At 32.7% G+C, this 62647-nt stretch overlaps 3 protein-coding genes and 2 long non-coding RNA genes across 6 annotated transcripts; 2 read left to right on the forward strand and 3 right to left on the reverse strand.

Moving 5' to 3' along the window:
* Positions 1–1876: 1876 nt before the first annotated feature.
* Positions 1877–5140, reverse strand: LOC123208794. The gene is made up of 4 exons (XR_006500817.1): positions 4640–5140; positions 4276–4351; positions 2466–4179; positions 1877–2248 (listed from the first exon to the last, which is right to left on the reverse strand). It is a non-coding gene; the product is annotated as an uncharacterized LOC123208794 (long non-coding RNA).
* A 4992-nt stretch (positions 5141–10132) lies between these two features.
* Positions 10133–12415, forward strand: LOC123208786. Its single transcript, XM_044626335.1, has 2 exons — positions 10133–11431; positions 11896–12415. Exons 1-2 carry the CDS (start codon positions 10406–10408, stop codon positions 12304–12306), a joined length of 1437 nt encoding a protein of 478 aa, XP_044482270.1. The 5' UTR covers positions 10133–10405; the 3' UTR covers positions 12307–12415.
* Positions 12416–20460: 8045 nt separating this feature from the next.
* Positions 20461–22444, reverse strand: LOC123208790 (putative disease resistance protein At1g63350). 2 transcript variants are annotated; one of them, XM_044626340.1, is made up of 2 exons: positions 21110–22444; positions 20461–20976 (listed from the first exon to the last, which is right to left on the reverse strand). In XM_044626340.1, the coding sequence occupies exons 1-2, from the start codon at positions 21521–21523 to the stop codon at positions 20941–20943; spliced, it is 450 nt and encodes a 149-aa protein (XP_044482275.1). In that variant the 5' UTR covers positions 21524–22444; the 3' UTR covers positions 20461–20940. The 2 variants fall into 2 exon arrangements, with proteins under 2 accessions (XP_044482275.1, XP_044482274.1); XM_044626339.1 differs by having other exon boundaries at positions 20461–21029.
* A 1585-nt stretch (positions 22445–24029) lies between these two features.
* On the forward strand, positions 24030–24744 carry LOC123208791 (protein PYRICULARIA ORYZAE RESISTANCE 21-like). The gene is made up of 3 exons (XM_044626341.1): positions 24030–24136; positions 24229–24313; positions 24396–24744. The coding sequence occupies exons 1-3, from the start codon at positions 24125–24127 to the stop codon at positions 24617–24619; spliced, it is 321 nt and encodes a 106-aa protein (XP_044482276.1). The 5' UTR covers positions 24030–24124; the 3' UTR covers positions 24620–24744.
* A 23050-nt stretch (positions 24745–47794) lies between these two features.
* On the reverse strand, positions 47795–50929 carry LOC123208795. Its single transcript, XR_006500818.1, has 5 exons — positions 50692–50929; positions 50425–50587; positions 49292–49415; positions 48571–48654; positions 47795–48110 (listed from the first exon to the last, which is right to left on the reverse strand). It is a non-coding gene; the product is annotated as an uncharacterized LOC123208795 (long non-coding RNA).
* Positions 50930–62647: the final 11718 nt, after the last annotated feature.

The following is a 62647-nucleotide window of genomic DNA, read 5'->3' on the forward strand; positions in this document are numbered from 1 at the left end:
TATATTTGTCAGTCTTTATAAGTCAATTTCATTCATCGTTAGTTACACGAACTATTATGAAATGGTACTTCACAAAAATATTATAAACCAAAAAGTTTCATCCCATCTCAAGGCTTTGTATAGTTTTTACTGTTAGATACAAACCGAGCTAACTTAATTTAATTATACATTTAGTTTAATTCAATTCTCCATTTGATAATATTAACTATCATATTAATAAAACTATTTATTTCGTTAATAATATTATTTATCTCTCTTTTAATCTCTAAAGACATTTTTTATTAACTCGAACACTTTCAATCTCAAGCTATCCATTGTAGATCTGTGTCAAACTTAAATTAACTCATATTTGAGTTTGGTTTAATTTGAATCTACCCATAATTACTTTTGAAAAGTAGTAAGACCTACAAAATTTGGACACGGTTTTTGGGTGTTTATGTTTGGTGACCCAACACGATTCACTTGTGAGTTTTAGCATAGCACAACACAACTTATGATACATTAAACGTCATCATTTTCAATGTAACACAACTTCACCCAGTGCCTCCTCTATTATAAAGAAAAGCAATAAAAAGTGCTAGTCAAAAGTACCAAATTCATTTAATTATAAAAGTCCTTTGAGATTACACTTGATAGCTATATAAGAAAATAATCACCTCTGTCAAATCGAGACGATCTCATTAATATAATTATCTTACTATATAAAAGACTTATAATAAGAATAAATCTCGATAAACTGTTTGTATCTCAATTGTATATACATTTAAAATCTTACAAATATAAAGGATTCAACAGAGATAAAGGACCCCAACCACTATTTAAAGATTAGATACACATTCTTTTTTATTACGTTACTCTACCAAAGGTTAGCATAGATCTGATCTGCATTAATAATATGTGGTGGCCATCACGTTCATCCAACAACCAAATTTGAGTTGGTTTCTATCTATCACCCATTATACAAAATGGACACAACAAACGAGAGGCCCGCCAGATTTCTTTTTTGGTATTTTTATTAACAATTGCAATATAATAATAATAATTAAGAAAAACTGAACTTCACCCAATTTACTAGGAACGATGTTTTTGAGGTTTTGTCAATGTTTTTAAATTTTGATTGAATTAGCCTATTTGGTTGATTAAATTATAAATTAGTTTATAATTAAATTCAATTTTATAATATGGTCTGATATTTATATAAACATTAATTAAATTAAAATTCGATCAAACTTAATAAATTTATTGAATTAGAAAAATTGTTTATGTATAATTTACAATTCAATAAATTCATAAATTAGTTAGGAACATACGTATAATTTAAAAAATCAATACATAAAAGCTCAAATAGGTTGATCACTTGGAAATAAGGCTTCTGTATTGTTTATGTGAGGCAGGGCTGATCACCCCATTACATTTTGTAGCTAAAAATATGTCCCTTGCCAAACTTTACAAAACATTCAAATTTTACTTTATGTGTTAATTATTAAGAAGATTTAAGTAGAATGACAATCAAAACATTTCATAAGACAATTAGATCAACCAGCTGAATAATTCATAAGTTACACACACAAATACAATATTTTAGTAAAAAAGGCATCCCGACAGAATATCAGATTGTTGCTGCCTTAAATAATACAGGGTCTCACTACCACTGCACACACAAGCTAACAAACCAAGCAGAACCCAAGCCTAGAAAAAAAACTGACAAAAACAGAACTTCTATAGGTTAGGTTTTTATTATTATATCATTAAATTCTAATACATATGTGTGTGTGCGTGTGTGTGTGGGTCTGTACAAGTCAAATAAACACTCTAAACGGACTCCATTCAAATCAAATAATCATCAAGTAAAACTCTCAACTTTTTAAAATGTTGATGCCTTGAGAAACACACAGGCTTTGTTCTGAAAAAACAAGTATAACCCATGTGGCTTAACTGCTAAAATCACTGGCATGCATGGAGTTTTACTACAATATATCGTTGTATCAATACATCTACATAAAACTTTTGAAGAATTATACAGTGACGTATTATAGCTAAAGTTGTACAGAAAGCGTAATGATAGTAAGAAAATACAGGGCAAGCATTGAAGCCAAACTTCAGCGTATTTAAAGTGAAATAAGGAAATTATCTGTCATTTAAAAATACAGCCATGGGAGAGACATTCTTCTTATGCTAGCAGAACGTTAAACCAAAAGAGACTTGATCAACTCAGGCAGGCAGCTTCAGCTTCTCATGGTTCTTCCAGCTGCATAAAAGCAAGCATTTTATGTTCACAAAGCTCAAAAAAGAAGCAACTGATTGCTTCTTAAAAAAAGCCAATAATCAAATCAACCAACTCAAAAAATCAATTCCCACTCAATATTTCTTTTTTCTAAACCAGAAATGAATTGATTGCTTCTGATTGCATCAATACAAGCAGAAAAGTTGGGAATATAAATGAAAAAGAAAACATGGAAATGTACCTTTTAAAATAGTGGTAGAAAAAGTCAGCATAGAGGGCAGTCTGAATCAGACCTGAAACCCAAGCTGTTTCCAACATTTTGACATAACTGCTGGTTAGTAATGATATCCACAAGTAGAATTAAGTTTGACGAGATATATAGCAGAAAAAAACTTACGTATCCATATGATTTTGTTCTCCGCGAAGTAACGATAAACCCAGTTGAGGATATATAAAGCTCGGTAAGCACTATTTAGGGGAAAAAAACAAAAAGAAATATCACCACCAGTAATCTCATCGAAGGAAACCCAGAGAGAGTAGATGAAACATGATGGAATTCAGTAAAAAGTAGAACAAAATTCTTCCAAATATAAACTAATTTACATAGAGAAAGGAGAAATGATAGAATAGATAAACATGGTAGGCTGAATTCTCATGCATAAACTTGCATCTATGAACTTATTATTCCAGTACTAATTTCCCTTTTTAATAATTATAGAAACCCAATTATTACTCTTACTGTATTACAAGAATTATTGCTGCAGATATAATGTGCAATCAAGAGAAAGCTGGTCTATGCCAGTATCCCGCCATGGACCAGTTCACTTCATTGTAGTTGAATGACTATATATTGTTTAGTGCATCCTTCAACTGTAACAATTTTAATGTTCTAGGACGAGAGAAAGGTAACACATAAAAACTCCCAATCCATGATTAGATAAAACTTATATATTCAAAACAAGATAATGAAGGATTGCGTTTCACTTAATGGAAAGGCAGTATCATGGCAGTAAAACAGGGCAGGAACTATTGAGTTTAATTTTGGCATTCTTTTTCTGTTACTCAAATTGTAACTGGTTAATGAGGTGTTGACTTGTAATGGCTGAAGTCACGCCAAACAAAATAGTACTTAAGGTCCAATGTAACGAAAATAAATCATTATGAATTCAAGTTTTACTATTCACCGTCCACTTCCTCTGGTTCTATTTTCTTCTGTTGATTTAGATAGCTTCACAAGTTACATAGAGTTCTTGAGTTATAAGTGAAATTCCTGGGGCAATTACCAGATATGTTAAGCACACACATAACTAGGAACCCCCAGGAAACCATATAGCACAGATATTTTCAAAATCTATGAATTAAATAGAAGAAAAATAGGTGTCCCTTGTTTCATTAAAGATTATGAGGAAATTAAGAAGAGACCAAAGTTCTGGAAAGCTCGTTGGATATGGATGTGACCCATATATGAAAGAATATAAAATTCAAGATCCATACAAAATGTCAGGAAGCAAGGTCAACTTATCCCTTTTGAGTCTCTAAAATACGTAAATTATGGGTCAATAGAGAAACAGGCAACGAATCTGATGATTAAATGCAAAGGAAATGATAGGGGAAGAAATAATTATTGAAAGAAGTTTATCATTTTGCTACAACCAAATTGACTAGGAATTGCCCAAAATAGTCTGGCTGAAATTGAAGGTGGAACTCCTGAATTGAAGTAATAGGTAGCAATGTGTGAGCATAAAATAGATATGAAAGTTCCTGTCAACACATTGTGCCTCTGTCGTGTCAGATTGATGGGACTTGTTGAAAATTGTCAGCTCTCAGCTCCAGTACAAAACATAGGTTATTGGTTCATGAGTCCAAAGAACAAGGCACCTGTGTAGTATGTTTCCTGAAGAACATCAATATCCTTTCTGAGTTTGCTTCATTGTGATCGTTGCAACTATATCAATCTGTAACAAGAAATTTCTTTACGCGTTTCAAATTTTCTTGGCCCTTACATCATTGCATATTCTGGTAAAACATTAAACCTTTGAGCTAAAAAATACCTGTAGTCTGTCTCCTTTATTGACAGACAGAGATGCCTCTTCTCATTGCTTCAGCGCAGATGAAAATTCAAAGGACCTGGGAAGCCAAAAATAGAGCTGAGATATATAAACTTATAACATTTGTGCAGATACAATCAGCCAAAGAATGTATGGTTACAGCCCCATTAAAGAGAAATATCTTTAAAACTGCCTGTTAAAATACTTTCTCATAAACATCTACTCTGGATCCAGAACAATTCTTGCCTTCCCTCTTTGACTGACCTCCATCATCATATACAAACAGAGAGAAAAACAAATATTTACATACATACTTGTCAATTACTAGGGAGAATTGATATAGTAGCTACAATCAAAACTTTCCTACCTTCTCAGTCTCCACCAACTAGACATCGGCCAGGAAAATCAACTTCCTGGAACACCTGTCTTCTGCTTGGCTCATAACTAACTTGGCTACATGCAGATCGTCTTGACTGGTATAAGCTGTTATTTTTTCCGGGGAGAAAATTCATTTAACCTGTAACTGTTTTTAAAAAACTTCCCACCATCCGTTGAAGAAATCATAATCAAAAGCTAGAATATAAGTAGAACATCTAACCAAGATAACACGCAATGGAGAAAAAAATGAAATGAAAACATCAATCACTAATTTCATCTTGCATCAAGCTAAAAGCAAATGGATGTCTGAAAAGACTAGGCTAGGTTCTGTCTCTGATATATAGCCCAGGAACAACTTTATAAGAATGCAAAATTAAGCAACATATTAGAAATGTGCAGTTCTAATGTCCTGGGATATATTGGAGCAATCCCATAAACCAGTTGTGTTCATTTACATGAATATATAATCACCATCTGACATGCATTACCATTTCTAGCTTTCTGAACAACAAAGTGGTGGTGACCAAAATTAAAAACAACCAAACGAGAAAAGGCTTCAAAGAGGAAAAAGACAACAAGAGAAAGATAGGCTTCAAACATACAATTATAACCCTATTTCATCATGAGCATGTAGACTTTCGCTTGTAATTATCTTGCCAATTGGAGCCTAATTGATTCTTAAGCAAAGAATTGTCTTTATATTTTCGTGGGCTTTGCTTTTAGATGGGATGACATCCTCTTAGATAGATGTAAATTGAATTACATGGAATGTGAATGTGAAAATATTAGAGAATGAAAATGGAATTAACCTATCAATTTAATCGTTAGATTTGACTATTACAACCCTAGGTTTGCCAATATTTATGTGATTACTAAAAATCTCATAGAGCATTTTTCAGTAATTTTAAACATTTTTTTTTGTCACTTATATCAACGAGGAATGAAAATGAATTTAGGACAAGAGTACATTTTTTTAAGTCATGAAATTATTACATAAAATATTTTTTATTAGTTATTTAATTTGAAAACCGGTTCAGTTGGGGTAACCGGTTTTCAAATTTTACAAACTAAAAACCGAACTGAAAATCTGATTTTTACAATGTTTCAAACTGGTTTTCTAAATACTTGGTTTTCAAATTTCAAAAATATTATGCTAAAAGATTAGTATAACATTTTGCAACAAACAAGTCAATCTTAAGGTTGGATAAGATCCAAGCTTGATAATAATTAACAACTTAGATTAAACAAATCGAATTCGAATATGAATAGATCAAACATGATCTAAAATCAAACCAAAGATTGGACTCAATTTCATAAATGAGTCATGTAATAACTAATTCAAATATATGAATTTAAACTCAATTTGAATTAAGTTCAAAATTAAATAATTTTCAAACTGAGTTCAAGTCTATCCGAGTGAGTTAAATTTAACTCATTATCTCAAGCTAACCCTTATTTAAGTTTGACTTAGATGTAATTCATCCTTCGATATGATAAATTAACCTTTTGTCTAAATGAGAATGATCTAAGGACTAGATTTTCACTCTTTATCACAAACCATTACTATTTTCTTCTCTATTTTCAATTAAAGAAAAAACATTTTATACATTTAGAATTTGACTAACCATAGAGTAAAATAAATCAAATAAAACTAGTTTTTTGAGGAATAAGGAATAAATTAAAATTCATGTACCATAAAAAATAATGAAAAAACTTTAATATAAAAACATGAAGCCTATTGGGAAGAAAAGTGCAAGTATAAATTAAACAAATTTACAGTGGTACAACCCAAAATAAATAAAAGAAAGGCGAAAAAACTTATTCCCACCCAACGTATAGTGTAATTCTAACTTAAATTCTTAATTAGAATTAAAGGTAAAAACATCATTTTAACAATAATATTAAAAAATATATAATTTATTATATTTCCCCTCAGATTTTAAAAACGAACAATTTTTTTCTATCTAAAGTTTTTTAATTTTGAAAATTCATAATTTCCCTCTCAAATGTATGATTTTTTCTCTTGACCTCTCCAACTACCATCTCTAGCCACCTGCAACCTTCTCTTTCCACCCTAAACCATTACTATTGCCATTGCCATCTCTTCACCTCTCTGACAAGATTTCTTCGTCGCTTGACCTAGAAACTTGTCGTCCAAATGAAGAGATCTTCGACTCTATCTCTTCCTGGATGTCAACAAAGAGATGTCATACAAAAAGACAATCTCTTTATCTCCGTTGACAAAAAGATGTCTTCATCGATGTCTCTTTGTTGATGAAGATGAAGAGACATCTGCTGGAGATGACAGATGTCTTTTCGTCTCGTTTTCAGACAGCCGCAGTCATCAAGGGTTCTTATTGATTAATTATTTTTCTTTCAGCTGTCCAAGAGTACAGAAAGCGTTGTGTGGAATTTAGTTCTGATATTCACTTTGAAAAGGGCCTTTATTCACTTTTCCTTTTATTTCATTTGTCCAAGCTGATGCTGAAGCTTCAAAAGAAAGAACTCTCTCTTCTGCTGACACAACATCTTCTCCCTGTGAACAACCACAACCATAGAGAAGTCACTGGCCGCTGCACTTGTTGAAAGTACAAAAACGCAATCCGTTGCTTTAGTCCCTAAGGATTTTTCCAAGTTAGCACAGGGATTTTTTCCCCATTTAATCCATCCTTATTTCCAGACAAGCCACCTCCTATGGCTGTTGCAAATCGGGTGCTTTTTACTGATGCAGAGGATGAGTGAGTTTCATGTTTCCTTGCCTTTTCTTTGGTGACTGACTTACTTCTTCACTAACCAGTTTCTTCTAATTTTCCCTTTCTACATTGGAATTTACTACAGACTACTGGCACTAGGGATGATGGAATATATTTCAGACTGGAAGGCAATTCAGCAACGCTTTCTTCCTTGCAAAACTAAACATCTGGTAGCGATACCTCTGTTTTGCAATAACAAGTACAACATTATCTGTTAGTTTTTGTTACAGAAAAACTGTAACTGTCACTTCATGTGCTTGTCCATACTTCATGCAATTTCTGCTAAGAATAAAGGAATAATATGCTGTGACAAAGATTGGCTAGTCAGCTTCAGTCATTTCTTTTTCCCACCCACACTGCTTTATGCACAGAGAACTGGTATTTGGTTCCCCAATGACTGGATATGTAAACAATTGTGTGGCTGTTGGCTTATTGACGTGAACCTTAACAATACGATGCAAGACCCAACGTTCAAGAAGATATTTTGCTAGGATTGAATCAATTTCGTCACTTAGATGACCTTTGACCTAAATTGATATGAAATCGAACAAACCTTAGTATCGTTAATGGTGAAAATCACAAGATGAATCTTGATAAGTTCAAAGGTTGTTAATTCAATAGTATGCAAAAGTCAACCAAAAGATTTTATTCATAATAAAAAATTTAGTTTATAGATTGTAGTACCAACTTAACACTAAAACTACCCATGACCCAATGGACTTCCAAACTTCCCAAACCCATTACCTAATTAACTATCCAAAATATTAATTAGAAGGTAATATGACAATTGGGCTCAATAAAGTCTAGCACAGTTACAAACAAGACCAAAATTCATAAAAATCAAAAATCCTAAATTTGATAAAACAAAACTGCATAATTCACACTGAAACGGCCTTTATTGGGGCCTACAAATTGGGTGCAACTAGCAAAGTGGGTTATTTTGTAGAGCTCGAAACGAGCTTTACGTTGATAGGTTATAGACCCCGTAACTCCTCTCGGATCGAAAGTTATGGTCATTCAAAGTCTGTCTATGCGTTTTGGATTAGATTTCTCTATGGCCTTGGGCCTAAATTAGATTAACCTCTCTATTGGCTCCTTCAATCATCCAATCGTCCTTGAGTAAGCTAGTTTTAGTCTCTATGCCATCCATGAGCCTAACTAAGGCTTGTTACACGTTTTTAGCCCTACCCCTCGTAGTTGGCCAAACCAGAATGTGTAGCGAAACTCCTTGATGGCTCGATGCTCTCACGATGCCTCCATCACTTATGATAAGTATATATTTAGCAACTATTTTATAAGATCCTTCCTGGTTGAAATGTCATGAAGACTGATTTTCTAGGAGAATTCAAGTTCACACTATTGTTTATTTCATCCATTAAAGATGGAAGTTGCTTCGCTTGAGGGTTGAATTTGCTTGCAGTGTACTGTTTTTAGAAGTTTTCATTGAAAAACCCTAGCCTTTGTGTGAATGATTTAGAGAAACTCTCATTTTTCTATCGTTGCTGCTTTATTGTCTTATGAGTAGAGGACATTTGCATTTGTAGCATACTGAATGTTGCTAATTCTTCGTGCGGTTCACAACTCATTATTGATATAATGTGAGATTCTTTATTTTAATCCTTTTGAAATACTGATTTGGTGTCTCAGCATAAACATATTTTACTTTGTCAACCACAATGAGTGAAATAGTATGCCCTAGTTTACCCAGAACAGTGAGTGTGGCATTAGAGTCACAAGAGCTACTTTTCTTTTACCTTGATAATAATTAATAAATACCATTTATCTTTTCATGTGTGTTTAAGGTGTGATTTCTTAGTGATAACTAAAATGTCCTGATTGAAGTTTTATTTTGGTAATTTAGTTTTTCTGTTGGGTTTGATTGATATGTCACTCCATGCTTCATTTTCCATTATTGATGTAGTTGGACTATGATCTTCTTAGCTTTTAGAAAAGTCTTGCAGATCAAGACTTGCATTATTAATAGTTTACTATTCATCAAATGGAATTCTGAAGGTGAAGTTCTGGGGTTTGAATTAATTTTGACAATCACTGTTATGAATAGGAGATACATTTATTTTATTTGACATGTCCTTCTGTTTTGCAGATTTTTGTCAGGCAGAAAAATCATTTCTCATCTAAAGCACCAGAAAATCCCATTAAGGTATATAATAACTTGCTTAGAAGAAAAAAATCAATCTTAATCTATTATAATGCTGTAATCTATTGAACTTAAACAAATCTGTTCCCAAAGATACCGTCTTCTTGTGATACTTTAGTTTATACTGTGCACTTATGAGTTTTGATATGTCAGACAATTATTTATGTTTGTGGTTTGCATATAGAAAAACATTTACACTCTACTTTTCATCAAATTTCTTCTTGGGCGATAGAGTAGCTGACTTCTTCCAGCTTGATTTGATCTTGTTTCATCCTGTTTTAATGATTTTATGCACACAAGTATAATAGCAACAATCTGTAGAATGAGTGGCAGTAATTTTATGAGTTATATGTTCTGAGAATTCTGTAATAACAATACTAAGAAAAAGCTACCTAACGTGGGGCCTTTTATGAGTTAATTATATTGTCGTATAAATCAAGCGGCGAGTGTTTGAAAATTTTTAGCATCAATTTTAAGTTTACTGCAGTGACAAATTGTCTCAACAAACCTTAAAGGTGTTTGACTTGAGCCAAGGAATTGGGTAATTTGTCTTATTATTTAACTTCTCTAATTGATTGGTCATTGAAAATCTGTTCTCAGTCTGAAATATTATTGATGTAATTATTTTCTTTGTTGACCTCAGGGTGAATGTGGAGATGATGTTCATGAGGCATTTTCGGCAGACTGGAGGCCTGCTGGTCCCAATAAAAGGTCTTCCGAGGGTTCTTGTTCAATTATTAGAGATAAACTTATTCCTAATGGGTCCGGGCAACAGCCAAATCATTCACTGATAACCTCAAAGTCTCAAGTCTGTTTGCCACCATATAGGGCTCGTAGACACAATATGGCACACTTGGTGAAATTAGCGCTAGACTTGCCTCCGGTTAGTCTCCCACCATCTGTTCGTATAATTTCACAGTCAGCTTTCAAAAGTGTCCAGTGTGGATCATCTGCCAGTGTTTCTGTCACTGGTAGTGGTGTCGGCTGTTCTGGACAAAAAAGTAAAGCCCTTCTAATATCTCCTCTTGCAAGGTTGAGAGCTCCAAATTTAATAAAAACTGGAAGAGATAAAAGTAATTCAGTGAAAGATAATGTCAGAAATCTGCAACTTGAAGTATCTCATGTTGCTGAGGACGGAAGAGGCGCTGAGTCAGATCTTCAGATGCATCCTTTATTGTTCCAGGCCCCTGCAGATGGACGTCTGCCATATTATCCTCTGAACACTGGCACTGGTACAACCAGTTCTCTTAGTTTCTTTTCAGCTAACCAGCCTCAACTTAATCTGAGTCTTTTTCACAATCCCCGCCAAGTTAGTCATGTTGGTTGCTTTAATGAATCCTTGAAGACCAAAGAGTCTTCCTATACAGCATCATCTGCCATTGATTTTCACCCACTTTTGAAAAGAAATGAGAATGCAAATGTTGATTCAGTGACTGCACCCTCAACTGTAAGCAGATCTAATGAGAAAACTAATGAACTGGACTTGGAGATCCATCTTAGTTCATCATCCACAAAGAAGAGAGCTTTAGGAAACAAGGATATGACTGCACAGAATATTGTGCAGTCAGAAAAGAATGCCGTAGATTCTGGACAGAGCACGGAAACTCAACATACTAACAGTATACAATACCACTGTGGTGACAATTACAGCAGGGACATTTTAAGTGGTCAATTGTCTGATGTACCAAGCACTAGAAACATTGATGATATTGGTGATTATTCCAATCCTGGGATTGTGATGGAACAGGAAGAATTAAGTGACTCTGATGAAGAAATTGAAGAACATGTCCAGTTTGAGTGTGGGGAGATGACTGATTCTGAAGGAGAGGAGGGTTCAGGCTATGAACAAATTCCTGAAATGCAAGATAAGGTGGCTCTAATATTCTTTTATATCTTTATTCTGTTACTTTTAAGTTATAAGAAGTGTGCATTTTTTGCGCTGAGACTAACGTATTTCCACTTTGTTTGTCATGGCCTCATTAGTGTCTCCATTTATACAATTCGCACAGAAGGTTGTCTGTTTGGGGAAATGCTGGAATTATTTTGATGTTTTAAACCAGATTTTTGCATGAATCTATCAGCACTTTTCTGTAATTCTCTTATGCTTGAATTTTTAGCCATCTTGCACACTAAAAGTGCCAGAGAGAGGTCTCTGATTTTTATGTAATACAATTATGGTTGATCTGGTACTTTGGTTTTCATTATTTTCCTTGGTTTGTTGACTGGTCAATAAATGCCTATACTCTTGGTCAATGGAGAAGTTACTGTTTATCTGCATTCTGAGTTGTTGTGTACTAGTTTCTGTTTTACTTTTGATTTATTTCTTATTCATAGGAGGTTCAAGATAATTTAGAGGAAAATGCAAGAGATGGAGATGCTAATGATCAGCGGCATGAACCAAGGAGTCCTCCTGTTGGTAAGGGCAATGATTTGGTTCCTGGAAACGGTTCTTCTTTCTTAAAGCTGGGATTGATTACCATGGAGAAGGAAACTACAAGCAGTTCATGGTTAAGTTTAAGTTCATGTGCAGCAGGTCATCCTATGCGCACAAAACATAAGAATGCAGAGGGAACAATCAGTGAAGGCCTTGCTGCTAAAGATATTACTTCTACTGTTAACAGATCCTTCAAGAAGACAACCCCCAACACAAAAAAGGTTTCAGAACAGAAGGATAGCACAGACGTGGCGCAACAACTCAGCCTGAGTCCGACCGGGAGGAAACCAAGGAGACGTGTGCCAAACTAGAAATATTTCTATGATAAAACATGAGTTTTGCTAAAGTGATGTTTAGATATTGGCTACCAGTCTTTGTCATCATCTATCCCAATTGGCTAATGAGTTCTTGGAGCCGAAATTCAAGGACTTGAAGAGGTGGAGATATTTGATCTCTCCCCTTTCACTAACACTAGTTTGGATTTACTTGATTCATACAGCTGCTAGTTATAGTCTATAAAGAAGGTCTTCTTCTTTTTGCCTAATTGTGAATATGTTTTTTGAGTTTTAAGGGATGAGTCAAAAGTAAGTGTGAAGAGTGATCATGTAGAGACTTAAATTTTGCTTAGTAGTCCCACTATTGGAGGCCATAAATGATCCTCTGGAAATATTTCTTGCAAGTTTTGTCAGTGATATCAACAAAGCCCAATTTACTTGTTTTGACAATAAAAGAATAACTGATTGGTTTGAGTGTATGGCAGATTGGGTAAATTCGAATGGAGTGAAATTCAAATAAAATTGAGTTCGAATATCTTTATTCAAATTTAGTTCAATTCTAGACAGTCTAGCTTGAGTTTAAATTGGTGAACATAATGTCAGATAGATATATAGTAACTTAAAATTAACAATAAACCTCAAAACTTGAGCTGAATTAGAGTTTTAATTTGAATATAATTCATTAAAACTTAATTCGGTTCTATTCAAATCCAGTCACAATGGTAGCTTTCAGGATTCTGTGTCTTTTGGTAGGATTACGGTTATTTGGGCATTTGGCATAGACATTACCTGAAATTTCTGTAGTTGTGTTCAATTCTGTAATTACAATAAAAGTGAGAATATCAATTAATTCATGCTAAATCAGAATAAAAACAATAAAGAAGTGGATATTTAAGCCAAACGATTATCATAGACATGAAGAACTAGATATTTAATTTACAAAGAATGATACTCCCATGTATTGTTTTTTATCTTAAATTTTGTTCAAAGTTTTGTTCTTGAGTTAGTCTTATTATAAAGGCTCATAATTTGAACAATTTTGCCTCTGAAAGCAGTGCCTTCTCTTCCATTTCCAGGTGATTTCTGGCAAATCACCAGGAGACCACATCCTTAATTAGCTTCCTCTTCCTTTGATTGTCTAAAATAAAGCCTCACCTCATCTCCATCTCCTGATAGCCCCAATCAAGATCTACCATTACAGTCCATACTAAGTTTTGCTATTTTATGAGATAATATTCCTAGAGTCCCATTAATTTTTTAATTAATATCATATTTATCCTTATAATTTCTTAAAACATATAACCTGAAATCTATCTAATCAACTGAATTTTTAAAGGCAACTTATAGAAATGTCAACTCATCTAACATCACTCACTCACCAGATGATTTTGCTGCATGTTGATGGACGTTTCATTTTACTATCTCACTCACTCTTTTTATTCTGCAAATCTTTCACGCAGCACTGAAAATTCTGTGATCACAAAGAACAACTTGATTAGTTTTAGTTCAATGAAGAAGTCTACAACAAAAAGTATATTTTTACTAGGAAAATAAATACATACCATTTTGTAATAATTGTATGACTGTATTAAGCTCATTCTTCAAGCAATATTTCCAGTTCACGTCTTTTAACCTTAGCATGCTTAAGCCTTGTCAAGAGAAAGTCTTTGTCTTGAAGTATTACTGTTTATAAGATTTGATAATATCACTACTGTTTATAAGATTTAAAAGCATTACTGTTTTTAAATTTAAAGCAAAGCCATAAATTTATAAGATTTGATAATATCACTAAAGTCCTTCATGTGATTATATCATTTCAATTTAAAAAACACAGATACTGATAAAAGCTGCCACAAAAACTTAATTGACATAAAAAATAAAGATTTAAAAAAAAACGAAATTAATGTTAGAATATAATTTTAAATTGAGCAGAGAGGTCAAGGCTTAAGCATAGCAAAGCAGTTAAATGTTTTACCGAACAAATTTTAACTTTCCATTTGTCTGAGAACACTGATGTTAAAAGCAAATGTTTACTTCAATATTGCAAGGAAAACAAAAGCAGGATCTATATAAGCATAGATCATGGAGAACTCTAATAAACTAAGCGAGGGACCAGTATTACTAACCATGAACTTTGTAGGGGTGATTGCTCTTATGAGTTTTCACTTCAGCTCCAACACTGAAGCACTCTTCACACAGGTCAAAATTAGGACAAATTGCACATCTCATGCGGATCCTCCCCGTGATGTCTTGGTTGCAATAATCGCAGCAGTAAAAAGTCCTTTTCCCTTCACCAGCTCGTTGACCCGGTTTCAAATGAGAATTTAGAAGGAAAAGAAAAGGCAAAACTCGCAAGTGTTTGCAAGCAAATAAAACCCCTAAAACAGGCAAAAGGATTCTTCCACTTTTGGGTAACAATTAATTGTCACAATTCAAAATCATTTATTTCTGAGATTTTTTGCATCTCTGTGAAGGATTTTAATTGGATTTTAATTTAAATAATTATCTTCTCACGCAAAGTATCATCTAAAACCACACACTTTAATTATCTTCTAAAACAGCCAAAGGAATTATTCTCACGCAAAGTATCATCTAAAACCACACACTTACCATATGATTTTGCACTTTCCTCCCATAACTTCGAACAATCTGTAGTCATATACAACAATACATAAATTTATTGGTAACACAAAAATTGTAGAGAATTAATGCTACTTTCAAGATCTAATTTATATTTCAATTAAACAAGAAGATGATGAATTTGCTCAACGATTGACCACCTCAATATTTGAAATACACATTTACTCAATTTATTTTAACTGATACATAAACTGTAATATTGTAGCATTAATTCTACAAATGTCCACAAGAAAATTAATTAATTCAATGAAGGAAAACAAAAAATGTCTACAAAAAGATATATTATTAAATAAATGAATACATACCATTTTGTAATTGTTGTGTGATCCAATTAAGGTCACTTGAATAATCTTTCTCATTCACCAACCGTAACTTTGGCATGTTTAAGCCTCTCTCAAAGAAAGTCTTCATCTTGGAGCATTGACTCACTAATAATGACTCTAATGATGGAAATTTTAAGTTGTATTTCCCTGAACCAAAGCTTGTGAGACTTTCTAAATCAAACAATAACAACTCCTTCAATTTCTCAAAAGCAATTTCATCTTTCTCCATATCTCCATCATTTGCTAATACTTCTATCATCATTTTACATCCTAGTATTGACAACCTTTCTAGACTCACTAGACTTTTGGCTGTTGAGGATGTCATTAAGTTCTGCATTCCAATACAATCAGCTACCTCCAAAGACCATAGATTTTCAAAAGATGATAAAGGTGGCAAGAGAGTCATCAAATTGTCACAATATCTTACTTCTAAAGAATGAAGATTATGAAGAATTGTTTTGAACCGAAAGTCTTCTTTACAAATGCACTTTAAATTAAGAAGTCCTTGCAATTTTAGCTTTTTCAATTTTGCAAGTGCACCAACATGTTCCTCATCTTCTCCATATGAGAATATCTCTTCGTATGAACTCATTTTCAAAATGAGATTTTCAAGATTGATGAACTTTACAAGGATATGAATTGGAATGTGTGTATGTTCATCCTTAATCAATTCAAGAGTTTCTACTTTGTCAAAGTTTTCTTTGAACTCTTCTTGCCAAATTGACATGATATCTCTTCCACTTAATGATAATTTACTCAAATCGGAGTTGACCTAAAGAAAAAACGTGACAATGAAATTAACAATAATATCATCTTTGAAAACATATAATAATTATATATATTTTTATAGAGGAACAGGGTGATAAAAAATGATGTATTGATGGTTATTAAAAATATAAAATAGTGCTTTTAGAAATTTCTTAGAAAAATATACCATAGGTTATTGTTTTAGTGTTGCGGTCACTAGTTCAACAAAAATGTTGAGCATATACATAAGCTAATTCCTTTTTATGTGGTATCAAGTTCAACAGTTTTTAAAACACAATTTATTATAATTAAAGCTGAAAATATGATATTCTTAAAAAATTATAGAAATATATTTAAACTAATTAATTGAATACGTACCTTTTTTTTGTGTGATTGTTGTATACTTGTATTCAAGTCATTTTCCCCGATCTCTACTAGCTCATTCTCATAATTGACATTGTGTAACCTTGGAGTGCTTAAGAATCCTAGACAGAAAGTCTTCATATTGAGGCATCCTTCTATAACTAACACTTTCAAAGATGAAAAATTGAAAGAGTAATTCCCAGAACAAAAGCATGTAAGACTGTCTAATTGTTTAAGTGACAACTTCTCCAAATTGTGAAAACCAATGTCAGTTGTTGTTGCATCAGCCTCATCTTCTACTACTTCAGTTAGCAAATTACACCTATATATGCACATTTCTCTCAAATGCACCAAGCTTTTAGCCATTGAAGGTGTTATTAACCTCCTTATCAACTTGTGACAACAACTTAACTGTAGAACCTTAAGATGTAGAAAATAAGTTGAAAATGTTGGTAGACTTATCAGTCTATAACAATTATCTACATCTAGAACTTCAAGATACGGAAGATCAAATGGGCTTTTAATTTCTTTAGATAGGCTGTGACATACTTTGAGCACTTTCAAATTGTAAAATTTTTGAAGGAGTTTCACTGAAAGACTTCCGACGGAGGTTTCAAGAGTTCTAGATTGACTCTCCCAGGTAATAGATACCACATCATCTTCAAAATGAAATGCGTTCAAATCAGAATTGACCTACAAATCCATAAAAACAAAATCTAGTTAGTTTATGATAATCTTAAAACAAAACTTTAATTTTATCCAAATACAAATTAGGGAAGCAATTAGAAAAGTTTGGAAACTAATTACTGAATAAACAAAAAATCGAAAATATTTGAGCACATGATTAAATTCATAAAATATGGTAATCGAATTAATTAATGGCATATTCGATATTACCTTTTATTTTAAATCATTAACTATTTATGAAAACTAGTAATTAAACGTACTTTATAAATGTGGGAAGTATAAAGGAAATGTAAAACGTATGCATTTGTATTATGCTGCACTGCCCAAACTTAATTAGTAATTATTAGACGATAATATTAGCTTGAATATGACAACATCTGCATGTTTTATGATGTACAACGTTATACCAAGAAATAAAGGCAAATTTGAGTATGATCAGATGACTAACAAATTAGGTAACTTTAAATAAATAAGAAAAAATTAAAAATTGTAATATAAATAAAATAGTGAAAATCATGCTAACATTAAGGCATTCTTAGTTCAAATTACCCAAAAAGGAATATAAGTTAGCAGTTTATATATGACATTAGCAACTACTGAGTAAGGAATTATTCATAATCGAAATTAAATTAAAACAAAAGCATGGGGGACTTTATGTATCAATTTGGGGTTAATAGGCCTACATGCTGAGCTTACTTATGGTACAAGCCAACCCTAAGAGATTATATCAGCCCACAAAAGTAAAATGGACCACTTGGTCTTAAAAAAACCCTTTCAATTATTTTAATTTATTGTTATAATAAATTATTAACATTCAATTTAATTCCTAATTCAAATTATATATAAAAGTTTTTATTTTTATTATTTTCAATAAAGAAATAAGCATAAAATTGATACCTTATGCTCCAAGCAAATGGCTTTCGATTCAGAAACTTGAACTTCACCTTTCTTGTTATTTTCTTGGAAGCCTTGATATGTTGAAGTAAAGTTTGAACAATATAATATCTTTAACTCTTTCAACATTGGCAATTCCAAAGCATCTACTCCAAGATAGAAAACATTAAGTTTTGGTAAATATCTAAGCTCCAATTTCGTTAACCGTGGAAAGATAGAATCAACCACTTCTTTTCCTTCATCTTCTTCAACAATCTGCTCTAAAACCTCACAATCCGTTATCTTAAGGTATTGGAGTTGCTGGAGGTTTTTGATTATGAAAAATGGAAACACATATTTTATTTTATCACATTTCTTCAAAATCAACTGTGTCAAATTTTGATAAAAAGAAATTGAAAGTTGACTCTCCCAAATCTTTCCAAAACTAATATTGGTCAATTTCAAGGCCATCAAATTGGTGAAAATAACCTGCAGTCAATGTTAGTTAATGTTTCAATATCTACCAAGTCATATGAGAAAATTTTACAAATAAAATAATAATTAGATCTTACAGATTTATAGATGAAGTGCCATTAATATTGACAATGTATTTTGTTTTTATCTCTAGTAATATCAACTATAAAATCAAGCATGAAATGATGAAACTGAAAACTAATTACCAAAAAAAAGAAAATTTAACTAGAAATTTTAGTCACTTGAAAAGATAAGTACTATGAATTATTGTTAATCAAACATTCTCATTAAATAATGGCAGCATTTGCATTTCATCAAGATGTAATGTTTTCTATCAAGCACACATGTCAAATTAAAATTTGAAGATCGAATTTGTTAATGTTATTATTACTTTAACCTTACAATATTCACATCAAAGCACAACAAATAATTCACAGAAAAAATAAATAAATAAAATGTGTTAATTAATGGCTTATTGGATATTACCTTTTATTTTAAATCAATTACTATTTATGAAAACTAGTAATTAAACATACTTCATAAATGTAATATAATTAAACATACTTTATTTTAAATTAGGTAGCTTTAAATAAATAAGAAAAAAATTCAAAATTGTAATATAAATATAATACTGGAAATCATGCGAACATTAAGACACTCTTAATTCAAATTACCAAATAGGAATATAAGTCAATAGTTTAAATATGACATTAGCAACTATTGAGTAAAGAATTATCAAAATTAAATTAAAACAAATAGAACAAGGGCTTTACTTATCGATTTGGGCTTAATAGCCCTACATGTTGAGCTTACTTATCAAATATGTGTGTTGGATCAAAATTTATACCCGTGCCAACATCCAACTTGAGAGATAAAACTAATACAAGCCAAGCCTGCAGTCAAAGTTAACTCTTCCAAATCTTTCCAAAACTAATATTGATCAATTTCAAAGCCATCAAATCAGTGAAAATAATCTCTAGTCAAAGTTAGTTGTTGTTTCAATATATATAAACTCACACAAGAAATTTTAAAAATAATAACTAGTTCTTATTGATTTATAGATGACATGCCATTAATATTAATAGTATGTTTTATTTTTTATCTCTAATAATATCAACTATGAAATCAAGTCATGAAATGATGAAATCAATTTGAAAGAAATTATATAGTATAGAAATTGAAGAGCAACACTTAATAGTAAAATTTAACTAAAAATTTTCATCACTTGAAAAGAGAAGTACTATGGATTATCGTTAATCAAACATTCCCATTAAATAATGGTAGCATTTGCTTTTCATTAAGACCCTCCTCGTCATCTAAAGATTTGACTATGTGTAAGACTTCAACATCATTGATTCCACCTAATTCTTCTTGGGAGATGGTAGAATTACAAGCAAATGCCAAAATCCTTGAGTATTTACTTATTAGATCTTCATAATACTCACCTCGTATTGTTATTTTGTACCTTCGAAGCTTTTTGGAAACAAAATCTTTAGGCAACACATTGTTAACTTCAATATCCAATTTTAAACTAGTGAGGTTGGACAAGAGCTTCAATTCCTTGAATACGTCATCCTTCCATTTAATAGGACATCTCTCTATATAAAATTCTTCCAATTTGGATAATTGTGATATCACATTTGGAGCAATTACTTCCAATCTCCAACACCAACTTAAATCAAGCAATCTTAGTTGAGTCAATTGACCCAATTCTATAGAAAACTCTTCAATATCTGAGTGTTGCAAGCTAAGAACTTTTAATGTCTGTAGCTTTCCAATAATAGCAAAATCTTTTACTTGGCTATTATCTAAACACAAAGTTTGAAGGTTTGTTAGAATATCAATTGATGATGGCAATGATGATTGCCCTAGTCCATACAAATTCAATACTCTAAGCTTTGGCATCACCGTGAAAATGTCCTCCCGGATTTCAAAAGAAGAGTTCCACGTTCTAGTTATATATAAATATTCAAGATTTGGACAATCCAAATTGTTAGGGCAAAGTTGACTAATAATAGTATTTTCACTAGGTAAAGAGATCATTGTGCATTTCTTAGTTTGTCTCTATCCTTCCAATCTTGTTCATCATTTCTTGTTGTAAACACATGGTGATCCACATATGCAATTATTATGGCAACAACACGAACAGCATCATGCATAGCAAATTGGCTGCTTTTGAACCCGTCAAACAATAAACAAACATCTTTGAGGTCACAAACCAATATATCTAGTCTATCTCGTGCTTCTTGCATTGTCAAATTAGCTCTATCAAACACATCCAGACACACAACATGTTTGAACAAGTCTGAAATGAAAGTATTATTTTTCATTAGACTAGAAATTAAAAATGTTTTCTTAAGTTCATCATCTCTTAAATACTTGTAACTTAAGGCGATCTTTGCGTAATCCTCTTCTAGGTATCTTGTATACTTTCTTGGAGAAGGTTCTCTCAATTCTTGCAATACACACTTCCAATAAGATGGCTGACTCTTGTTTTTTAATGTTTTAGCTATTGTACAAATTACAATAGGTAATCCTTTGCAGTCCTTACATACATCTTTTGCTAGAGAATGCAATTCACGTGTTTGAATAATATTTCCTGCAAAAAGATCTAGGATTATACAAATTGTATTTTCTAGTTACATACACTACCTGCAAGATAGAAAAATAATATGCCCAGTCAGAACCAATATAAAGTAAACCTTATTGTTGTGTACTTTATGTTTCTTTACCTCTACGAAAACAATGTCGTCAAAGATCTTTTCCTCGTTGGCTTTCCTACCAGCTTCTTGCACAAGCGTGGTCTTCCCAAGACCACCCATCCCATAAACACCAATCATGTACACATTGTCATCCTTTAAAGCATGCCATACATTATTTACCATGGAGTTTCTTGATTCAAAAGCCAAATAATTTTCACTAGATCTAAGCCAGATCTCCGGTGGATTAGTTTGATAGGAAATTGGATCCAATTCTTGCTGGAGGAGTGGATCAATATCATCACGTTTCAATTTAAAAGCTTTCCTACTTTGTTTGTAGTGGGTGATGAAATTGGAGCACAATCCCTTGAAACAACGCGGGTTGTTTGCTTTCTCTTGAATGAACTGTTCTTTCTCTTGAATCAACTGCTCTGCTTTATCAATCATCTCCTGCGCACTGTCCTGCCACTTCTTAACATTTTGGTAGATCACTTCCACATTTCTTTCAGCAGCAATAATCTTACGCTCAACTTCTTCTCTTGTATGCTTCAACTTATCAACTTCCGTTTCCAGATTTTTGAAATTGGTATGTAGTTGTACAAGTACTTAAATGGACGCCAAATCGGAGCAGCCAACCACTCGGCAACTTGAAGGACAGGACTCACCACACTCGCGATACAGGGACAATCAACCATTTTTTAAAACTTTTTTCAGGTTTGAAAAACAGAAGTAAAGAAAATGAAAATAATTAAAATACAACTGCCGAAATAAAAAATAAATTAGAGAAACGGATTTTTTTCTGGTAATTGAGAAATAACCAAATGCAAGAAGGTTTTTTTTTTTTTTGGAAGAAATCAGAAATAATATTGAAACAGATATTCTTTTTTTCAAAAAAAAAAACCAGAAATTGGGCAAAAAGAAAGCTGAAATAAAGAAAGTAAAAGAGAGATAGTAACAGGGCAAGTAAGGCGCAAACCGAAGAAATCAAAAACAGAAGAGAAGTAAAGCAAATGAAAATACTTAACAATAAATACGAGAAATGATAATTCTTTCTAGTAATCGAGAAATAACTGAAAGCAAAAAGTGTTTTTTTTTTTTGGTTGAAGAAATCAGAAATATTGAAAAAAATAAAGAACCAGAAATAGGGCAAAAAGATTCTGAAATAAAGAAAGTAAAACAGAGAAAGCAACAGGGCAACCAGGGTGCGAAGTGAAGAAATCAGGGGAACTAGTTTCCGAGAGGTTTGTGACAGGGCAAGTAAGGCGCAAACCGAAGGAATCAAAGGATGTGGTTTCAGAGAGGTTTGTGAGTGAAAATATTTTTGAATGATTGAAAGAGAAGAAATGTGAAGATGATAAAGAGAAATGAAAGTTCAACCAAAATCAATTGATTTGACATTGAAAATTACTGCTGACTTTATTAATTTGTGGTGGAAAATTTAAATATTAAAATTACATTTTTAATACCTTACCATTTGACTTCAATTTAAAAAAGAAATTAATAAATATATAATCATATGATTAACCTTTTTTTCAAAGATTAAAGGGTTTTAAATAATTTTTAAAATAGACTTTAAGCTAGTCTCGTTTCTCTTACAAGCTTAAGTTGATAATTTTTTAATTTGAAAAGTTAGAACTTAATCTTAATATTATTAAGTCAAGTTTAAACTAAACATTACTCAATTTATTTATTTTTATAATTATAATTTATACAAATAAGTTAATCACATGTATTTTATAGAGTTTTTTTTTTCACTCTTTTTATAAAGTTTTTTTTTCCTTTACATAAAGTAAAGGTACGTGTTACCAATTTTAAATATCTAACTTAAAAACTAGTTTTATTGTTTCTTAAAGGCCAAAGGACTTACTCCCCTCTAAGATATAGTAAAAATCTAAAGTGATTCTCTTTCATTTTTAAAAACGTAAATATTTATTTATAAGCAAAATTCTGTTAAAAAACTCAATTTTATTCCCTAATTTTTAAAAACTAATAATTTGCTTTTGCTTAAAGTTTTCAAACTTTGAAAAGTAGTATTCCCCCCTCCCAAACTTAAGGTTTTCTTTCTCCCCACTTTGGTCACCATCTCCGATGAACAACATCTTTCTTCCTCCAAAAGATGTCTCTAGATCTGAAGCCCTCGAACGATGTCTAGATTAAAAAATTCAAATAGAGAAGCCCATCATCTAGACCATGACGACACCTTGGTCTCGTGTTGTTGTCTCAAATGACGACTCATTTGGACAACGTTTACAATCCAGACAAGGGGCTTCTTAATTTGAAATTTTTAATTCAGACAAAAGATATCTAGATTTTCCCTAGAAGGAAAGGACTTCAAACCGAGGGGCATCACCAAAGGAAGAGGCATTGTTGGGCAAAAGAAATATAAGATATTATTTACCGAAGATAATGGCCAGAATAGAGAGGAAAAAAATTATAAATATAAGAGAAAATAATTACTTTTCAAAATTTACAAATTTTAGGCCAAATTGAAGTTATTAATTTTTAAAAGTTAAGAAAAAATATAACTAATTTTAGATTTTTTAATTATTTTATTAAATAATAATTTTATTTTTAATTTTAATTATTATTTTTTTAATTTTACTTATGAACATATGTTTAAATTTAAAAAAGTTAAAAATAATTTTTTTTAGATTTCAGTGCAACTTTAAATTGAAATAAATCGCTTCGGCTTTTTTAATGTTCCATCCATCACCCACTGAAATTCCTACACCGACGCCGGGTTGCCTTGTGATTGAGTCATGGATCCATGGCACAAACACGTGTACGGTTGGCAATTGTGGGCACACGTTCTTTTATTCATCATTTTGTATGGTTATGTGGGCAGGTCTCAATCATTCAAAGCCGCCAGCACATGCATATGTAAAGAGCCAGCAATCAGGAATGAACTCAGCCACGTGTCAACATCATAGTGGTTATTGATGTACGGAAATCAAACTCTTGCGTCTTTATAAGATAAAGATAAGTTCAGGCTGTGTCATTAATTTCTGAGAGTGAGGTTCAGTCTCAGATCTGAGCAGCTGGCCAGCAATGGGGGAGAAGGTTCTTCAAATCTTATCATTCTTCTAATTTTACCATGCCCATCTCAGAATTCTTTGTTAATAATATTGTTTGATTGTTTAATGTTGTTGCAGAAAAATGCGATAATGGTGTTGAAGGTTGATCTTCAGTGTGAGAAGTGCTACAGGAAAGTGAAGAAAGTGCTGTGTAAATTCCCTCGTGAGTGTCTTCCGTTTCTGTTTAATAATTGATTCCGTGTTGTTTGTTTGTTAATGAATTTGATTCTTGTGAACGAGATCAGAAATACAAGACCAGGTGTATGACGAGAAGCGGAACACAGTGACGATCAAAGTGGTGCGTTGCAGTCCTGTGAAGATCATGCAAAAGATATGCTGCGAAGGAGGTGAATCCATCAAGAGTATTATGATTGTACCTCCACCCAAGCCTAAAGAACCCAAGAAGCCTAAAGAGCCCGAAAATCCTAAAGAGCCCGAAAATCCTAATGCAGGTTGCAGAATAATGTGAAAATTAATGGAGGTGCATGCATCATTTGTCGTTGCCCCTTTGGTTTGGTTCTTACTACAAAATTATTGTACAAGAAGACAATAAAGATAAAAACAAAGTTATTAATAAGATAATACTTTTATCAATCCGGCAAAATTATTGTCTCTCTTTTTGTATCATCTTCACAATTATTAAAATTATTAGAAAATTTTTAATTATGTAAATACATGATAGATGAGAGTCTAGTTAGAGGATTGGTCTATGAGTTGTTTGATTCGCTCGCGCAATGGATTGATGATATCAGCATGATGTATATATATATAAAATATATTAAAATGGAATTATTAAATATAATTATGAGATAATATTAAATAATAATAAATGTTTTAAACCTACCCAAGGTTATTTGTGTTGTTTTAACACCTGTTTTGGGCTGGAGTCTCTTTGCTGTAAATATTAAATAGAATGATTCTAATGTCATAAGTTGATTTGAGGAGGAGTATGTTTTAATTAAGCTTTCAAATTAATTTTGTATGCCTATGAGGCAGGTTGTTGTTTGTTTAATCTTATATCTAAAAACTATACATTTCCCGAATTCGGTTTACAAAATAAGTTGTAAGTTTTCTTTTCTTCGGTTTTAAGGAAGAAAAAAAAAAAACCCTAACACTTCACGTAGACAGCTGATATGATGGTACTAATTAATTAAACATGTTATGGTGCATATCCTTTTTCCACCATTTTATCTGAAATTTAGTCCCCTTTTTTGATTACTTTAGTGATGCATTAAATTCCAAAAAATAGATACTTTTATAATTAAATTTATGTGTATCTATTTGTATGTATATTTAAAATACATATTTATAATATTATTGTTCATACTTTTATACCTAGCTAGCCATGTATACATACATAGGCGATAAAAGAGAGTTTATATTTGGTAATTGCTGTGGCTTTATTTTCAAATTATTTTCAGACTAATTTGACAAAGACAAAGGCATCTTCCAAGAAGTAGCCACATGAAAGAGACTAATCGTGACTTTCAGCCATATTCATCTTCATGTGGCTTTATTTTATTTCATATCTCATAAACTCATGTGCGTTTTCCACCTAACTATCCTCTTAAAATTAAAAGCACACCAACCTGAGTTTATATTTTAACAACCATTTTAAATGTTTATATTTTCCTTGCTTTTTCTTAGTTTCATACATAAATAGTAAATTACAATTCCACAATCCGTTTGTTAAATTATTTTCAGAACAGTACTTTTTTAAATTACAATTTTTTGTTTTTGGTGGCACTCCGGATATTTTTCAGTCAACTCCTAATTTATGAGAAAATCGATTAGAAAAAATTTGTAATCTGAACGCCTGATTCCAGTTTCTGCGTGTGCTTTCCAGCTAAAAAGTGAGCTGCCATAGAAATACATGTTCACAATATATTGTTCAGAGACTTACAGAAGGAGAGAGACTTGCATTCTAGTCCAATTGTTTCATATATTGTTTTGTACCAAAATTTCAAATTATTTTCATTTTGGTCTCATTTTTTTTTCTATTGTTTTTTAAACCAATTCCATTGTTAGTTAATAAAATGGACAAACATGAAATGATACAACACAAAAATACCTTAAACCAAAAAGGCCCCATCTCAAGGCACTATATTACTTTTGTGGTTGGATTTAATTCAAATTAATTCAATTTAACTCATTATTTTGTTTGTTTTGAGTTGAATTTAAATCAAAATTTCAATTCGATAATTTAATTAGGGTTTAGTTTAAAACTCTATCCAAAATATTTTTTATATCGTGAGGATATTATTCAAGAAATCAAGAAAGTAAAACAGAGAGAAAGTAAGAGGGCAAGGTGCAATTTCAAGAAATCTAGGTGTAGAATATGGCTTAAAGGTGCTAAGGAGATTTTGGTCATTATAGAACTTATTATGGTCTGTAATATCATTTTGTACATGAAGGGCAGTTTGGTCTTTTCGCTGAAATGTAACCCTAAGTATATTAAGGTTGAGTGCTCGTTTTTGATACAATGAGTCGGCTCCCTGGTTTGCTTTGCTCTGCTCCATTTTGCAATTAGGGTTTCTGTTCTTGTTCTTTGATTTTAGTTGAGCCAAGGAGAAATCTCCTGGTTTTCTCCGATTGTGCGTATGTCTTGAGTCTTGTAGAAGGCTTGCTAGGAGGCATTGTTTCACGGTGGATTATAATCGTATGAGGTGTAAATCGGAGGGTATTCTGTAAGCTGTAATCGCTTGTGTTCTATAGTGGATTCGACTAAGAGACTTGTCTCTACCTTGGATGTAGGGTTTCAAATCGAAACCCGAACCAAGTATTTCTTGTGTTCTTTGTTTCTGCTCTTGTTGATTTCGTATACTATATTATCCTATTTGATTGCTTGCTAATCTTGATAATCTTGTATAAACATTCTTAACAAACCTAATTAAATCTAACAAGTGGTATCAGAGCCAGTTAGGGTTTCGTGTTCTGAATGTTCTGATTGATCGATTTCTAGTGATTTCTTTAAATTTTTGCCTTTATATATATTCTCTAATATTACTAATCTTGCTTCTTGCCAAAAGATTATAAAGTAAATTGTTAGCAAAGAAAAATGGGTTCAACCAGAATCGATGTCGAGAAATTTGATGGCAAGGGCGATTTCAACATGTGGAAAAAGAAGATGTATGCGGTACTGGTGCATCAGAAATGTGCAAAGGCATTGGGAAAACCATCTGAATTTCCAGAAGGTATGACTGATGCTGAAATAGCTGAGGTAATGGAAACAACTTATAGTCTATTAATTTTGCATCTGTCTGATAATGTGTTGCAAAAAATTGATGATGTTAATACTACTGCAAAAATATGGTTAAAATTAGAATCCCTATATATGACTAAATCATTGATAAATAAAATATATTTGAAAGAATAGTTGTTTGGATTTAAAATGGACCACATTAAGTCTTTAGATGATAATCTTGATGAGTTTCACAGAATTGTTATTGATCTGAATAGTATTGATGAAAAAATATCAGATGAAAATCAGGCAATAATAATTCTGAATGCTTTACCTGAATCTTTTAAGGATGTTGAAGTTGCTATAAAATATGGGAGAGATTCTTTGTCATTGGATGAAGTTTTAGGAGCCCTAAGGTCTAAAGATTTAGAAATAAAATTTGAAAAGAAATCTATTGGGGAGGGTCTTCAGATTAAAGGCAGATAAGAAAAAAGGAATAATGCAACTAATAAGAAGTTATCTAGGTCAAAATCTAGATTTAAGAAAACTTGCTGGTTATGTCATAAAGAGGGCCACTTTAAAAGAAATTGTCCAGAGAAAAAGAAGGTTCTTTCTAATAAAACTGAAAATTTAGAACTAGCAAATTTTCTTGAGGGGTATGAAAGTGCAGAAGTGTTAGTTCTTTCTGAAGTAGGGTTAGATGAAGAGTGGGTAATGGACTCTGGTTGTACTTTTCGTATGATTCCTAAGAAAGAATGGCTTACTGATTTAAAATATATAAATGGTGGGAAAGTTTTAATGGGCAATGATGATTCCTGTGATGTGATTGCTATTGGTAATGTCAAATTCAAAATGTTTGATGGTTCTATAAAAACTCTTGAAAATGTCAGGTTAGTGCCTAAGTTAAGAAGAAATCTGATTTCTCTTGGTTCGCTTGATTTAAATGGTTTTTCATATAAATCTGAAAAAGGAGTTTTAAAAATCATGAAAGGTGCCTTAGTTGTAATGAAAGGAAAATTATCAAATCGGTTATATATATTAGAAGGTAGTGTGGTGTCTGATAATATGCATTCTGCTCATGATAATTTTGATGAAACAATCTTGTGGCATAAAAGACTTGGGCATATTAGTATGGCAGGCTTGAAGGAATTGTGTAAACAAAAACTTATTGATCAAAATAAGCTTTCTGATTTAAAGTTCTGTGAAAACTGTGTGCTTGGTAAATCTCATAAATTAAAGTTTTCTACTGCCACATGTAGATCCAATGGTATACTTGAGTATGTGCATTCTGATTTGTGGGGTTCCCCTCATGTTCCTAATTCATTATCTCATTCACACTATTTTATGACACTCATTGATGACTATTCTAGGAGAGTATGAGTTTATTTTCTAAAACAAAAAGATGAGGCCTTTGAGTGCTTTAAAGACTGGAAAAATCTAGTTAAGAACCAAACTAATAAGAAAATTAAAGTGCTCAGAATTGATAATGGCCTTGAATATTGCAACAAACACTTTTCTAATTTTTGTAAGAAACATGGAATTCTTAGGCACAAAACATGTAGTGAAACACCACAGCAAAATGGTTTGGCTGAGAGAATGAATAAGACCATCCTAAATAAGGTTAGATGTATTCTAGCTGATTCTGGCTTAGGCAAGAAGTTTTAGGCTGAAGCTGTTGCAACTGCTTACTATTTGATAAATAGGTCACCATTATCAGTTGTAGGCTTTAAGACCCCAATTGAAATGCGGTCTAACAGACCACCTTCTTTACATCACTTGAAACCTTTTGGATGTCTTGCCTATGTGTATGTTAGTCAAGGTAAGCTGAACCCAAGAGCTTTAAAGGCTGTTTTTCTAAGTTATCCCACAGGCACTAAGGGCTATAAACTATGGCTGTTAGAAGAGCATAAGTGTGTTGTTAGTAGAAATGTTACTTTTAATGAATTAAAATTCTACAAAGATCTTTTCTCTTTAGAAGGAAAAGCTGGGCAGGTTCAGTTTAAGGTGGAGACATCTGTGTCTAGACATCATAGTAGTATAGAGTCTGCATCTCAGTTTATAGAGTCTGGTGAAGGACTGATTTGGGTTTGGATTCAATTCGTACTTCAAAGTACGAAATCACAGACTTGAATCAGCAACTCTCACCTCAGAGTCAAGTACAGTGTCCTCATAGCCCAGAAAAACAAAACCTTTCTAACTATAAATTAGCTAGAAATAGACCAAGAAGAGAAATAAGACCACCTTCAAGATATTCTCATGCTGATCTCATCTCTTATGCTTTCCAAATAGAAGACTTGATTGAGATGAGTGAACCCCTAAATTTCACCCAAGCCTGTGAAAGTAAATATAGCTCAAATTGGTTAAGAGCAATGGAAACTGAAATAGAATTTCTGAAAAGGAATAACACCTGGACACTTGTTGATAGACCATTGAAGAAAAAAGTAATTGGATGCAAGTGGGTTTTTAAAAGGAAGCCAGGTATTCCAGGAGTAGAACAACCAAGATTTAAAGTAAGGGTGGTGGCAAAAGGCTTCTCACAAAGAGAAGAGATAGATTACCATGAAGTATTTTCCCCTGTTGTGAAGCATACCTCAATAAGACTCATATTATCGGCTGTTGTGTTATTTGATATGGAACTAGAACAGATGGATGTCACAACAGTATTCTTGCATGGAAATCTAGAAGAACAGATTCTGATGGAGCAACCTGAAGGCTTTATAGAACCTGGAGCTGAAAACAAAGTCTGCTTGCTTCACAAATCTCTGTATGGGCTAAAGCAGTCTCCTAGACAATAGTACAAGAGGTTTGATGAGTTTGTTCTGTCTATTGGTTTCTTGAGATGCAATTATGATCATTGTGTGTATTATTTAAAATCTGATGTTGGATGCTATGTTTACTTGCTATTGTATGTTGATGATATGCTTCTAGCTTCCAAAGATATGTTTGCTTTGATAAATTTGAAACAAATGCTAAAAACTAAATTTGTTATGAAAGATTTAGGGTCAGCAAAAGAATATTAGGTATGGATATTGAAAGAGATAGAAGTAAGAGATCTTTATTTTTATCACAAGTAGGATACATTAAAAGGGTATTGAGCATATATAATATGTCTGAATCTAAATCTGTTAGTGTTCCTATGGGTGCTCATTTTAGATTAAAGTCTACTGTCAGTCTATCTACTATTGAATCTGAATTTATGAATAAAATACCCTATTCAAATGCAGTAGGTAGTTTGATGTATGCAATGATTGGTTCAAGACCTGATATTGCTTATGCTATTAGTTTAGTAAGTAGATTTATGAGCAATCCTTGCAAAGATCATTGGTATGCTGTAAAATGGTTAATGAGATATCTCAAAGGTATTGCAGACCTTAGGTTATTGTTCACATCTGATCCTACTAACAGTTTACTTGTAAAAGGATTTTGTGATTTAGATTTTGTAGCTGATCTAGATAAAAAAAGATCTCTAACTGGTTATATTTTTACCTATGGTGGAAATATTGTGAGTTGGAAATGCAACTTACAGTCTATTGTGGCATTATCCACCACTGAAGCTGAGTATATTGCCTTGACAGAAGCTGTGAAGGAGGCTATATGGCTGAAGGGAATTACATCTAAACTAGGTCTAAGTTCAGATATTCCTGTGATTTACAGTGATTCACAGAGTGTCATTCATCTTTCTAAAAATAGTGCATATCATGAGAGGACTAAGCATATTGATGTGAGGCTTCACTTCATCAGAGATGTGTTGTCCAACAAACAAGTATTGATTGAGAAAATCATGACTAGTATGAATCCAGCAGATATACTAACTAAAGCTGTTCCTATGAGCAAGTTCAAGGAAGCCTTAAACTTCCTGAAAATCTGTCAAAAACTGTGACAGAAATAAACTGTAGAGAAGGTCTTCTAGTGGAATGCACTTCATCTCCAGTTTAAGTCAAGGTGGAGCTATGTAGAATATGGCTTAAATGTGCTAAGGAGATTTTGGTCATTATAGAACTTATTATGGTCTGTAATATCATTTTGTACATGAAGGGCAGTTTGGTCTTTTCACTGAAATATAACCCTAAGTATATTAAGGTTGAGCGCTCGTTTTTGATACAATGAGTCAGCTCTCTAGTTTGCTTTGCTCTGCTCCATTTTGCGATTAGGGTTTCTATTCTTGTTCTTTGATTTTAGTTGAGCTAAGGAGAAATCTCCTGGTTTTCTCCGATTGTGCGTGTGTCTTGAGTCTTGTAGAAGGCTTGCTAGGAGGCATTGTTTCACGGTAGATTATAATCGTGTGAGGTGTAAATCGGAGGGTATTCTATAAGCTGTAATCGCTTGTGCTCTATAGTGGATTTGACTAAGAGACTTATCTCTGCCTTGGATGTAGGGTTTCAAATCGAAACCCGCAACCAAGTATTTCTTGTGTTCTTTGTTTCTGCTCTTGTTGATTTCGTATATTGTATTATCCTAATTGATTGCTTGCTAATCTTGATAATCTTGTATGAACATTTTTAACAAACCTAATTAGATCTAACACTAGGGATCTGGTTTTAGAAAGGTTTGTGAGTGAAAGTATTATTGACTGGTTCATGTGTGAATGATTGGGAGAGAAGAAAACTGACGTGTGAAGGTGAAAAGGGATTACAATGAACATGAATAATTGATTATAGAGTGGGCTCCCACCACGGTGAACAAAGTAATAGTTTTAGAGTAAGAAAAAGAGCATTGCACCTCATTTGTTGTGGTGGAAAATGAAGAATAAAGTTAGCATTAGCTAAACTTTATTAAGCTCACTTGCAAAAGCATCTGAGCTGCTTCCCATTTGTTGAAAATCAACACATAAAAGCTCAAATAGGCTGACCACTTAGGCTCATCACCTCATTACATTTTCTAGTTGAAGATATATCCCTTGCCAAACTTAAATAATTCATTTCTGAATGATTGAAAGAGAAGAAATGTGAAGATGATAGCGAGAGATTAAAGTGAACACGAATCTATTGGTTTTAACTTTACTGTGAATAATGAATTATCATCTCAATTCATATACAGCATGAAATAAAAGCTCTACCAAATTCAATTGATTTGATATTGGAAATTACCACTCTATTTATTTGTGGTGGAAAATTAATCTGAAAAAGAAAAAAGCATCTTGTTGGAAACACCCATGTGAAAGACACTAAATTTGACTCTCATCCATTTTCGTCTTTACGTGGCAGGTCTCCACTATATTCTCTCTTCCCTGCTTTTTGTGAACCTGCAGAATAAGTGTTCTCTAACGCAGTGTATCAAAATGTTGATGCCTTGAGAAACACACAGGCTTTGTTCTGAGAAAACAAGTACAACCCATGTGGCTTACTGCTAAAATCATTGGCATGTATGGAGTTTAGCTACAATATATCCTTGTTTCAATACATCTACATAAAACTTGTAAAATTACATAGTGAAAACTTGTAAACTGCACTCGTACAATGATGTACTATAGCTAAAGTTGTACAGAAAGAGGAATGACATTAAGAAAATACCTGGGTAATTATGGAATTTATTCATTAATTACTTATAACTTTACTGTAAATTACCAATCACCTTTTTCATTTGCCGTTGAAAATGAAGAGTCAAGTTGTAGCAGGTAGATAATTAATCTAACAAAGACAAAGCATCTTCCAAGAAGCAGCTATGTGAAAGAGACTAAATTTGACTCTCAACCATCTTCATCCTCACGTAATGGGTCTCCACTATAACCTCTCTTCCCTGCTTACTTTATAAACTCATTTGCATTTTTCACATAATTGCACTGTTAAAATTAATAGCACGCCACCCTGAGTTTACATTTCAACATCCATTTTAAATGTTTGTATTTTCATTGCTTTTTCTAAGTAAATTAAATTTTAACACACTATTTGTTAAATTGTTTTCAGAGCAAAAGATTCGAAAACTCCTAACAGAAAAATGTATTTGAATCATGTTGCGAGACAATGTGAGAACTTTACATGAAAATCAATGAGAGAAATTTAAATTCTCGTTATGAACGTATACTTAAACAAATAATATAAAAATTTATGTATAACGTATAATTAAGTGTTTCGTAATTCATTTGCATCTTTAAATACTTACAAATTGTGAAGAGAGAAAATAAAATTAAAATATGCATATCATATATATATATATACATACATACACACACACAAACATTCAAACATATATATATATATATATATATATATATATATATATATATATATATATATATATATATATATATATATATATATATATATATATATATATATATATATATTTTTCACAAACTAACTATCAAACAAAGTTAAAAGAACCAAAATAGATGGAATCAACCATAATGTCACCACCAAATTAATATTCTTCTTGTAAACGAAAGTTCCACAAAATTCAATTGATTTGACATTGGAAAGTATCCATGTTCATCTTCACACGGTGGGCCTCCACTATAATCTCTCTTTATCTTTCACTATCTTCTAGTCTTCAGATATTAACCATTCAAAATTACTAATAAATTACCACAAAGATAACTTAATTGATAAAAATTGTGAAATCCTTTTACCAAGCCTTGACATGAGTTCAAGACCTGTCAAAGCTAGAATCGGATAAGACATTGGAGCGAATAAAACTTTTGAATTATATGGTTCAATGAATATAGTACTAGTCATAAAAAGATACGTATATATGCTCATAAATCTTGCTCACCCTTTGCTTCCATACGTACATATAGAAGACCCCAACTAGTGTTCAAACATTAGGTGCACATTCTCTTGTACTACATTACTCTACCAGAGACTAGCATACATCTTATCTGCATTAATAATAGGCCAAACGACTATTTCCCACCCAAGGTATGTTGTAATCCCAAGTTTCCACCCTTTAACTATGGAAATACCGTTTACCCACTCATGGTAGGTTAAATTTAACAAGACCCTAACGCCTAAAAATTTGATCTCTTTTTGCCCCCCTAAACTTTAAAAACTAAAATTTTTCTTCAGCCTAAGTTTTAAAAAATGGCAGTTTCACCCTAGGGTTTCATTTTGAAATCTCTAGCAACATCTTCGACTCCATTGCCGACGGCCTCTCCCTCCCGAAGCTTCTTCATCTTCCTCGATGAAGTTCTTCGTCTCCCAAGGCTTCTCCGATGTCGATCGGGCTTTCAAATGAGAGGAAAGAGATCGCCGGAAGGAGAGGATGCTTCGGGAGAGAGAGGTCGTCGGCAATGGAGCTGGAGATGTAGCTGGAGATTTCAAAACGAAACCCTAAGGTGAAACTGCCATTTTTAAAACTTAGGCTGAGGGAAAATTTTAGTTTTTAAAGTTTAGGGGAAAAAAATAGATTATATTTTAGTTTATTTTATAATATTATAGAGAAAATAATGATTTTACCCTTATCACCATTAATTTTAACTTTTCATAGGTAGATGTTTGGTATTTCTATAATTAAAAGGTGAAAATTTGAGATTGCAGCATACCTTGGGTGGGAAATAGTCGTTTGGCATTAATAATACTTGGTGGCCATTACATGTGTCCAACAACCAAATTTGAGTTGGTTTCTATCTGTCGCCCATTATTCAAAGTGGACACAAGAAATGAGGGGCCTGCCGGATTTTTTTTTTTAAATTTTATATTAACAAAAATTGAACATTATCCAATTTACTACGAACAATGTTTTTGAGTTTTTTACAACGTCTTTAAAATTGGATTGAACTAGTTTGTTTAGCTGATTAAACCACAAATTAGTTTACAATTTAATTTAATTTTATAATATGGTCTGATATTTATATAAATACTAATTAATTTGAAATTTGGTTAAATTTAACAAATTTATTGAATTAGAAAAATTATTTAAAATCAACAAAACTAGATCAACATAATACTATATAATTTTTGTTTTATTGAAACTTAAAAAAAAGTTATAATTTATAAGATATTAGTTGAATTAATAATAAAAAAATTTGTAATAGATTTTTTATTTATATAATAAAATGTTAATTATTTAATTAATATATTTAAAATTATATTTTATATATTTTATGTTTAAAAACACAATGAATATTTGATACTATACAAAAAAATAATATATCATGCTATGAAAATAAATTGAACTGATTAATTTTTTGATTGAATAAATTGAATTGTGAATTGGTAAACAACTTATTCAACCATCAATTCAATTTTAAAAATTTCGATTTTTGTCTTATTGCAGGTTTTGTCAACTTCCATGGTGTTGCTTAATGGTAATAGAGGTTTTTTCTTTTTTTAAAATTTTTCAGGGCAAAGAAACGTTGAAATAAAGAAAGTAGAACAGAGAGAAAGTAACAGGTCAACAAAGAGGCAAATTCAAGAAATCAAGGGATCTGGTTTCAGAAAGGTCTGTGAGTGAAAGTTTTTTTGAGTGGTTCCTGTGTGAATGATTGAGAGAGAAGAAAACTGAAGTGTGAAGATGAAGAGGGATTACAGTGAACATGAATAATTGACTAGGGTGGTCTCCTTTTGTTGAAATATCAACACATAAAGTTGATCACGTGGGCTCCTCACCCCATCACATTTTCTAGCTGAAGATGATACAGAGGGATTACTGTGAACACTAATCTATTGGTTTTAATTTTACTGTAAATGATAGGTTATCATCTCAATTTATATACTATATAAAATAAAAGTTTCACTAAATTCAATTGATTTGATACTAAAAATTACCATTCACCTTCTTTATTTGCAGTGGAAAATGAAGAGTAGATGGAAAATTAATTTGATAAAGACAAACGCATCTTCTTGGAAGCAGCAATATGAGAGGGACTAAAAAGCAATGTTTTGATGACTGGATCGGACCGATTAGTTTAATTGATTAAATCAGAAAACAACTTTAAATCCAATCTAATTAATATAAAAATTTTGTTTTATTATTGACTCAGTCAAATCTAATGAAAAACTGAGTTTGACCGATTGAACTAGTCAAAAATCAAATTTAAACAAATTTTTAATTTTTTTAAAAATTTTAATTTGATAATAAATTGAGTCGATCGATTCTCTGGTTTAACTAATCGAACCATAAACCAATGAAACAACCTGTTCGATCTCTGATCCGATTTTAAAAATGTTGATATTAAGAAAATACCTAGGTAATTATTGAATTTATTTATTAATTACTTGTAACTTTACCATAAATAATGGATTATCATCTCAATTCACTTAACAACATAAAACGAAACTTTCGCCAAATTCAATGGATTTGACATTGGAAATTACCAATCACCTCATTCATTTGCTGCAGAAAATGATAAGTCAAGTTGTAGCAGGTAGATAATTAATCTGACAAAGGCAAAGCATCTTCCAAGAAGTAGCTATGCGAAAGAGACTAAATTTGATCCTTAACCATCTTTATCCTTATGTTGTGGATCTCCACTATAATCTCTCTTCCTTGCTTGTCTCATAAACTCATTTATATCTTCCACGTAACTATATTATTAAAATTAATAGCACACTAGCCTAAGTTTACATTTCAATATCCATTTTAAATGTTTGTATCTACCTTGCTTTTTTTGAGGAAATTAAATTTTCACACACTGTTTGTTAAATTGTTTTCAAAGCAAAAGATTCAAAAACTCTTAACTGAAAAATATATTTGAATCATGGTGCAAGACAATGTGAGAACTTTACATGACAATAGATGAGAGAAATATAAATTCTCGTTATGAACATACACTTAAACAAGTAATATGAAAATTTATGCATAACTTATACTCAAATGTTTCATAATTCATTTGTATCTTTAAATACTTACAAATTGTAAAGAGAGATGATAAGATTAAAATATACATAACATATATATATATATATATATATATATATATATACACACACAAAAATATTCAAACATATATTTTTTTTCACAAACTAATTATCAAAGTAAAGGGAATCAAAATAGATCGAATCAACCATAATGCCACCTACCAATTAATAATCATGAAAAAAAATTCTACCAAATAATCAAATATTTTGGTAAAATGTCACAAGTCCTTTAGCTCAATAGTATTTGATAAAATCCTTCTAAAATCACTATGTCATAATGTCAATCTGTAAAGCCACTTTATAGTTTATTAGAATAAATAATAGAAATACAAAAAAAAAAAAAAAACCCCTGAAGTTTGTCTGAGAACATAAATTTAGCACAAATATGTCACTCTAAAATTACACAATAGCCCACAACACTAAATCTTAGATGCTAATAATATCAAATCTTTCCACAACTAAAAACGACCCAGAAAATGGGAGAGCCCAACAATAATCATCAATTAGTTTTAATAAGCAAAGCAATCATTTAATAATTTTTTGTATCTCAATTGCATGTACACTTGAAACCTTATCTCATAATCTGACGAATATAAAGACGCAACAGAGACAGAAGGACCCCAACCAGTGTTCAAACATTAGGCCCACATTATCTTATACTACTACATTACTCTACCAGAGCCTAGCATACATCTGATCTGCATTAATGATACGTGGTGGCCACCACGTGCATCCAACAACCAAATTTGAGTTGGTTTCCATCTGTCATCCATTATACAAAATGGACACAAGAAACGAGGGGCCTGCCAGATTTTTTTTTTGAAATTTTTATTTACAAATGCAATATAATAATAATTAAGAAAAATTGAACATTACACAATTTACTACTTATAATGTTTTCGGGTTTTTGTCAATGCTTTTAATATCGTCTGTTTGACTGATCAAAACATAAATCAATTTACAAGTCAATTAAATTTTATATTATTATTTGATATTTATATAAATATTAATTGATTTGAAATTCAGTTAAATTTGACAAATTTATTAAATCAGAAAAATTGTTTAAAATCAGTAAAGCCAATTTTATATGATATTACGTAATTTTTATTTATTAAAACCAAAAAGTTTGATAATTTATAAAATTTTAATTGAATTAATGATAAAAATTTATAATTAATTTTTTCTCTTAGTCTATGTAATATATTGCTAATTATTTTATTAAAATATTTAAAATTATATTTTATATATTTCATATTTAAAAAATGTTATGAATGTTTGATATTATTCAAGAAATAATACGTAATGATTTCAAAATAAATTAAATTGATTGGTTATTTGGTTAAACAAATCAAACTGTAAATCAATAAACAACTTATTTGACCATCAATTCGATTTTAGAAACATTGATTTTTGCCATATTGCAAGTTTAATTTTGGCATTTTTTATCTGTTACTCAAATTGTAACCGGTTAAAGAGCTGCTGACGTGTAATGGCCGAAGTCACGCCAAACAAAACGGTAGTTAAGGTCCAATGTAACGAAAATAAATCATTATGAATTCTTCAAGTTTTAATATTCACCATCCCCTTCCTCTGGGTCAATTTTCTTCCGTTGACTTAGATAGCTTCACAGGTTACATAGAGTTCTTGAGTTTTAAGTGAAATTCCTGGGGCAATTACCAGATATGTTAAGAACACACATAACTAGGAACCCCCGGGAAACCATATAACACAGATATTTTCAAAATCTATTAATTAAATAAAAGAAAAAATAGGCGTCCCTTGTTTCATTCAAGATTATGAGGAAATTAAGTAAAAGACCAAAGTTCTGGAAAGCTCTTTGGATATGGATCTGACACATATATGAAAGAATATAAAATTCAAGATTCATACAAAATTTCAGGAAGCCAGGTCAACTTACCCCTTTTGAGTCTCTAAAGATAAACTTATGGGTTCGCGGTTCGGTTTGGATAAAATATGAATAAACCTAAAAAAGAAAATTTTAAATATAACACTTATATCTGTTGCATATCTGGTGGATTTTCCACCACATGTGGTAAATGTCGACAAAAGCATGGGAATGCATTAATTTGCTTGGAAAATTGGTTTCGAATTTTGGCTGTAAATTTAGCCATTTTCTTTGACTAATGGGGCAGCCAAATGTCTATAAATAGCCCCCCCTCTCCTCACTTCTTATTCTTCTTCTCTTCATCCGGATCTGATATAAAATTATTCTCTCAGTTGCCTTCTCTCCTTCTCAATTCTTCTTTAATCATTTATCTTTTTATATTTATGTATTAAATTTATAACATATTATCAGCACAAACAGCTCAGGTATATTATATTTTTCTATTATGTCGTTATACTACTTAAATATTATAAATACGGATATCCCAATTGTGATATTCGAGTTGACTTTTAATTTATGTTATATTTTTGCCTAATTTTTCTTTATAATTATACAATATTTGCAATCCAAAGTTTGCAAAATTGTAAATCTGGGTCTGAAGTCCTGAAACTTTTGAATCTAGACCTGAAGTCTGAAATATCATAAATCTGGACCCGAAGTTCTGAATCCTATTTATAACTTGAAGTTTACAAAATTATAAATCTAGACCTGCAGTCCTGAATATCATGAATCTGGACCTGAAATCTTGAATATCATTCGTAACCCGAAGTTTACGAAATTATAAATTTGTGACCTGAAGTTATAAATATTATTTGTAACCTAAAGTTTACAAAACCAAGAATCTGGACCAGAAGTCCTGATATTATTTAAATATTTATTTTTATTGTCTTTCATTTATTTGAATATTTATTTATTCTCATATTTATTTATTTGAATATTTATTTATTCGCATATTTATTTATTTGAATATTTATTTTTATTTATATCCGATTTACAACCTGAAGTTTGTCGAATCGTAAGAAAATCATATATATGGGCCCGAAGTCCCGAGTTTTTACGATTTACAACTTGAAGTTTGTAAAATCATAAGAAAACATATATATGGGCATGAAGTCCCTAGTTTCATCAAAGTCTTTATTTTAATAATGATATCACCTTTGCAACCTGAAGTTTGCATTAAGTGTGAAAAATATGGACTTGAAGTCCAAAACATAATCAGAATACGTATTATAATATTCTGAATACTAATTACAAAACCAGAAGTTTTGTAGATATAGGATAATATATGGACCTGAAGCTTCCAAAAATTAATCCCAATATTTCTCCTACAAAATCAGCTATTTTATAATTATGAGATAATATTTAAACCTGAAGTTTCAAAAAATTAACTCATATATATTGTCTACAAAACCAGAACTTTTGTAAATATAACAATAATTGAACCTGAAGTTTCTAAAATTAGATGGATAATATTAAATGGGCTTTTTGCATAAGTCTCCACCTAGAATTTGTGAGCCTTAAAAAACTAACTAAATAAAATGTCCCAGAAGGACAAATACAAGGCTATTATCTTTCGACATTATATCCCTGAAGGATTGCAAGCCGAAATATGGATATAATAATAAATCTATTAGTATAGTGACAAAGATGCCCAAGATTGTTATAAGTCCATCATATATATTTATTTTGGAGTCATAAATATTATTTTGTCTTTCAATATCATGTTTTCTTCTTTTCAATATTTTATGTACGTTATAACTAACGTAATTTTTAAATGAAAGGAAATGGACTCCAAAATTGAAGCTTTAACTTCAAAAGCTGATATGGGAGACATGTGTTTGGTGGACAGTGCAACAACGCACACAATTCTTAAGGAAAAGAAATTTTTCTTAACTTTAGCATTAATCGAAGCTAAAGTAAATACCATATTAGGATCAATTGATCTGATAGAAGGCTCCGAAAGAGCCACAATTATGTTAAACAATGGGACCAAATTAAGCATTGATGATGCATTATATTCAAGTAGATCCAGAAGAAATCTACTGAGTTTTAAAGATATAAGAAAAAATGGTTATCATCTTGAAACCATGAGTGAAAATGGTGCAGAATTCATCTATATAACTAGTAATGCCTCTAGAAGAAGGCTTATACTAGAAAAATTGTCTGCTTTATCATCTGGATTATATTATACAATCATAAAGGCAATTGAAACCTACGCAGTCTCGAACCAGAAGTTCGTTGATCCAAAAGCATTTATGCTTTGGCATGATCGTTTAGGCCATTCAGGATCTATAATGATGCGTAGGATTATTGAAAATTCACATGGACATACATTACAAAATCATAAAATTTTATTGTCTAATGAACAATTCTGCACCACCTGTTCTCAAGGCAAATTAGTAATAAGACCATCTCCCTCCAAAATTGGAGGTGAATCCCCATCATTCTTGCAAAGGATTCAAGGGGATATATGTGGACCCATTCATCCATCAAGTGGGTCATTTCGTTATTTTATGGTCTTAATTGATGCATCTGCACGATGGTCTCATGTTTGTTTATTGCCTGCTTGAAATGTTGCATTTGCTAAACTGTTAGCACAAATTATCAAATTAAAAGCACATTTCGCAGATTATTCAATCAAGTCAATATGGCTAGATAATGCTGGTGAATTTACATCCAAAATATTTGATGATTATTGCATGTCAATAGGGATTGAGGTTGAACATCCAGTCCCGCATGTCCACACACAAAATGGAGTAGCTGAGTCTTTTATCAAACGACTCTAGGTAATTGCATGCACTTTATTATTAAAAAGTCAATTACCTACTTCTATGTGGGGACATGCTATATTATATGCTGCAGCGTTAATTCGCTTGCGACCTTCTTCTTATCATTAATATTCTCCCCTACAATTGGTCCTTAGTAACCAACCTAATGTATCTCATTTGAGAATATTTGGTTGTGCTGTATATGTCCCTATTGCGTCCCCTCAACGCACAAAAATGGGACCCCAACGTCATTTGGGAATATATATTGGATATAATTCACCATCCATTATCAGGTACCTGGAACCATTAACAAGTGATCTTTTTACTGCACAATTTACAGATTGTCACTTTGATGAGATAACTTTCCCATCTTTAGGGGAAAAGAAAATGCCTCTTGAAGTTAGACATGAACTTACTTGGTATGTACCTACCATGTCTCATGTAGATCCTCGCACATCCCAAAGTGAAACTGAAGTTCAAAGGATAGTGCGTTTACAAATTATTGCCAACCAAATGCCTGATGCATTTGTTGATACGACAAAAGTGACAAGATCACATGTTCCAATTGCTAATGCACCAGCAAAAATCAATGTGACTACTAAACAGTCTATTCGAGCCGTGACTGATCCATCTACCTCATGCCAAAAGCGTGGTAGACCTATTGGATCAAAAGACACTGTTCCTCGAAAAAGAAAAACAAATAATCAAACAAATATTCCTCCAGAAGAGGTTATGGTCCCTGAAGAGACACAAGCCCCTAAAGTGGCACAAACCCCTAAAGTAGTACAAAATCCTAAAGAACAGGAAAATGAGAATATTGAAATATCTTTAAATTATGTTCATACACGAGAAATGTGGAATCGTGAAACAATTGTAATTGATGATATATTCTCATTTGCAGTAGCTATTGAAATTCTAAATGATGATGATTTTGAACCACGTACTGTGGCTGAGTGCAAACAAAGACATGATTGGCTTAAATGGGAAGAAGCAATTCAAGCAGAATTAGCTTCTCTAGTAAAACGTCAAGTGTTTGGGCCTATAGTTCCAACCCCTCAAGACGTACAACCCGTTGGATATAAATGGGTATTTGTGAGAAAAAGAAATGAGAAAAATGAAATTGCTAGATATAAAGCCAGGCTTGTAGCCCAAGGCTTTTCCCAAAGGCCCGGTATAGACTTTGATGAAACATATGCACCTGTGATGGATATAATCACATTCAGATATTTAATCAATTTGACAGTCTCTGAAGGACTGGATATGCGTCTAATGGACGTAGTTACTGCTTATTTGTATGGAAATTTAGACACTGAAATTTATATAAAACTCCCTGAAGGATACAAATTGCCTGAAGCAAAAAGTGTCAATTCAAGAGGCTTGGTACTCAATTAAATTACAACGATCATTGTATGGATTAAAACAATCCGGACGTATGTGGTACAATCACCTCAGTGAATATTTAAAAAAAGAGGGCTATGTGAATGACCCTATATACCCATGTGTCTTTATCAGAAGGTCAGAATTGAGATTTGCTATCGTAGCAGTTTATGCTGATACTATGAATTTAATTGGGACTCTTGAAGAGCTCTCAAAAACTGTTGAATATCTAAAAAAAGAATTTGAAATGAAGGATTTAGGGAAAACAAAATATTGTCTCAGCCTGCAGATCGAGCACAATTCAAATGGAATACTTATCCATCAATCAGCGTATATTGAAAAATTATTAAAACGCTTTAATATGGATAAGGCTTATCCTTTGAGCACCTTAATGGTTGTTCGGTCTCTTGATCCAAAAAAGGACCCATTTCGTCCTAAAGAAGAAGATGAAAAGATACTTGATCCTGAAGTACCATATCTTAATGCCATTGGAGCCTTATTATATTTGGCCTAATGCACGAGACCGGATATATCCTTTGCAGTTAATTTATTGGCCTGATTTAGCTCTACACCAACCCGTCGTCACTAGAACGGAATCAAACATATACTCCGTTATCTATGTGGAACTAGAGATTTGAGATTATTTTATTCTGTCAAATCCCCTAAAAATCCTAGTTTGGTTGGATATGCAGATGCTGGTTATCTTTCTGACCCCCATAAGGCCCGTTCACAAACAGGATATGTTTTTACTTATAATGACACAGCTATATCATGACGCTCCACAAAACAGACCTTGGTTGCAACTTCTTCGAATCATTCAGAAATTTTAGCTCTCCCTGAAGCCAACTGAGAATGATATGGTTACGGTCTGTCATCCATCATATCCAGAATGCATGCAGTCTTTCTTCTACAACAGACACTCATTCTATATTATATGAAGATAATGCAGCATGTATAGCCTAAATTAGAGGTGGATACATCAAAGGAGACTGAACCAAACATATCTCACTGAAGTTCTTTTACACTCATAAGCTCTAGCAGAATAAAAAGATTGATGTCAAACAAATCAGATCTAGTAAGAATCTTACAGATTTGTTCACTAAGACACTACCGACATCAACATTTGAGAAGTTAGTGTATAACATCGGTATGTGGCGACTCAACAAGTAACTAAGTTAATCCTACTACAAAGAGGGGGAGCGTTCATCAGGGGGAGCATTTATCAGGCAAAATTTGGAAGTTTATCCAATATTGGACAAAAGGTGCACTGTACTCTTTTTTCCTTCACTAGGTTTTGTTCCACTGGGTTTTCCTAGTAAGGTTTTTAATGAGGCAGTTTAAGCACGTCCAATGCCAACTTACAGGACATTTAATAATTATGTTCATTTGTTTTGGTTTTTATCCCACTGGGTTTTTCCTTAGCAAGGTTAATATAATTATCTATAAGTGGTGGAAATCCAAGAGGGAGTGTTGCATATCTGGTGGATTTTCCACCACATGCGGTAAATGTTGACAAAAGCATGGGAATGCATTAATTTGCTTGGAAAATTGGCTTGGAATTTTGGCTGTAAATTTAGCCATTTTCTTTGACTAATGGGGCAGCCAAATGTATATAAATAGCCCTCCCTCTCCTCACTTCAGATTAATTCTTATTCTTCTTCTCTTCATTCGGATCTGCTATAAAATTATTCTCTCAGTTGCTTTCTCTCCTTCTCAATTCTTCTTTAATCATTTATCTTTTTATATTTGTATATTAAATTTATAACAATATCCCTATAATTTTATTTGTGTTGTAGTATAGGTAATTAATAAACACATAAATTATAAGGACAAAACTCAATAAACACCCAAAACAAACTAAATGGAATAGTAAAAAAGGACAAAACTCTCCTTACCAAAAAATGACAATAATAATAATATCAAACCCACTTGAGTGATGCCACTGTTCACATATATAGATAAACTTATAATCCTAATTCTATAAAAAAAATACCAAAATTTTTTACTTATTTAATTTAATAGTTACAAAGTTAATCAAAAGTTATCTTATTCAATATGATTGATTCAACTCTAAAAAAGTAATCAATTCAAATGCCATTTTTAAAAAAAAAATCATAAACCAAAACCAAATTGATTTAAAGATTAACCAATTTTAAACCGAATCAAAAATATCAATTAACTGAACCGAAATTTCAATTAACCGATTTTTGAACGAATTTAAAAAATTATCATATTTTATAATTTTTTTCTAATTTTTTAAAAATATATTCAATATTCTATTAATATTTTATTAAATTTTTATTCAATTTTTTAAAAACCGTTATCCGAACCGATTTTTTGGTTCGATTTTCGGTTTAAAAATTGGTTCAATTCGATTACCGGATAATTTTGAACACCCTTACTTATAACGGGTGGATTCAAATTGGCTCAAACTTAGATTATTAATTTAGCTTAAACAAGTTTGACTTAAGTGAGTTTGAATTTGAGCTTCAATCTAAGGATTATAAGAGTTAATTGATAAATATATAAATTAAATTATCAAAAAAATGATTTAAAATGTAGAAGATTATAATTTTTTTTTTAAATTGAGCTCAAGCTAGTCAAACTTGTCTCAAACTAAAGCTTGAGCCAAAATCTCACCAACTCGGAGAACTCGAGCTCCTCCTAAAGTAATTGAGCCAAGCTTGAATTAGTCAATACTCAACTCGACTCAATTATATGCCTAGTGTGAATACAATTAGATGAATAAATATAAAAAATTAATTAATAAATAATACATTAAATGATAGCGAATAATATGACAATTTAAGAACAATATAAATATGTATATATATTTTGAGTATACGAAATAAATACACAGATGATATATCTGTGTATACAAATGATGTTTTCTATATATTATTCTCGACATTTAATGATGTTTTCTATACAAATGACAACACATATTACAACACCCAATAATGTTAAGATACAAAGAACTTTTACAAAAGATACACATATAATGTTTCAAATATTGTATTTACACGTTAAAATCATATTCTTTAATTTTGAACGTAAGGTTAATTATTTATATAAATTATAAAATTTAAATGTAATTTTTCTAATCAAGCTCATGTCATGCTTGAATCTGTTGTTCATGTCTTGAACTTGATTTCAAGCCAAAAACTTCTTAACTCGGTAAGCTCAAGCTTGAGTTTTACCTTCATGCCATTGAATTGAGATTGAGTCTAAAGGTGTGCATGGTCCGAGTTAGTACAATTTGAGAATTTTTTTTTAAAATCAATCTAAAAAAATTATTTGAAAAATTTTCAAATCAAACTAAAAAAATATAATTTGGTCATATTTAGATTACTGTTTGAATCTATTAAAATCATTCATTTCTTAATATATATTATTTAATAAAATTAATTGAATTAAGTAAATCTTATATGATTTCTTTGTACCAACTACCAACTACTTCATAAAAAATAAATAATAAACAAGGATAAATAAAAAATAAGTAAATTTATACGAAAGTGAATAATAAAGTAATTTCATCTTAACACTCGTGGAAAGACCTTGTGAGGTACTCCCTTCTTATAGCTTTATTTTCCTTTATTAACAAACAATCCAATCTGATTGTTCAATTCATTGTTTAGATACATAATTTATTATAACATTTGGTGGTAAGCTTTGCAACAAAAGCTTATAAGCCATTTAACTATTTCTATCTCATCATAATGATATAAAATATTATATATAACCAACATCTTTTTCATATTTTATTTACCTAGGGATATTACACCGTCAAAGCATGAATTCATTTAAATTATCTATGAACGTTCCAGCAAATTCAATTAATTGATAATGGGAACTCACCCTGTGACCAAATTAATCAATATAATTAAAGTAAGAGTAGACCGTTGAATTCAATCATTATTGTTTTAGAGAGTTTTGGGAAAAAGAATAGAGAGTTTTGGGCAACCTTAAGGTTGGAAGCAGCTTTAGAGTTGATTGTGAGAGGTTTTCGATGTCTCGAATGCCCGGAAAAGGGGGACTCCAACTCTTCGGAATGTCTTAGTTGTCCATTAAATACAACTATAATGAATAAAATGTTTTCTGTTTTGTTTATTTGTCGATTGTTGGCTAATTTGTGTGAAAATGTGGCAGGATTTCTAACAGATATGCACCAACTGCTGCAGATAAGCAACAATCTGATATGCAGTTGAAATGTCTAAACCATTGCATATCTCAACCATAATTAAGTTTTTGTGGGAACAACCATCTGCTGCAGGCATCTAATCCTTTGAATCATCTATACTCTAAAAATTACTTCCAAGTGGAGCAGATGCATTATAAAATATTACCCGTACTCGGTCTCCTTTTTTGACCTCCAGAGATGCCTCTCCCACAATTATGTCAGCAAAAATATCAAGTCCAAGGACCTGGGAAGTCTGAAGACAGTTAAAACATGATCTGTTTGAGGGGTATTTATTGTCCTTTGGTAGAAATTGCCTCTAGTAACTACCATTGCCAAGAATATTTCACCCATGCAGCAACAACATATTGAACAAAACATCAGATATAAACAAAACATCAAATATAATGAAGATACCTTCGTGAAAGTATCTATGTCTACATCCGGAACAATTGTTGATTCCTCTCTTTTACTGACTTCCATCATCATATCTGCACAGGCAGAAAAAAAAATTGCTCTGTACCTATCAACTACTCGTGGGAATTGATGAGGCGGCTATGACTGTAACTTCATTGAATTAAATTATAAGAAGACTAATTCCTCAGTTTCCAACACCAAGATATTAGGCAGAAAAATCAAGTGTTCCCTCAGTCATTTCTGCAAAATGCAGATTTTCTTGGCATATATAAGCTGACATTTTCTAGCAATAAACTCATCAAACCGGTAACCACTGAAGAAAACTTTTCCCCTGCTATCTCTGAAAAAGCAGAAGCAAAATTGAGTACATTAGGAAATCAAACTATGGTAGCACACCATAGAGAAGTAAATTAGCTGAAGAAAACAGAAGCAAATCTGAGTAAATTAGGAAATCAAACTAAAATAACTGAAACTGTTTTATCTTGCATCAAGCTACATGTAAATAAACATACAACTACAAATAGACTTGATATTCTCTCTTTAGTATGAAGGAGAGAGACCTTTGGTTTGTGCAGCAGAATACAACAGAACAGTAGAAGAGGAGGTATAATCAATACTACTAAATTAGGAAACCTATCAAAGATGTGTACTTGCAATGTCTTGAGCTTTTCTTTTATGATTCTTTCATGTTTAAGCAAGTTAGATATTTAGTTATAGATTCATGCATATGATTGATACTCGAGATGGTAACATTCCAGATGCATTTGAAATGATGGTGAGTTACAAAGAAATTCTGAAACCTTTAGAGATTTGTTAGGAGTTCCAGAGAGAGCCTTTAAAAGTGTGGTCTTCCTGCAACTTGGGGGCCAAGCAGAAGAATCATCCTGCAATAATTCGAGTAAACTTAAGTATACATTCCCCAGCAGCCTTTCATATTTTCCTTTACAAAAATTCTAGCAGAAAAGAGGATTTCCATATCAGTTTCTTAAGCAAATGGAAATCAGTCTGCTCTCTAATAGAGCATCTCAAAGTGAAACAACAAATTGTTGAATTATCAAATTCAAATTGGCTGAGAAATATCCTCCACATACTTGGTTTCAAAAGTAATATTTTTGCTAGGAAACTGAAGTTTAATACATTTACATCAAATTATGTACAGATTCCACCAAGAGTAAAACATGTAACAGTGTGATCTAAACATACTGGTTCTGACAAGAGAAGAACAATTTGAAGGTTACCTATGCTTAAATATATGAATTATTCATTAGATAAGAAATTATATTCTCACAAAAAAGTTCATTGTCAAAAGGCCTTCAAAAGTCAAGAAGCACAAGATAGAATTAGAAAGGTCAATGTATCCTTTATAAGTTGAAAGTAACATCAATTTACAACAAAACATAGGAATTCCACAATGACAATTCAGCTAAATATACAATGGAAAATCAGTATGGTTGACTGAGAACGGATTATGTCAATTCATAAATGGAGTTAATTTTATTAACAATAAATCTTACATATCACCTTCCAGGCTTAACAGAGAATGAGCCATAGAGTTGGGAGGGGCTTTCTGTGGACAATCTCACAATCAGCTTCCAATCTCAAATTCTTATATCTCACCTCTACATTTGTAAACTCCACACCAACTCTACAAAGATGAACCTTTAACTGTTTTACACAAGGCAAACAACTACTACGTACAACTCTATTCACTCTTAGAAACAGAAAACATATGGCATTATCAATCATAGCATTGAAAAATAAAGTAAAACTAATATGAAAAAGCAAAGTAATAATAACTTAAAAGTACTTCAATTAATTAGACTCATTAAAGTGAAGTAAATTTGCTCAAATAAATGCTGAGTTTAAATATCAAAAGGCAAACCAACGACACGATATAACAAAAACTGACCCTCCAGTAAGAATATTGGTAAAGTTGCAAACTTTCTGGCAAGCCAAAACTATGACAACATAAGTACTTCAATCGGCTAATAAATACTTCAATCAAGTAGGTTTCGTCCAAAAGTGAAATTCATTTGTTGAATGGTGAGCTCAAACTTGGCGAGATCACAATAAAGGAAAAGAATTGAGCTTTCAGTGAGCATATTAATTTAAGTTACAGGCTTGCTTGGAACCCAGAAGAATTACAACAGTAGTACAGTTAAGCACGGTCTTTTCAAGTGAACCACATTTCCGAATCTAGATGTTTGAGCTGAAACTTCATAAGACCACCATAAAAAACCAATCTTTCAGCAAGAGCATTAACAAAGACGCAAACCGTAAAGAGGCTTCATTTTGAAGGTTGTGTAGTTAGGTCAACTGGAATTTTTCACAGAATCCAAATTCTAATTATAGAGAATAAAACAATGAAAACAAAAGCAAAATCTATAGAGAATGAACATTGTTTTGATATCTGAAAAGTAATTGTAAAACAAAACCACAGTGCTGAAATTAAATAAAAACAGACGGTACGAAATAAACTCATTTAATTTAATATGAGATTACGAATAAGATTGTGTCTGACAAATAATATTAAGGATTAGTTGAACAGTAGAAAGGAGAAAAATGGAGAGATGGCGTCCAAAGACATAAAAATTAATGAACTGCATGCTTGATGAATTGGGCGTACAAAGTCTATGGGCAGAGTTGTCTCATACCTTACTTGAGAACATGTAAAGCTTCAGTTGCTCCTGATTCCCATTAAATGTGTAGCATTTTCAGGACTTTAGCTCATGAAGAAACCAGAAGAGCACCTTCTTATCAATTAAATTAAAACTTCCCCTGTCAACTGTTGACGAAGTTGAAGCACTGCAGATTCATCTGTTGAACAAAACAGAAGCACTACAGAAACCCAGATCCACAGGGAGATAGAAATTAAAACTAAAATTAGATGTTCGCTATATATTTGAGATGAAAAAAATGACCTGGATTTCTGGCAGTTAAGCAGACGACTCTTGACAATTTTGGAAGGGCTACAGAGAACAGAAAGGAGAGAACGCGGGTGGTCTTCATGGGTCGATCGAAATTGACTATGAACTGAACCAACGAAGCCGAATACTAGAGCAGACTTTCAGGAATCATTGCCCAGGACAGTGTCATCGCCATTAGTCACTGGAGACACCTAACTCTAGGAATGATTTATAAGATTGGATGATATCACTAAATTCCTTCACATGATTATATCATTTCAATTTTGTCCTGACAAACTATATTATGTACCCTTTAAATTTTAATTAATTTCATATTTCAATTTTGAGAAATGATAGATGAAGAAATAATTATTGAACGAAGTTTTTCACTTTGCTACAGCCAAATTGACTAATAATTGTGCATAATAGTCTGAATTGGATTGGTTTTATTACCAGGGTAGATGAGTCTCAAAGCATTAATGAATATCAAAGCATCTCTGAGCTTTGCCATGAAGCTCCTGACATCTCCAAAAATTTGTAGTTTTCTACACAAGCTGACAGGGACATTCTTCTATAAATAACTCATCCAATGATGAGAAATTGAAAGAGTAATTCTTGAGTCAAAGGCATGTGAGACTTTTTAATAATTACTAGTCAATAATTTGTTTATAAAAGTGCTCTTCAATAAAAAGTGAACATATCATTCAATGACGTTGAGAGCTTTTTGAACCAGCTTTGGCACACTGCTATTGTTCTAGTCTGTGGCATCGAAAGGAGTTCTTCGTGTGCAAAACCCTCTTGAGATGGTTGGAATCAATCCCTTAGAGCCCTTTTGAAGATCTCCCAATCTTTTACTGGATTTTGGGATTCCATCCGATGCAACCACAACAAATAAGGGCAATTTCAGACATCAAATATGTTGTTCAAATACCCCCACATTTTGCAGCAACATATTTTTGTCAGTCATCAATCTTAATTCCCCTCTTTCTAATGATTCTGCCTTCCATCGTCGTCCTCTGTTCTTGTTCTCTCATTGCTTGGTTCTACAATTTCTCCTTGGGTTGTCAATTGTTCTATCAAAGCCTTGTCTCCATTATGTTGTTGGTTGTTCTGATATACCAATATTAACAAGTCTTTCATCTCACTAAATCCCTCTCTTCGCAATTAAATTTCAACCTCCAACCAATCCACCCTTCCCAAAAAATCTTTCGCCATTTGATGTATCCTAGAATCCATTTGTGTGTTCGCCATATCCCGTCTCCAAGTGTGACTCTAATACCACTTTGACAGAAAAGTACAGAATTTGTAATTAAATAGAGAACTACAGAATGTGTAAAAGCACAAGCACAAAGAATTTTATTGATGAAACTTCACACTGCAAGTATTTATTCTCCTACAGAAAATAGTAATAAGAAAAATAAGAAATACAGAGGTGCTAGCCCTCTCCCTCTTTTGGCAATAAAACCGCCTAAGAATTATTGAATTCTTGTTTGCCTCTTCTTCATCTGGTCTTCTCTTTTTATAGTCTGTTTCAGCTTTGTTCTCTCAATCTTGGTCTTGTTGCCTGGCCTTGATTTCAACTGATGTTGTTTGCCTTAATGCCCTGATTTCAACTGCCATTATTTTGTCTCTTGCCTGTCTTCTGAAATGCCTCCTGACTGTTTGTTGTTTTCTTCTGATAATGTGGCTGAGATCTTCCTGTGTTTAATTATTTTGCTTTTCCTTTTGTATATGCGCATGATTGGAGGCCTAACACATTATCATCTCATTAATGAATTACTCAATTTTATTTGTGCTATGAAAATGTCGAGAGTTTTCATTAACTGTAAAAAAGAGCTTTCATTTGTTTATATATATTCTCAGAGTGTCCAGGTTGGAAATCCTGTCACTCCAAATCTAGGCCATTGAAAATCAATCAATCAATCAATCAGACAAACACAGATTAGTCAATTCATGACAACTGGATTACCTCAGTTCAGTTTTCCAGGAGAATGAGCTTAGAGTTTTCAGTACTAACAAACCATTACTGACTGATTCATAAGAGATTAAAGCAAGAACCACGAGTTTGTCATCAACACAACATCTTTGGCCAAAATTCCAGCTTCACAAAGACTCAACAATGCCGTAAGATCACCAAAGGGAAGTAAAAGGAAAATTAAAGACAAAACATTCAAAAATGAGTGTATGAGATCTGATGCCTTTAAATATCGTGCAATGAAAATAATTGATTTTGAATGTAGAATGGGCCGTAGAGATGTCAACATAATAGTGACTTCCTTCAATCTTGGCCAACTTTTCTTTCACAATCGTCACAAAAGATGATCAGGAGGCAGCATTTGTATTGGACTGGGTAAACAAACTTGATTAGCATTGATTCTTCTTAAGTTAATATATGATAACAAGACGAACTTATGCTTCCAGAAACTCAAGGCCAGGATAAAGCTGATGTTGAAAAGTAAAGTGAAGCCAAACAGGGCTCCTTACATAATATTCATCAAAGTTTTTATCCATGGCTTTCAAGAATTTGTGTCCCTAGCTATGGTACTGTTTGTGGGCAGCTTCAACAATAACACTAAGAAGCGCAAAAAGGAAATGAGTAACTTTCTCTGGAATTTTGTATAGATAAAACTACTATCTAGCTATACATAAAAAATAGTTAAAAGAATGAAGAGTTTCATTTGCCGATAAGATTGTTGCATGATTAGAGGTGTTAGACAATTGGCATTTTAATTTCAGCATATTGTTTTTTTTAATCAGTTTTTTTCCAGTTCCCTTCATTTTCTCTCTTAACTTTGTCAAGGTTTAGTTGCTATTTTTTCTGAAGTTAGTGGCTGCATATGGGTCAATTAATGGCAGCATTTTCTCATCAGTTTTTATCCACTATGTTTAGTGGCAAGTTCAGTTTTTTATCCACTACGTTTAGTGGAAAGTCTTTAGGGAAGTATGTTATTTTCTTTGTGTATGAATTCTGCAATCAATGAAATAAAAGTATGCTGATATTTTTATTCACTTTGTGTTCCTGTTTTTCAATTACTATTGCTTTGTTTTTTCAACAGTGGTATCAGAGCTGTAGTTGATCTTACAGGACCAAAACACCACTTTTAACCCATAATACAGATAGCATCCAGCAACCTACCTTTAATCCTCCTATCATCTTTTCTGGTGAAAACTACCACATTTGGTCAGTGAAGATGCAAGCTTTTCTTGAAGCCTATGATCTCTGGGAAACTGTGACTAAAGACAAACCAATTGCTCCTTTACAAGCAAATCCTACCATGGCTCAAATCAAATCCCACAGTGAAGAAAAGGGAAAGAAATCCAAGGCTAAGTCACTCATTCAGAACTCAGTGGCAGATAGTGTTTTCTATAGGATTATGGCGTGTGATTCTGCTAAAGAGTCTTGGGACAAGTTGAAAGAAGAATACCAAGGAAGTGATAGAACACGCCAGATACAGGTGCTGAACCTGAAGAGGGAGTTTGAGTCATTAAATATGAGGGAGGATGAAACAATTGGTAAGTATGCTGATCGAATCTCTGTCATTGTTAATAACATCAGATTACTTGGTGAGGAATTTGCAAAATAAAAGGATTGTAGAGAAAGTGCTTGTAACTCTTCTTGAGAGGTTTGAATCAAAGATCTCCTCTCTTGAAGAATCCAAAGACTTAAGCAAGATTTCATTAGGGGAAACTAATGAGTGCTCTTCAAGCACAAGAGCAAAAAAGGACTATTAGGCAGGAAAATTTTGCTGAAGGTGTTTTCCATGTGCAAAAACAACAAGTTAGTAAGGGCAAGAAGCAATTCAACCAGAAGAACAAAGGCAAAAATGAAGGTGGCAGCAGTAATGAAGGTTCAAAACAGAAAAATTTTCCTCCCTGCATACATTGCAAGAAAACCACACACGCTGAGAAATACTGCTGGTGGAGGCCTGATGCAACTTGTGGGAATTGCAAGCAGTTAGGGCACATTACAAAGGTCTGTAAATTCAAAACTAAAGACTCAAAACCTCAGCAAACTCATTTAGCAGATGCAACTAATGCACAGGAGGAGCAACTATTCGTAGTTTCTTGCTTTTCAACAAATGATTCATCTGATGCTTGGCTCATTGACAGTGGGTGCACACATCATTTGTACAATAATCCTCAGATGTTCAGAAATCTTGATGAAACTTACAAGTCCAAAGTGAAAGTAGGCAATGGAGAATTTCTGGAAGTCAAAGGCAGAGGCTCGGTCAATGTTCAAACAAGTTCAGGTATCAAAATTGTTCTTGATGTTCTGCTTATACCTAAAATCAATCAAAATCTACTAAGTGTTGGTCAAATGCTTGAGAAAAATTTCTCTCTTCACTTCAAGGATCATAAATGTACTATCTTTGATCCTACTGGAGAACAATTATTTTGTGTGAAGATGAAGAACAGAAGCTTTGCTGTTGATTGGGAAAAGGTTTCTGAACACGCCTACTCTAGCGCTATTCAGATGGTTTCAAATCTTTGGCACAAAAGATTTGGGCACTTTAATCAGAGGAGTCTCTCAGATATGAAACAGAATGAAATGGTAGAAAACATGCCTGCAGTTGTTGGTGAAATTCAAATGTGTGAAACATGTCAACTTGGCAAGCTGTCAAAGCTACCATTTTCTAAAGGACAAGCATAGAGAGCCAGTCAAAAGCTTCAACTCATCCACACTAATATGTGTGGTCCTATGAAAATAGCCTCACTTTGTTGTAACAGATACTTTATTCTTTTCATTGATGACTATACTAGGATGTGTTGGGTTTATTTTATTAAACTCAAAAGTGAAGTGTTTACTGTTTTTCAAAGATTTAAGGCTCTAGTAGAAAATCAAAGTAGTTTGTTGATTAAATGCCTAAGATCTGACAATGGTATTAAGTATACTTCAAGTCAGTTTGTTGAGTATTGTAATAGTGCAGGCATAGTTCATCAGTTTACCACACCATACATACCACAACAAAATGGTGTGTGTGAGAGGAAGAACAGAACAGTAATGAAGATGGCTAGATGTCTCTTACTTGAGAAGAAGATACCAAACAATGGGTAGAGGCAGTAAATACCTTTGTATATTTGCTGAATAGATTGCCTACTAAGGCATTGGAGAACAAGACACCATATGAAGCCTAGAATGGTGTCAAACCTGCTATAGATCATCTTCGAGTCTTTGGTAGCATCTGTTATTTTCAAATATCTGACCAAAAAAGAAGCAAACTTGATAACAAAGCTCAGAAGGGCATTCTTGTGGGCTATGGGATAACAACCAAAGGATACTGAATTTTTTGCTTGCAAACAGAAAAAGTCATCCTGAGCAGAAATGTGAAGGTTGATGAAGTGGCAACATGGGATTGGGAAAATCAGGAAAATATGCATTCTGATTCTCCAATTGATGTCCAAAGTCAACTTAAAACAGATGATTTGGTGGATGATCTTCTAGTTAGGGGTACAAGGACCTTGGAGGATATTTACCAAAAGTGCAATATGACAATCATTGAACCTACCAACTATGCTGAAGCTCAAGATTCTCTAGCATGGAGGAGAACAATAGAAGCAAAAATGGAAATGATCAATAAGAATAAAACTTGGCAGCTGGTTGAAAGCCCTAAGGATCGCAAGGTGATTGGAGTTAAATGGGTTTTTAAAATTAAACTCAATCTAGATGGGTCAATTTGTAAACACAAGGCTAGATTGGTCGTGAAGGGCTACGCTCAACAATATGGAGTAGACTACCAAGAGACCTTTGCTCTAGTAGCAAGGTATGATACAATCAGACTTCTTATTGCTCTTGCTGCTTCCAGATCTTGGTAGATTCATCAACTCGATGTCAAGTCAGCTTTCTTGAATGACTTTCTTACTGAAGAGATTTTTGTAGAGCAACCAAATGGATATGTTGTTCAATCAAAAGAGGATCATGTGTATCTTCTTAAGAAGGCCTTATATGGTTTGAAGCAAGCCCCTCGGGCTTGGTACGACAAAATGGATAGCCATCTTATACAACTTGGATTCAACAGAAGTCAAAATGAAGCAACCTTGTATGTGAAGTCCTGTGGTAATCATCTCTTAATTGTCTCTATTTATGTTGATGACATGCTTATTATAGGAAGTCAGCTTAGACTGATCCAAGAGTTCAAGGAAGAAATGCAGAAAGTGTTTGAGATGACTGATCTTGGAATTATGAATTATTTCCTTGGAATGGAAATGTTACAATCCAGTCATGGCATTTTCACATGTCAACAGAAATATGCTTTTGATATCCTAAAGAGGTTTAAGATGGAGAATTGTAAACTAGTGGGGACACCTATGACAACCAGTATCAAGCTAAGCAAGGATGATGACTCTGAGAAGGTGGATGAAAGCTTGTATAGAAGCTTAATTGCAGCCTTCAATACCTCACAAGAAGCAGACCTGATATACTATTTGCTGTAAGTGTTCTTTCAAGATTCATGCATTTACCAAAGGAGACTCACTTTGCAACTGCAAAACGTGTACTTAGGTACATCAAAGGTACCATTGCTCTTGGCAATTTCTTTCCAAAAACACCAGAAGGGGCTTTGAAATTGGTTGGCTACACTGACAGTGATTGGGGAGGTTGTGTTGATGATTCAAGAAGCACATCAAGGTACTTATTTTCTCTAAATTCTGCTTTTTTCACTTGGAGCTCAAAGAAGCAAGAGACAACAGCTCAGTCTACTGTAGAAGCTGAGTACATTGCTGCTTCCTCGACTGTCAACCAGACTATCTGGTTGAGGAAGATGTTGAAGGATTTGGAACATGAGCAAGCTGAAGCAACCAGGATTATGTGTGATAACATTTCTACAGTCTCAATTTCAAAGAATCCAGTCTTTCATGGACGAACCAAGCATATCAAGATTAAGTTTCACTTTATTAGAGAAGCCCAACAATCAAATGAAGTGGTGCTTGTTCACTGTTCATCTGAAGAACAGCTTGCAGACATTTTTACCAAGCCACTGCCTATAGAAAGATTTGAAGCTTTAAGACAAAAGATTGGAATTTGTCATCAAAATGCCAAGGAGGAGTGTTAGACAATTGGCATTTTAATTTCATCATATTGGTTTTTTTAATCAGTTTTTTTCCAGTTCCCTTCATTTTCTCTCTTGACTTTGTCAAGGTTTAGTTGCTATCTTTTCTGAAGTTAGTGGCTGTATATGGGTCAATTAATGGCAGCATTTTCTCATTAGTTTTTATCCACTATGTTTAGTGGCAAGTTCAGTTTTTTATCCACTACGTTTAGTGGAAAGTCTTTAGGGAAGTATGTTATTTTCTTTGTGTATGAATTCTGCAATCAATGAAATAAAAGTATGCTGATATTTTCATTCACTTTGTGTTCCTGTTTTTCAATTACTATTGCTTTGTTTTTTCAACAAGAGGAAACAAAAAGTGTTCCTATGAGAGCTCATCTTTTGCCACCTCAGTGCAAGAAATTAATCCACTGAAAGGCCTATCTCTCTGTATGAAAGAGGGGAAACCCAGAAACCAACTTTAACCAACCTGGCATGGAGGCTGCAACCAATAACACTGCATAAGTTTATCCTTTTGGATGATGATTCTGAAATCAAATTGGAGAAGGTCCAAATAGCATAACTATATGTGATAACAAAACCACCAAAAATGGGGACTACTATACTGAAAAAACACCAGCTGTCATAGCACCACCCAGAAAACATAGATAAGAGAGTTTCTATTCAAGAAAAGATATTCTCCAGACATATGAGCTCTAAGCAGTCACCACTTAAGGAGCGAATACGCATTGAAGGAAAGAGCATCCTTGTGGCTTCTGGATTTATCTTATGGCATTGGGAGATCCTCATCATGCTTCTTGCCAACAGTATTTCGTGTGATCTTCTAGATATCACCTGCCGAAAAAACGAATTAAAAATAGAAAGTCAAGTACTAACATTTAAGCATGTAAAAACAAATGATTGTAAACTGTAATTCGCTTACCTCCTGAAGAAAGTGAGCTACACATTTTCTTTGAAGTCACCTGAATTCGGAAAATTCTACAACTTGATTGGATGGTCCTTGATACACAACCTTTTTCACCACGTCAAAGTGATGCCATCAAAAGAGTTATTTCATAGCTTACTTGAGAATATGTAAAGCTTCAGTTGTTCCTGAATCCCATTGGATGTGTAGCATTTTCAGGACCTTAGCTCATGAAGAAAACAGAAGAATTTCTTCCTAGCAATTAAATCAAAACTTTCCCTCTCAACTGTTGACAGAAATAGAAGCACTGGCAGATTCAACTCTTGTGCAAAACAGAAGCACTACAGAAACCCAGATCCACATGGAGATAAAATTACTAGACATTTAAATCAATCTCCATACCAGATCATAATCTGATCCAACATACTTCTTGAGACAGAAGAAATTAAATATAACATCAACTTAAAACAAAAATTGGATATAAATTACCTGAATTTCATATCATTTCAATTTTGTCCTAACGGAATATGAAATAGTCCCTTTAAATTTTAATTAATATCATATTTAACCTTATAATTTCTTAATCAGTTGAATTTCTGAAGGTAACTTACATGTTCCTTTGAAATATCAAATACCACACACTTATCACATGATTTTGCAGTTGCTATTATGGCTATGGGAATCTTTTCCATAACTTTGGACAACTTGTAATCGAAGAGAACAACACATAAATTTAATTGTAAAACTAATACCACTTTCAGTATCTAAAATGATCATAATATATCAATTATATAAAAAGATGAGGAACTTCCTCCACAACCACCTCAATACTTCCAAAACACATATATTTTGACTTTCGGATACATAAACTGTGATATTTAACATCATAGCTTCTCTACATATGTTTACAGCATATTAATTAAAGACAAAATCAAAATAAAGAACATTGAGGTATTAATTCAATGAAAGAGAAAAAAAAAAGTCTACGAAAGAAATTATAATCTTATCTCAGTTATTTCAAATATCTTTCTCTATCTCTCACTAACGTGTATTTCTTTTCGTTTGTTTTAAAGAACATCATGATTACCAACAATTTATTATAATGCCGTAATCTATTGAACTTAAACAGTTCTGTTCCCAAAGATACAAGTGATAACATGTTAATCGTCTCAATTTGTTAAATCTAACCAAAGTGATTGGATCTACCTGCTTAATTAGTTGAATAATCATCTAGGATGTTGAATGGGTAAAAGGCAGTACTGGTATTACGATTTTGGTAATTGCCCCAATGGTATTATTATGCTGTGTAACATTCCAAGTAGTGACTGGTTAATTAGAGTTTTTTGGTTGAAGGGGTTTCGCATTAACTGAACCTGGATTTGTGCATCATATATGCCATTGGGCATTATTTTGATTGGTGAACATGTTATTAAACTTTGAGTATTCAATGCAGGATGTTCGAAGGTTTAAAACCTCTCCATTGACTGCAAAAGAGATAGAATGTATACACGAGGTGATTTTACTGAGCCTTTTTAATCTGCTTTTTCATTTTTTGGAGTCTTTTGATTGTCATCATATTTTTAGTCATGTGAAACTTAAAGCAACTTTAATTTAAAAGGGACTGAAGGTTTTTAAACTTGATTGGGTGTCTGTGTGGAAATTTCTTGTCCCGCATAGGGATCAGGCCTTGTTACACCGGCAATGGCGTATTGCTCTTGGAACTCAGAAGTGTTATAAGCAAGATGCTGCTAAAAAGGAGAAAAGGCGGCTGTATGAATTAAAGAAAAGGTGCAGAACTGCTGATTTGGCCAATTGGCATCTTGATGATAAAGAGGTTTGTCTACCTTTTGAAGTAAAGGAACTTTTAAATTGCCTTTCAATTCGTCACATCCTCTTGTGATACTTCAGTTTATACTATGTACTTATGAGTTTTGATATGTCAGACGATTATTTATGTTTGTGGTTTGTATATGGAAAAAACATTTACACACTCTAATTTTCATCAAATTGCTTGCTTGGGCTATTGAGCAGCTGACCTCTTCCAGCTTGGTTTGATCTTGTCTCATCCTGTTTTAATGATTTTATGAGTTGTATATTCTGAGAATTCTGTAATAACAATAATAAGAAAAAGCTACCTAATGTGGGGCTTTTTATGAGTTGATTATATTGTGGTATGAATAACCTGGGCGTGTGTTTGAAAATTTTTAGTATCAATTTTAAGTTTACTGCAGTGACAAATTGTCTCAACAAACCTTAAAGGTGTTTGACTTGAGCCAAGGAATTGGGTTATTTGTCTTATTATTTAACTTCTCCAATTGATTGGTCATTGAAAATCTGTTCTTTGTTGACCTCAGGGTGAAACATGCTGGTGGAGGTAATAATAGTGGAGACGATTACACAGAATATGGACATGAAGGTGATGTTCATGAGGCATTTTTGGCAGGCTGGAGACCTGCTGGTCCCAATAACAGGTCCTCGGAGGGTTCTTGTTTAAATATTAGAGGTAAACTTCTTCCTAATGGGTCCGGGCAACAGCCAAACCATTCACTGATTAACCTCAAAGTCTCAAGTCTGCCATATACGGCTAGTAGACACAGTAAGGCACACTTGGTGAAATTAGAGCCAGACTTGCCTCCTGTTAGTCTCCCACCATCTGTTCGTATAATTTCACAGTCAGCTTTCAAAAGTGTCCAGTGTGGATCATCTGCCAGTGTTTCTGTCACTGGCAATGGTGTCAGCTGCTCTGGACAAAAAAGTACAGCCCCTCTAATATCTCCTCTTGCAAGGTTGGGAACTTCAAATTTAATAAAAACTGGAAGAGATCAAAGTAATTCAGCGAAGGATAATGTCAGAAATCTGCAACTAGAAGAATCTCATGTTGCTGAGGACGAAAGAGGCACCGAGTCAGATCTTCAGATGCATCCTTTATTGTTCCAGGCCCTTGCAAATTGACGTCTGCCATATTATATTCTGAACACTGGCACTGGTACATCCAGTTCTTTTAGTTTCTTTTCAGCTAATCAGCCTCAACTTAATCTGAGTCTTTTTCACAATCCCTGCCAAGTCAGTCATGTTGGTTGCTTTAATGAATCTTTGAAGACCAAAGAGTCCTCCTATACAGCATCATCTGCCATTGATTTTCACCCACTTTTGAAAAGAAATGAGAATGCAAATGTTGATTCAATGACTGCACCCTCAACTGTAAGCAGATCTAATGAGAAAGCTAATGAACTGGACTTGGAGATCCATCTAAGTTCATCATCCACAAAGAAGAGAGCTTTAGGAAGCAAGGATATTACCGCACAGAATATTGTGCAGTCAGAAAAGAATGCCATAGATTCTGGATGGAGCACCGAAACTCAACATACTAACAGTATACATTACCATTGTGGTGAAAATTACAGCAGGGATGTTTTAAGTGGTCATTTGTCTGATGTGCCAAGCACCAGAAACATTGACGATATTGGTGATTTTTCCAATCCTGGGATTGTGATGGAACAGGAAGAATTAAGTGACTCTGATGAAGAAATTGAAGAACATGTCGGGTTTGAATGTGAGATGACTGATTCTGAAGGAGAGGAGGGTTCAGGCTATAAACAAATTCCCGAAATGCAAGACAAGGTGGCTTTAATATTCTATTATATCTTAATTCTGTTACTTTTAAGTTATAAGAATGTGCATTTTTTGTGCCGAGACTAACGTTTTTCCACTTTATTTGTCATGGCTTCATTAGTGTCCCCATTTATACATTTTTCAGAGAAGGTTGTCTGTTTGGGGAAATGCTGGAATTATTTAGATGTTTTAAACCAGATTTTTGATGACTCTATCAGCACTTTTCTGTAATTCTCTTGTGCTTGAATTTTTAGCCCTCTTGCACACTAAAAGTGCCAGAGAGAGGTCTCTGACTTTTATGTATTACGATTGTGGTTGATCTGGTACTTTGGTTTTCATTATTTTCCTTGGTTTATTGACTGGTCAATAAATGCCTATACTCTTGGTCAATGGAAAATTTACTGTTTAT

This window comes from Mangifera indica, chromosome 2 (genome assembly GCF_011075055.1).
Source record: "Mangifera indica cultivar Alphonso chromosome 2, CATAS_Mindica_2.1, whole genome shotgun sequence".
NCBI lineage: Eukaryota > Viridiplantae > Streptophyta > Magnoliopsida > Sapindales > Anacardiaceae > Mangifera > Mangifera indica.

Coding starts and splice junctions, on each gene's coding strand:
- LOC123208786 (XM_044626335.1), top strand. CDS start 10,406: ATGGCACACTTGGTGAAATTAGCGCTAGACTTGCCTCCGGTTAGTCTC. Junction 11,432..11,895: donor TTCCTGAAATGCAAGATAAG/GTGGCTCTAATA, acceptor TCTTATTCATAG/GAGGTTCAAGATAATTTAGA.
- LOC123208790 (XM_044626339.1), bottom strand. CDS start 21,523: ATGATTGATAAAGCAGAGCAGTTGATTCAAGAGAAAGAACAGTTCATT. Junction 21,030..21,109: donor ACGACATTGTTTTCGTAGAG/GTAAAGAAACAT, acceptor TCTATCTTGCAG/GTAGTGTATGTAACTAGAAA.
- LOC123208791 (XM_044626341.1), top strand. Junction 24,314..24,395: donor AGTGCTGTGTAAATTCCCTC/GTGAGTGTCTTC, acceptor GAACGAGATCAG/AAATACAAGACCAGGTGTAT.